General features: G+C 39.4%; 1 protein-coding gene across 1 annotated transcript; it reads left to right on the forward strand.

The window, feature by feature from the left end:
* Positions 1-257: 257 nt before the first annotated feature.
* Blmh (bleomycin hydrolase) lies at positions 258-40,353 on the forward strand. Its single transcript, XM_047547498.1, has 12 exons — positions 258-468; positions 779-976; positions 3,409-3,518; positions 4,527-4,668; positions 5,261-5,349; positions 7,804-7,896; positions 17,988-18,143; positions 18,978-19,136; positions 19,252-19,319; positions 21,067-21,184; positions 26,033-26,102; positions 39,304-40,353. Exons 1-12 carry the CDS (start codon positions 456-458, stop codon positions 39,453-39,455), a joined length of 1,368 nt encoding a protein of 455 aa, XP_047403454.1. The 5' UTR covers positions 258-455; the 3' UTR covers positions 39,456-40,353.
* The last annotated feature ends 11,043 nt before the right edge of the window (positions 40,354-51,396 follow it).

The raw sequence follows: 51,396 nt of genomic DNA on the forward strand, positions 1-51,396 counted from the left end.
CAGTCTCCCTCCTCCGACTGGGACTGATCCCGGGAGGGCGCCCCTGTGGCCCGAAAACGAGACCTCAGATGGCCCGAGGCGCTGGCGCCACCAAGCCCGAGGGTGGGCAGCGCCGGAGACTGCGCGGCTGCAAGCAGGGGCCTCAGTAGCCTCCGGACCCGCCCTGGCGGGGGCGCCAACCACACCGCCCGCGTCAGCTAGGCCGCCCCCGTCGGCCCTCCCCCGGGCGGGGCCAGCCCCGAAGGCGCTGACTCAGCAACGCGAGGGGGGAGTTTTGTCCCTCCGCGGACCCCGTTTCTCTGGGCCTCAGCCGCCACCGAGCGGGTTTCCTTTTTCCGGCGCTCCGGGTACTAGAGCCAGGTTGGGCCACCTAGGCAGCTGTCCACGGTGCAACCCCAGCGTTCACCTGAAGAACCCTGGAAACTAACATTACCCCACTGGGCAGCGTGGGCACTATGAACAACGCGGGTGAGGCGCTGCTCTTCTCCGCCGAGTGCCTAGTGGAGCCCTGTCTGGGGTTCAGCTGGACCCGTGAGGCCCGGCGGCGCGGAGGGCCCGGGGGCTGGGACCAGGGGCGATGCGGGGGATGGAGCGTCCCGGGCGGCCCAGAGCGGCCTGGAGAGAGACAGCATCTTGGAGGAGGGCGCCCGTAAAGGACTTGCAGGCTGCAATGGTCACCTCAGGATGCACTTACAAAGTTAGACCCAGGACGTAGTAGCCTGGGATCAGTCCACTTCAGCCTCTTTTTGTGCTAAAATTCCCTTTGGTCTCCCAACAGGTCTGAATTCGGAGAAGGTAGCTGCTCTGATTCAGAAACTGAATTCTGACCCTCAGTTCGTACTCGCCCAGAATGTCGGGACCACCCACGACCTGCTGGACATCTGTCTGAAGAGGGCCACCGTACAGGGTGCTCAGCATGTGTTCCAGCACGTTGTGCCTCAGGAAGGCAAGCCAGTCACCAACCAGAAGAGCTCAGGTAAGGCCTTAAACTTCTTGCATACTTTACTTGACTTTTTTGACAGCGTCCCAGTTTGGTGTCTTACTTAAGAATGGTTTTAGGAGAAGAGAGGTTTGCACTGAAAGAACATGTAAGTCCCTAAAGAATAGACACAGTTAAAGATAGGCCTAACAACATTACCTGTGAGATTTGTTTTGGTGATCTGTGACTTATTAGCATATTTAGTTTGAGCACTAAAGTGACAAGTCCGTGGTCATCTGAGTGCAGTTCACTCTATTTTGTGTTGTTACCTGATTGCAGCTCCATGTCCTGCAGATTCCTCTGTGCTCTTGGTCACAAAACAGATCATGCAAAATGTCCATGCCCACAATTGCCTTAAAAGTGTATATAAATATATAAAATAGAAAACATGTAGAAGTAGATTTTTAAATACGTTCCTCAGAGTTAATGTGCTAACAGGGTCTGTTCTCACTAATAGGTGAGTTTGTAATACAAAAAAAAATTTTTAGTTCTCTTCCTTGCTGGTTAAGAAATCTTTGTTCTACTATCTACTGCCCAGCACCACTTTCAGAAAAATAGCTCCAGTGAAATATTGGTTATCACGGGATCTAAGTAAGGAGAACATTCTCACAACAAATGGAGAAAATTCTCTATTCAGAAAGCACATTTGTCTATCTATATTGACAGCACGTTACTCCTTATCTAGAGCCAGTCAAAACTCATAAAATGCACATTTAACTAATAGGTATTTTTACTGTATGTAAATTATACCTCAGTAACATTGATTTTTTAATTTTAAGGAGAAAAGTCATGATTTTACAATAATTAATGTTTTCCTGTGGTAGAAATATATTGTAGGGATGTACATGGTCAGGCTACATATGATCCAGTTAGTAATGTCACAGTAGTCTCACATAGTTTAGGTTGCAGTGACCTCCTAGTGAAAAGCCTGGAAATATAATCTGGAACAAGTCAACAGGTCAGGTCTTATACATTGTGTCACTTTTATTTGCAAATAGCACATGAGCTATGTACTTTGTTTTCATGTAATTTTCCCATTTAATAGTTCATCCAGATTCTCCCTACTAGAAATATATATTGTATAGGCGAGAGTTATTACAGATAAACCTAAGGTAAAGATATACAAAGACATCCGTGACTTTTGTAAACAATTTAAATTTCTTATTACAAAATTATTCTTGTTCAATATGGAAAATTTGCAAAATACTAACAAAGAAATTTTTTTTTCTTGTTTTCTCTACACACACACACACATACACACTCCCCCATATCTGCCAGGTCTTTATCCTGTGTGCATTTTTAATATGAGTTGATATCGCACACATTTTTAGATAACCTACCTGCTTTTCTCACTCATCCATATATTGTGAATATGGTTTCATATCTGTAAAAAGGTTGTAACCAAATACAAGTCAAAATTTTTTTCCTCCAAATTTTCCTTTAGAAAACAGAGTATTAGTTGGGCTTGGTGGCACACAGCTGTAATCTAGAGATTTAGGAGACTAAGGCAAGAGAATTGCAAATTTTAAGCCAGTCCAGGCAATTTAGCAAGATCCTGTCCCAAAAAAGGGGCTGGGATTATAGCTTAGTGGCAGAGTGCCTCTGGATTCAATCCCCAGTACCACACACACAAAAAGAAAATTACCCTATATTCAAGGTATTCAAGGCCTTTCAGAATGGTTATACTATTATCTTGAAGTATAATACAGTCTGGTGAAGACATTACTCTCATTCCTTGCCAGTTCAGGATGCTTAAAGAGATCATTTGATTGAATCAAGTTTGGGGGGTTTGCATGTGTGTGTGTACTGGGAATTGAACCTAGGGGTGCTCTACCTCTGATTTACATCCTCATCCCTTTTTGTTTCTTATTTTGAGACCGGGTCTCACTAGGTTGCTTAAGGTTTTACTACATTGCTGAGGCTGACCTCAAACTTGCCATTCTCCTGCTTCAGCCTCCTATGTCACTGGGATTTTAGGCATGTGCCACTGTAACTGGCTCTAGTGGTGTTACTTTTATGTGATTTGTAATAGAGTCTTTATATATATATATATATATATTTTTTTTTTTTTATTAATTGTAGAACACAGTACCTTTATTTTATTTATTTTAATGTGGTGCTGAGAATTGAACCCAGTGCCTCACACATGCTAGGCAAGTGCTGTACCTCTGAGCCACAACCCCAGCCCTGTAATAGATTCTTTATCTGAAATATGAGATTTTTTTTTTTAAGCATTAAAGATATTAAACCTTTATACATATATTACTTATAATAATTGCTATCTGTCTTTTGTTTTTAATATTTCTGCTCTTTGTGATTTAGTCTTAATTGTCCAAATATTGTCTTGGGTGCAGTATTGGGAAATATAGTTGAAGCAATATTATCCATGAACACTCATCATAATTTCTAGTTTTGCTTTTTTGTTTCAGGGCGATGCTGGATCTTTTCTTGTCTGAATGTTATGAGACTTCCATTCATGAAAAAATTTAATATTGAAGAATTTGAGTTTAGTCAATCTTACCTATTTTTCTGGGACAAGGTATGGGACTGATCTTGGAAGATTCTTTTTGTTTTGTTATAAACCTAGGTAGGGACCGGCTCTTCATTTCTTCCTTTTCCAGTTATAGTCTACCCTTTTATTATAGGTTAAATACCAATTATTCTGATTTCCAAAGCAGGAGAAGTTGACTTTCATTGAAGGGAGAACTTTGTGTGTGTGTGTCTGTCTGTGTATGTGTGGTTGGTTGGTGCCATATATCAAATCCAGGACCTCATACCTACTAGGCAAGTGCCCCCAGCCCCCAGAACTGCTTTTGGTTGGTAGGTGGCTACTTATTGCAATGAAATGATAAGTCTACTGGCTCATCTTGCTACTTGCTGACATCTTTATTTAGGTTATTTGGTCTTTTTAGGACCTCATTCCCCTTCTTTGGAAAGTACTGAAAGACAGTAACATCATTCATTTTAAAGTCTTTCAATTGTGTATTATGTGTGTTCATCAGATGTTTTTTGATTGAAGACTCTAAATTTCAGTTTTTGTTTTAATGTGAGAATGTATGCACATACACATAATATGTTAGAATAATTACATAAGAAGAGACTTCATATATTCCTACGAAGCCAGATACTGATATTTAATTACCAAGTTTAGTTTTTTGATTTTTTTCCCCTTATTTTTCTGTTGGTACATTATAGTTTTACATAATGGGGAATTCGTTTTTACATGTTCATACATATGCAATATAGCAATAGATTTTGATGAATATCGTTCCCTAGTATTTCCCCTTTCCCTTCTGTTCCCTTCACCCTTCCTGGGTCCCTTTCCTCTACTTTACTAATCTCCCTTCAGTTTTCATTAGACACTGCTCCTATCCCCCAATCTTTCTCTTCCTTTTTCCTCTCTAACCCAACTTTAGTTTTAAATACCTGCTATGTTGGATCTGTGGTAGTTCCATAATTCCTGTTTTCCATAATTCCCTTATTGATAATGCCAATAAAGTTATTGCTTATCTTTTTAAAATATTTTATTTATCATCCCTTACTCTAGGTTGAACGCTGTTATTTCTTCTTGAATGCTTTTGTGGACACAGCCCAGAAAAAAGAGCCGGAGGATGGGAGGCTGGTGCAGTATTTACTTATGAATCCTACAAATGATGGTGGGCAATGGGATATGCTTGTCAATATTGTTGGTAAGAGCCTTTCTGTAATGAAATTAAACTAAAATTCAGCCTGATTGAGCAAGACTCTATAGTTAGGAGTAGACTATTTCTTTGGTGGTTTTGTACAAAAGAATTGGTCTCCAAGAAAAGTATGTAGTTATCTCTAAGAACCTTTATTTCACATTCTCATCTATAAAGTGCCTTTCTTAAATGAGTGATAAGAAGATGGGAATGGTGGATCAGGAAAAAAAAGGTAATATTAAATAGAACTAACTTTGCATTAAAAATCTTATCTTTTGTCCTTTGACATAATAAAAAAAAAAAAAAAAAAACACATTAGAACTGCAACTCTTTGAAAATGTCCTTATTTAAAACTTTACCTTTTGGAGAAGTCTCATTGAGCTAAGCACTTTGCAAAGTATGATAAGAAAAAAGAATTAATTCTAAGACAGATAGATGAAAATGCACATTGAAAATCTGCTTAATGATAGGAAGCATTAGATTTTTGGATTAGAACAGCAAAATACAGCCTTTTTTTAAAAGCAATAGATAGTTTTACCAGAATGTCTAACATTAGAGTATACTTTTACCTTATTGAACACTAAAATTTGTTTATTTTTAGAAAAATATGGTGTTGTCCCTAAGAAATGCTTCCCTGAATCTCATACAACAGAGGCAAGCAGACGGATGAATGATATTCTGAATCACAAGGTAGGATATCTGGAGCAGGGTAGGATTTAGTTCATTGTACTTACCTTAAAACTTCTACCTTACACACACCTATAGTCTGAGTTACTTGGGAGGCTAGGGGAGATCATGGCAAGTGGAGACCAGACCATGCAATTTAGCAAGACCCTACCTCAAAGTAAGAAATTTTAAAAAGCCTAGAAACGTAGTTCAGTGGTAGAGTACTTGTCTAGCCTGGGTTCAGTCACTGCTACCATCAAAAACAAAAACAAAAAAAATAGCTGGACATGATGGCACATACCTCTAATCCCACAACTTGGGAGGCTGAGACAGGAAGATGATAAGTTCAAGGCTAGCCTGGTCAACTAAATGAGAACCTGTCTCAAAATTTTTTTAATTACTTCCACCAACTTCACCCCCTTTCAGCAGGAAGCAGTTTGAAGATATCATTGCCCATTTTTCCATAGAAATGGAATGTAGAAATTGACAGTGGGGAAATTTAACAGAGGTCCACTTTATGCTTTGAATATAACCCTTGCTGCTCCGCCATTGCAACTTATTTTTTAAATGGACATGTTTCTTTCTCTTCCTTTCTCCCTGCTCCTCCTTAATCTCTCCCTCTCCCTAATCTCAGGGGAAACAGGATTACCTTCATTCCCTACCCTAGGCAGAGTTAAGTAATCCAGACTTGGGGAATGGTACCAGAAAATCTCAGAAATGACTGTCTCCCAAATTAACCAAGTGCATTACAACTCCAACAGAGAACGTGTGTAATGTAGCCTTCAAGTCACCTCTTTAAAAACCCCCAGTTCCTGCTGATGGGCAGAATCACAGCTTCTGGACAGGAGTCTCCTGTGTTTCTCCTTTGCTAGCAAAACAATAAAGCTTTTTCCTTTTCCTCAAAAAAAAAAAAAAAAAAAATAATAATAATAATAATAATTTTATTTTTTAAAGGGCTGTCAGTGTGGCTCCATGATTAAGCACTACCACTGGATTCAATCCCTTGTGCCAAAAGAAAAACCCTCTTTTTTTTAAATGGGTTCTGCTTATTTCAGTGTGCATAGTTTGTCAGGGTCTATCAAAAGCAATTTAGCTACATATTACCTTATAAAATAATTGAGTTTTTTTTTAAATCTTCCTTTTATTTCTGTTGATTTTAATATTTCCTTATGGATATTCAGGGGGAAAAGTCTCATGCTCAATATGTGCCATGAGCACACTGGGTGCTCTGCCTCTTGCTTGATTCTTATACAGATGGGCTGGGACAGCTTTATGTGCTAGTAAGACTAAAGAGAACTGTTTGCAAGACTTCCTTAAAGAATATGCTAAGTTCTTAGATTTCCCTAGACCATATCAATGTGATTTATCTGCCCACTGAAGATTTGATTTAGTCACAGAACTTTTTTTCTTTTAGTATGAGAATTAAACCCAGAGCCTTGCACATATTAGGCAGTGCTCCACTACTGAGCTACATTCTCAAAACTTTTATCATTTTATTTTGAGACGTGGTCTTGCCAAATTGCCCATGCTGGCCTCAAACTTATAATCCTTCTCCCTCAGTCTCCTACATAGCTGAGATTAAAGATACATGCCACCACGCCCAGCCTGAACTGTTTTTTGTTGCTTCAGTTATCTTTATGAATCATTTTTTCTTCACATGGTTATGTGAAGATTTTCCCAAGGAAGATTGTAAATCCTATATGAACGCTGCTTTGCTAACCAGACATCTTTTTTGAGAATTGGGAATTGAGATAATCTAATGTCTCTGATTCTAAAATTGGATCTGTCATCCCTGGGGAAAAAATTACATTTTTAAATAAATACAGATATGTTTCCCCGATATTAGAAGTAAGTTATTTTCTACCAAGAAAACTGAGGGTTCTTATCCAAAGGCTAAGTGATCATTAGAAGGATAACTTTGCATTTCATTTTGAGTGGGAGCAAGATCCTCCTTAGCATGCTGTTAAATTTCAGACTCCCCTTTATTTTGGGCATCTTTCAAAAATTTAAAGCAACAAAATTGAAAATTATATTGGAGATTGACATAGCCATGTCATAGTGATTTGACAGAGAAGGTGGTTTGAACAACTAATAAAATTCCAAATAAAAATATGTAAGAGTGACTTAGTGCCATAATCAGTTGTTTCCTGCTTTTGCTAAGGGTGAAAGGCATTATGGAATCATGTTTTTCCCAAGTCCACACAAAGGGTACTGTCAGTTATAGTGCAGAAACAGTTCTATCTACCAGTTTTGGGGAATAATCCATGTTTTATGCAAAGTATTTTTTGTTTGTGTTTTGTTTGTTTGTTTTTGTTGTGTGTTTAAAAGTGGACTCATTGGGGGAAAACATTTGCTTCTGTAACTTTTGCTTTGGGTCTTGACCAAGTTATACTTCAAAATAGAACTATCATTGGTCATACATTATACTCATTTACAGTTTGGGTAACTACCGGAGTGCTGAATAAGTTTCTTTCATAGATGAGAGAATTCTGTATTCGACTACGGAACCTGGTGCATAGTGGAGCAACTAAGGGAGAAATCTCAGCTACGCAGGACGTCATGATGGAGGAGGTAATAATATTTGGATTTTTGTGACCCTTAACTCAGAACATCTCTTAAATTGATTAGAAAGTGTAGTCATTACAGTGAGCATTTATTTGAATGGAAACTACTTATTTTACACTGAAAAAATCTAAGGTTTAAACTTGATTTCATTTTAGTACAGCTCTTCATTCTTCATTTTGTAAATATTGAATACCTTCTGTGAGTTTGGCACTGAGGAAACAAAGATGAGAAAGCTAGTTTCTGCTCTCAAAGAACTCAATCTTTTGGGGGAAAAAACCACATGAATAATTATAATAAATCCTGTGCTATAAATAAATCCAATGCTAGATATGTGAAAAAGGATTTGGTGGTCACAGAAGAGGAGTGAATAATTCAGTGAGCTCAAGGTACATAGGGAGATTTTGAAAGAGTGGTAAGAATTTACTAGGTGAATAATAGGGAAGACCTTTGGGAATTTGTGTATACAGTGGCATGAGATGTGGGGAATCTTGGATAGATACCAGAACTCTTGGTATTCTGTAGGAATAAAAATGAGGAACTCTTGATGGTTATATCAGTTAAAATAATGTATTTGAAAACATTTTGAAAAATTTAAAAAGCACTAAATATAATAAGGTGGACATCATTTATGGTCAAAGAAGTAAAGAAATTGTATTACTTAATACTATCCATATCCAGAATGAATATACACAAAACTGTGAAATTGCTTTGAGAAAAGAACCTTTTTCAGCCATTGGGCCCATTAGTAGACCTTCTTTTAAGACTGTGAAGTTAAAATGGATTAATATTTTTCACTTCAGTGGAAAATACTAATCCTCACTGATGTTTTCCTTTAAATTTTAGGCAGTATATAGAAGAGCAGTTGAAAGCGTAGTCTCTGGAGTCAGACTGTGTGAGTTCTAGTCTTCTCTTCACCTAAGAGCCATGTCTCCTGGGCCAAGTTCTTAAGCTCTCAGATCTCTCTTCATCTGTAACGTGTTTAGCCCAGTGCTTGACACAATAGCTCTTCTTACATGTCTGTCAAGTGGATGAATATGAGGTTTCATTTACCAGAAGAATTTAAATTATCTCATGTTTGCCTTTCTTCTTAAATGTTCCTATTGAAGAAAGCAGGAGTCTAGTAAATACTAGTTCTTTTCCTTTCACTGCTTGGAATGGTATCTCTTGCAAAGGGCATATCTCCTACATAATCTGCCCTCATTTGTGCTTTAAGGTGATGGGAGTATAGTAGGGATGAATGTTCTGCAAACAGGAAAAGGGTCCCAGATAATACTTCTTACAGAACATAAGCATATTTGCTTTAATGACCTTTGGACTAATAATGTGTTTAAGATACATGTCCTAACCATAGGGCCAGTAGAAGTCAAGTGACTGATAAGAATTAAGGCAAACATATTTTACATTTTTTTCTCTTACTACCAAGTCCTGAATATAGATGTTTTATAGGATTGTTTACTTAACGAGTCTCCCTAAACTGTTCATTACAGAATTCTGTGTGGTCGGTTTTTAAATTTTTACAATTCCCCAAATGACTCTTCTTTATTGAGCCTGACTCTCTGGTAATGAAGAGTCTAGCTTCATTTAAAGCCACAAATTAGTACCTATGATTTGCTTAGCCTCATGGGCACGTCAAAATGATGACTAAATGATCAACCATGAAGCTCAGATTGCTTTGAATGGAATGTTTATGCTAAAGGCATTCTTTCTGAGAGAAGGGCAGATTGTCTGTGGAGGTGATAGACAAAGCGGATCTGTTTTTAAAAAGTAGTCACCTCTATTTGCAGTGTTTTCTCAGTGTGTTCCTCTCCATCTCCAGATCCCTTTAGGATTATTAATGTATTCTCTGCCAAAACTCTGTCTGTTAAATCATAAAACAGAGATCAAAAATATTATTTGTCAGTGCCATCAAGGGCCACTTTGATTTGCTTAGGAAATTGTATAGCAGCAGCTCTTAGCTCTTAAAAACAATATTTAGGCCTGGCAGTAGTGCGCATCTGTAATCCCAGTGACTTGGGAGGTTGAGGCATGAGGAAGTTCAAGGCAAACCCTCAAAATTTAGCAAGATTATCTCAAAATAAAAAATTAGCTGTGTGTAATGGCACATGCCACAGACTCAGAAGGCTGAGGCAGGATTACAAGTTTGAACCCAACCTCAGCAATTTAGTGAGGCCCTTAGCAACTTAGCAAGACCATGTCTCAAAAATAAAAAGGGCTGGGGATGTGGCTCAGTGGTAAAGTGCCCCTGGTTTAAATCCCTAGTACCTAAAAAATAAAAGATAAAAATATAAAAAAATGAAAAGGGCTGGGAATATAGGTCAATGCTAAAGCAGCCCTGGGTTCAATTCCTAATATTGGGGGTGGGGGGGACATTTTTTAGGCCTGGACTGAACTTACCTTAGACCTACAAAATCAATTTCCCTAGAAAGGTTATAATTATCCGTGTTTTTATTTTTTACTTTAAAGACTTCTTTTATTTAAAAATGTATGTCATAAACACAAATACGGTGAAAAGTCATCTTTCCACCATGTTTTTCCTTCCAATTCCCACCCCAACCCAAAATTAGTTACATTAGCTTCTGTTACTAGTATTAGCTATTAGTTATCCTTCCAGAAATAATTTTTTTGCTAGATCAATACAAATATTATTTTTCTCCTTTTTTTTGCCCACGTGTTAGTGTATTTATATTGTTCTCAACCATGTTATTTTACTTAATATGTTTTGAAAATCTTTCCATATTGACATATAGAGAGTTTCCATATTTAAAAAAAAATTTCTATTTTATTATCTCAGTATACCATAATTTATTTAACTGGTCCCCTATTAGTGGACCCTGTATGTTTTTTAATTTTTTGTATTAAAAAATAATGTAATAAATAATCTTATACACGTATAATTTTACATATATGCAAATATATCTACAGGTTACATTTCTAGAGGCAGAATTTTTTAATCAGAAAGAATATGCATTTGTAATTTTGATAATTACAAATTATCAAATGCCAAATTATCCTGGAGATTATACCAGTTCACATTCTCATCATCAATGTCTTACACAACCTGTTTATCAAGGCATTGTGTATCAAGCAGGATTTTTGCCAATCTCATATGCAATGCTATCTCATTGTAGTTTCATTTTATATTTTTCTTATTTTGAGTGAGGCTAAGCATCATTTCTGTGAACTGTTTATGGAGCCTTTACTTGTTTTTCTTCTTCATTTTTACTAATTTCTTTTTTTGTTAGTGCTGGGATCAAGCTCAAGGCCTTGCAAATGGCAAGTGCTCACCGCTAAGCTACACCCCTAGCCCCCAAAAGTAAATTACTAGGAAATTATCTGATAGCAATATGTACTATAAAGAGCATAAAATAGCGTGATTGTTAGGGTCGTTGGGATAGGCCTTCTGAGGTCAAATCTGAACTGAAACATGAGTAAAAGGAGCATATCAGGCAGGGGACAGCAAGTGCAAATGCCCTAAGATAGGAGAAAACTGGTAATTTTGAGGAACAGAAAAAAGGCAGTGTGCCTTGAGCTTGGAAAGTGAGGTTGGAAGGGATTAGAACAGAACTTGTAGAGGAAATGGAAAGCAACTTATACTCTATAGGACCTATAGACCATGGTAAGGAGTCTGCATTTTATTCTAAATGAGGTAAACTTTGTGGGGTTTTTGTTTGTTTTGTTTTTTGCTTTTTTATTTATTTTATTTATTTTTTTGCTTTGTGGGTTTTTAAGCTAAGGAGTGACATGGTTTCATTTTTACTTCAAGAACATTCACTCTGGATGTTTTGAGAATAAATGGTGTAACAGCAGGATAGGAAGAGGGGACACCAGATAGGAAGTTAATTCTAGTCACTTAGATGAGAGGTTATAGTAGTTTGAACAGAGTTGGTGAGAATGAGGGTGGAGAGAAGTGAATACATTTTCAGTGTGTATTTTGGAAATGAAGCTGTCAAGACTTACTGATGAGTTGAATGTGGAAGACAAGGAAGGTGGAGTATCTGGGTGATGTGGTATAAGGGTGTCTTGAAGATGTAAAGGAATTCTGTTAGGCAGTTAGGGAAGTAGGCAACCAGTGTGTAGAAAGAATAACAAATGTCAAAGAAATAATATTGAGGAAGGAAGGTTTTGGAGGAGGTCAGGAACAGATAGGGTGTAAAGTAGTGCTTTCAGGTGCATGTGAATCACCTGGGGACCTTGTTAAAATGCAGATTGAGTAGATCTGGAGTGGGGACATAGTAGTGTGCATTTCTGGTTTTTTGATTCAAGTACCACTCTAGAAGCACTCTCCAGATCATGATTGAACTATTAATTTTCCACATGAGCTCATTGTCTTTACCATCACAAAAAGGTATATACCTTCTAGGTGTACCTTTACTTGTCATTCTCTGCCAAAAATATGTTTAAGCCCTCCAGAAAGAATCTACTATTCTGCCTATATGGGCTCAGGTGGTTTTTGTTTGATTTTGTTTTTAAACAGATCCTTGTCATTTTTTCATTCTCCACCAAGAAGCAGTAGAGAGCAGCCATTCCTTCTCCCCTCTTGGTTACATAGCAGTCATCAAGGTCCTCTCCTGTAGCTGGTTCATTACCATAGCATTGAATAGCCTTCAATATTTTGCTCTTTTCTGTGACCTCTGTAATGTCTTTGTGGGTACTCTGTGATCAATAGATCATTTTACCGTTGAGCCTAGTTCCTCCATCAGTTAAAAAATGTTGGAGTAAATGATTTAAGAGCTTTGTAGCTTTGCCTTTTATATTAGGAAAACCTAGTATTTTTATAGTGCATTAGACTTTTTTGCATACTCTCAATAACCCAATATTGCCAGTAAAAATGAAGATTCTAAGATTCTGCCACTTCTGTAGTGTTTCTAGCCATTGAAATCTTTTAGTCTTAACAGTTTTGCTCCCTTACAGGTAGTTTGGTTATTTTAGTAATAGTAATAGTAGTAGTAGTAGTAGTAGTAGTAGTAGTAGATGATGGACACAGCACATTCATTTCATTTATTTATTTTTATGTGGTGCTGAGGTTCAAACCCAATATCTCATATACGCTAGGCAAGCACTCTACCACTGAGCTACACCCTAAGCCCTTAGTTTGGTTATTTTTAAACTATCTTTTAACCTTTCCTCTTTTCTTTCTCTATAACTGGCTTAAAACAAAAACAAAAATCTCTTAAAGGATCTCACACTTCTAAGTAGTCATGACTGACTTTCACCTATTGCATCCTTTTTCTTCTCACTTGACTGTCTTGTTTGTCTCCCAGATTTAGCCATGAGTATGGGAATTGACTCAGTTCCATATTGCATATTTGTTTGTCTTTAAATTGGGATCTGTACATTTTCCCCCCATGTTCCATGTCTTGTGCTTTGTGTCCTTTTTTCCCTCTTTCCCTATCCTGATTTTATTATTTATCATCTTCTGAAAAATCATTTAAAATAAATATCTCTGCTAGGGGAAAATATTTTTATAGACCAATTTCAGTAGGACTCATTTATAAAATTAGACTTGACCCCATTTGTTAAGAAATAGTAAAAAATAAAGTAAAATAAAATTAGACTTGAGAGTTAAGACCTTTGTCTCTTATTTATACTCTGCCTTTTATAAGATGTATCTAAATAGAAACAGGAGTTGGACATTTCTGATACCAAGGGCAGCTTTTCTGATTAGTAGAAAGGGATTACATACACTTAGCCACATAGTAAGACTAGTTTAAATTTCCAATTAAATTAGCAGGAATATAAAATCTTAATAAGAAGCCCTATGACCCTAAGAGGCAGGTGTAGATGCAGCCTATCTCAGTGTGGCTTTCCTTCACCCCACAAGGGAGGGGTCTCAGTGAGTCAGAAAAATTAGAACTTTCTCCAGTAATCTGTATTTAAAGGAATAATTACAAACATTGACTCTTCAGTTTTCCTTTTTTTAAAAACCAAATTCCAAATCAGTAAGACCACATTTATAAATTATAGATTGGGGAGTTGGGGGAAAAACAAAATCAGTTCCCAGTTGTCACCATGCCATACATCTCTCTGCCTTCAGTGTTCCAGCATTTTGGAATGTCCACATTCCTTACTTTGTTTTAATGCCTTTACTCTGTTTTAATGCCTTTTTATCAGGTTGGGTCTGACACCTTTGGTCTGAAATCTTAATTATTTTAAGTCATGCATTCAGTAAATACTATTTACCACACGTATCTGACACTGTTCTAGGCATTGTAGATTCAATACTGAACAGAACATGAAAATCCCCACCTTTGTGTAATTTACTTTCTAGTAGAGGGAGACAAAATATATAAGAAGTATACTATGTCAGAAGGTAAGTGTTACAGAGAAAAATAAAGGAAAGAGCTGGATGCTGAGGTGCACACCTATAATCCCAGTACTCAGGAGGCTGTCAAGCGGATCACAAATTCATGGTCAGACTCAGTAACTTAGCAAGGCCCTGACTCAAAAAAAATTTTTTTAAAAAGGGAGTGACTGAGGATATAACTCGGGTAAAGCATCACTTCACCAAAAAATAAAGTTAAAAAAATAAAGGAGAGGGCTGGGGTTGTATCTCAGTGGTAGAACACTTGCCTAGCATGTGTAAGGCACTGGGTTCAATTCTCAGCACTGCATATAAATAAATAAAGGTCCATTGACAACTAAAAAAAATTAAAATAAAAAGAAATAAAAAATAAAGGAGAGAAAGATTAGAAGTACTAGCATGGAGAGTACATACTTTCAATTAAAGTCACAAATTGAAATACTTTCACTTCTTAGTCCCAAATGGGCTAATTGTGGATTTTAATATATAATTATATTATGAAAATATGGTTGTACTATTATTTTATTCAATTTTCTATAATGACTTGTGTTCAATAGCCAGTATCTTTTATTTTGTCCTGAATACCAAGTGCATTTTGTGAGAAGCAGGTGACATTCCTATGTTGCCCACTAGTGGGCAGACTTGGATATCTAAAGCTCATGGCCAGTTTTGTACCACTGAGAATAAGCAATTTTACTTCAGAACTGCAGTTTCTTTTCAAGAAAATTTAGTGCCAGGGACCTTGGAGATTTTTAATCAGATAGTTAATCAGTTAATTAACTGTATTTGAGGGCTGGGGATGTAGCTCAGAGGTGGAGTGCTTAGCTAGCATATGTGAGGCTCTGGGTTCAACCCCAGGAGAAAAAAGAGTATTGTTTTTTGATTCAGAGTCAGATATTTCTTATAAAGTGTTACAAACTGAGTTAAATATGAATGTTTGAATAATTTATAGTTGTGGTGAACAAATAATATAAAATAAAGCCACATGTTTCAAGTTACAAAGTTTTACCAGAATCTGAGAGGAAGATATGTCACTCTTATCCTCCCATATACCTTGAATATATATTTGATAAAATTCAGATTTATAAAGGGCTAATTTATAGTAGGGCTAAAGGTTGTCTTGCAAAAGGATTTATCATAGACTTCATTAGATAGCAGAAATGAAATGTGGATTTACTCTATTTTTTTTTTTTTAATAGTATTGGGGATTAAACTCAGGGACTTGTGCACACTAGGCAAGCACTGTACCTCTGAGCTGCTTCCCCAGCCCAACTGATGCATTTTTTTGAGAGAAGAAGGGGGTAACTTAATACTTTTTACCTCAAGTAGGAAGTCAAATGCACAATAAGATACTATATTATAGTAGAAAACATTCATATTTATTTTTTAAAGTATATGTAAAAGTAAATGTAAAAGTAAACAGATATTCACTTGTCTTAATCTTCATTGAACCTGGCCTTAGAGTCCCCCTTCTTTTGGTTAGGGCCTTGATTCACCATTGTTGGATAACTGAGAATTTATCAAAATGGTTTCATGAACATATATACATATATGTATGATAATAATTAATAGTTGAAAATATATTAGTATACTATTAGTAGTATGAAGTATTAATAGTCTATAAAACCTTCCTACTCTAAATATTTTCTAACTATATACCTTCATTGTCATTGACCATAGTTACCAGTGGCAATGTCCTTCTCATAATAACAGATTCCTGAAGTTCCTATTTGTAGCCTTGGTGCTGAGCAAATACAATATGACTCTCTGGTCCATGTGAATCCCAAGCAAAGCTCATTAATCCATGGTTAGAGTAACTCAGTCACAGTTGCTTTTGCGCTGCCTTGCCTCTTTTTTTCTACATTAGAAACCAGTCTGAGAGTACAACATTAAAAGAGAGGTGGTTTATGGACCATCTGTCCAGACTCATAAAGCACATAGTAAATCCTAATAAAGGTTCTGCTTAGAAAACAGAAAATGAAAGGCAAGCATAACCTCTTTTCTAAGTTAACCTACTACTATAAACATAGTAGAATTGCAACAATAAGGAACAAATTGCCAGCCAGGTGATGTAGTACATACCTGTAATCCCAGCAACACAGAAGGCAGGAAGACCTCCCAGTTTGAGGCTAGCCTCAGCAACTAAGCAAAACCCTGTCTCTAAATAAAAAATAAGGACTGAGAATGTAGCTTAGTGTTAAAGTGTCCCTGGGATTAATCCCCAATACCAAACAAAACAAATTGCTTAAACCCACAGCAACATGAGTGAATATCATAGATATGTCAGCCAGCCAATTTAAACCAGACACCAAAGAGACTCTGCTCTGTGATTCCATATGTACAAAGTTAAAGAATATGCAAAGTTAATTCGTAGTTAGTTGGGCATAGTGGTGCACGCTTGTAATCCCAGCTGTTACTTGGGAAGCTGAGGCAGTAGATTACAAGTCCAAGGCCATCCTGGGAAACTTAGTGAGACCCTGTTTAAAAAATAAATAAATAAAAGACTGGAGATGTAGAGTACCCTTAGGTTCAATTTCCAGCACTAGGAGAAAACCTGATCTATGGTTATAGAAATCAAAATGGTGGTTACCTTAGGGAAGTTGTGGATTATTTACTGCAAAGGAACCAGAGCACCCTTTCTTATCTCTTCCATATATTGATTTGAATGATGGTTGTAGGGTATATAAGTACATTTAAAAATTGTATTGAGCTGTATACTTAAGATTAGTGTACTTTACATAATTACTGAATATATGTTGAAATAAAAATGTAAGAAATTAGGTCATGGAGTTTGGATTTGTTGTGGGAAATAATGGAGAAGTATTATTGGATTTTCAATAGGGAAGTGTCTTGAATAAAGTGGTGCTTCTAAAATTATTTGTCATTTTATGTAGAGAATGAATCAGACCACTGATTTTATCTAGGTCAAATACATAGCACTGAGCTAGATGCTAAAGGGAACGCAAAATATCCATAATGCGTTCTTATTCTTAAGAAGTTTATATTCTTTTTTAGGAGATTAGTTGTATGAAACCCAGAAAGTTACAGTAAGTGGTAAATTCATAGTTTTTCAGAAACAGCATTGAAATCCAACCTGAAGTTCAAATCCTAATTCTGCCATTTATTAGCTTTGTGACTTCAGGCAAGTTATTTGTTTCCCTAAACCTCAGTTTTCTTATCTGTAAAACGGGGATAATATTTACTACCTTGGTTGAAGGATTAAATACATCATACTACTAGAAGTTATTTTTTTTTTTTTTTTTTTGATACTGGGCATTGAACCGAGGGACACTTAACCACAGAGCCACATCCCCAACCCTTTGTCTTTTGTTTGAGACAGGGTCTTGTTCAGTGCTTAGGGTAAAATAGTTACAATCAGAGGAAAGCCTCAATGCATAAAGGGAAGGAAATCTATTTATAAATTATGTCATTATTTGTCACTTGAAAATTAATCAGTAGAAGAGCTACTGAGATCTTGTTGGGTATCAATGGTGGGCAGTTTCTTAGCTAAGGAAGTTTAATTTGCAGAACAAGTACTAAGTTCTAAATATTAACATTTCAAAATTTCATTGTTCAGAATGTTTATTTGAGAACTCACAAGTTGGCTGATATCAAATCCTGAACATCAACAAATTTTGGAGCAGTATTAGATTTCTGGAAATTTCTGACTTGAATTTAACCATCTTCTCACGTTTTCCAGGCTTGAGACAAATGAAGAAGTTAAAAATTTCTTCCCCTTAAGTTTAAAAATACTTCCTCTTAACCATTGCTCATTCATTCTCCTTCTCTCTTCCAGATATTCCGTGTGGTGTGCATCTGTTTGGGTAATCCACCAGAGACATTCACCTGGGAGTATCGAGACAAAGATAAAAATTATCACAAGATTGGCCCCATAACACCCTTGGAGTTTTACAGAGAACATGTCAAGCCACTCTTCAATATGGAAGATAAGGTTGGAGGCTGGCACTGGCAGCCACTGGCTGTTTACTTTCAAATGTCTGTTAACTACAAAGACGGTTATAAGATTCTTGAGTGAATGCATCGAACTAGATATTAAACAAACTTTTATTTTTGAATTGTTATATGTGCTTAATAAAGTCAGTCATGCCACAGTCTCATCTTTCCCCAGTGTTCATCTTCAGAGACTTTTTTTGACTGTAGGCCAACAATTTAACTTTCACCTGCTCCCCTGATTTGGGCTGGGAGTCTTTCTCAGGTGCAAAGACAAAATGAAAGTGTACTTGATGTTTCTTATTATGGATTCAGAGCATCTCTATACTGTAGGCCCTGAAGGGAACTTTCTCGTAGAAGGGAGCAGTGTCCCATCCTAATTTTTCCTGTTCTCTTTGGGTCTTCTCCATCTACCTAGTAACATGAACAGAACTTCTTTCCTTTTTTGTCTTCTTGACCTTCTTCCAGGCAAATAGTTTGCTGGGTATTGAGCCTGCTTTATAACTGGAGAGCAGGAGCCTTATAGTGATGGACTTTCCATGTTGTCAACCAGTACATTCAATTTTTCAAAATTAGTTTGGGGGCAGTAGTTGCCAGTAGGAAAAACTAGGAGATGCAGCTCCCAAATGTGTCCCTCACACTATTTAGAATATGTAAGAACTTTTCTCACATGTATTTTGCCATTCTTTTGTTTTTATTTTACAGTGTGACTGTAGTGCTTATTCTTGTAAGTAGAGGTGATGAACTTGATGCACACATGAACCTAAAGGAGAGGTGTATCTTGCTTTACATTCCTGGTTTTGTGCTCTAATCGGCATGTTCTTGATCTCAAAAGATATGTTTCGTGAATGACCCACGGCCCCAGCACAAGTACAACAAACTCTACACAGTAGACTACTTAAGCAATATGGTTGGAGGGAGAAAAACTCTATATAACAACCAGCCTATTGACTTCTTGAAAAAGATGGTTGCTGCCTCCATCAAAGATGGAGAGGTTGGTATTATTTTTGTGTTTCCCACATTGGGGTTAAAATACCTTCTTTTACTACTTTGGTATAATAGAAAAATAGTGTTTATGTTGACTTACTTTCTACCTCTTTTATTTCTAGGCTGTGTGGTTTGGCTGTGATGTTGGAAAACACTTCAATGGCAAGCTGGGCCTCAGTGACATGAATGTGTGAGTGCAGGAAATTTAAAATAGAAAGTTATTTGTAGGTTGTTGCTGTTGGAGTGCACTCTTGGAACAAAATGACTGCTGAGGTTATCCAAAGATTAAGATTACTCTAAGGGCAGTTCTCTTTCTTTGCATCCTGTAGATTTGAGGTCTCATAGCAGAAACCTTACATATTTAACAGGTCTATCTCAGGAAATCAAGATCATATTTTAGCAGAAGCCACTGGTCTTTCTGAATAGCTATTCCATGTAAGAAAGACATCTGAAGCCGGGTGTGGTGGCGCACGCCTGCAATCTTAGCAACTCAGGAGGCTAAGGCAGGAGGATTGCAGGTTCAGAGCCAGCCTCAGCAAAAGTGAGGCACTAAGCAACACAGTGAGACCCTGTCTCTAAAATAAAATACTAAATAAGATTGGGGATGTGGCTCAGTGGTTGAGTGTCCCTAAGTTCAATCCCTGGTAACCCCCCCCCCAAAAAAAAGATATCTGAGAAAAACAAAACAATTGATTACTCTTTAAGTCAGCTCAGTGCACTTGGGAATATAATGAAAGGTTTTCCAGAGCTCTTGTGTGTTACTTGTTCCTTCTTAAACTGCTTTTCTTACTTTGATGCTTTATGTATTTTGTTTTTATGACAAGTAGGACTAATTCATGTACATACCTTAAAGCATTTCTTTATGACATTGAAGGCTCATTTGCAAACTAAATCATACAAGATTCCTTGACTATTAAAATATGCAATTTTAGAGTCGTTACTTACAAGTAATTGTTACTTGTAGGAAGTTGAGTAAATATCTTTTTCGTTGTTGTTTTTTATGGGTACTGGGGATTGAACTCAGGCATTTGACCACTGAGCAATACCCTCAGCCCTATTTTTTGTATTTTACTTAGAGACAGGGTCTCACTGTGTTGCTTAGCACCTTGCTTTTACTGAGGCTGAATTCAAACTCACAATCTTCCTGCATCAGCCTCTCAAGCCTCTGGGATTATAGGCTTGTGCCACCACTCCTGGCTTGAATAAATATCTTGATAGTTAATAAGAGAAAAGAAATTACTAAAAGAGAAAATTAGTGAGGGTTTTTTTCTTTTTCTTTTCTTTTTTTTTTTTTTTTGCTGTGCTGGGGATTGAACCCAGGGCCTTGTGTTTACGAGGCAAGCACTTTACTAACTGAGCTATCTCCCCAGCCCGGGGTTTTTTTTTTTTTTTTTAATTTTGAAAATGGTCTCCAATATTTTGGGCATTATTTATTTAAATTTCACAGTCAGTAGTGGATTAAATGAATTCGCAAACTGGGTGATTCTGTGAGCCCAAAAGAGACCACTTTTTTAATAAGTTACTTGAAAAGCTTTTTTCACTTTTTTAGGAAAGTTTTCTTGCCAAAATGATAATATAAACTGATCTTATTAACGTTTGATATGAGGAATTTATCTTTAATCATTTCATATTTTCCTGCATACTCTTTTGATACATAAAGAATAGAATCGGGCTGGGAGATAGCTCAGTTGGTAGAGTGCTTGCCTTGCAAGCACAAGGCCTTGAGTTCGATCCCCAGTACTGCCAAAAAAAAAAAAAAAAAAAAAAAGAACAGAATCCCTAAAGAGACTAAATTTGCATATGCCATGTTTTCTGTGAAAAGCTACAATGAGATGATCCTGTATTTATTTGGAGCTGTTGAACCTCTTTGGTTTCTATTATGTTCCTTTTATAGTTGGAAGCCATGATTGTACTACCTTTATTTTATCTTTTTACAGCTATGATCATGAGTTAGTGTTTGGCGTCTCCTTGAAGAACATGAATAAAGCCGAGAGGTTGGCTTTTGGTGAGTCACTTATGACCCATGCCATGACCTTCACTGCTGTCTCAGAGAAGGTAGGACCCTCGGCATGCCCATTAAAGTGTTTGCACAGATGGAGCCACATTCTTCTGCAGGCTGCTTATCCAGCAGAACTTCATGCATGGTGTATATGATTTCTGTTAAAAGTTAGATTCCAAGTAAGACATTGTCCCTGTGTCACTTGGGGTTTTGTAACAAAAATAGGAACTTTTCATGAGGAGCAGAATTTGGGTCAGTGGTGAGTAAGAAAGTAACTGCTTTTCTGTAACTGAAAGGTCTTGATGTGAAGAAAGGTCAGCTGAGGAACTTAGAAGATAACTAATATTTTTATAAGGAATTAAAATATCTCCTAAGCATGTATATATCTTTTTTTAAATATTTTTTTAGTTGTAGATGGACATAATACCTTTATTTTATTTATTTTTTTAAAGTAGTGCTGAGGATCAAACCTAGTGCTTTACTCGTGCCAGGCAAGCACTCTACCACTGGGCCACAACCCCAGCCCACGTGTTCATACCTTGATGGCCTGTGTTGAGACTTAACCTTCCTTGCATTTGTTAGTCAGTTTCTCCTATGGTAAGATGGCAATGACAGTAATTTGTGGACTCCATGCACATTACTGGATTTATGCAGATCTTGAGGAAATTGAATGTAAAGTAGTTCAAATTGTTATAAAATACTTTGAATAGTAATATCACTATTTCTAGGACACAGTTTTAGAAAAAAAAACCAAAATTTTATCTTTCACTAATAAGCTATACTTTCAGACTATAGAATCACTATTTTACTCCTATGCCCAGAAATCATTTAAAGAAAAAAAAAAAAAATCTTTGAATTACTTTAATTCTTTTAGCCTGCGTAGAGTCCTGATTTGTTTTGTATAATCTCTAGGCAAAAATTTTGAGTGGGATGGAGTTCTCCCATCTCTTCCAGCGACTTCACTTAAAGCCACCCTACTGACCCCACAGCATCTAGATCTGTGACTCTCTCCCATTTAAAACCTGATCTTAAGGAAATCTTAAATTTGTACAAATTATAGGGGTAGGGCTTTAAGTAATAGAATTCTGAGATATTCTCAGTTTTACATGAGATTACACATAGTATAGTATATAAAGTATCCTGAACTGATTAGGCAATCCTGTGCTGATATTTACTGATCCTCCTGTAGTTCTCCTGAATAAATGTGAAAGTTTAGATCTTAATAAACTAGGGAACTGTTTTCTTCATCATTATATTCTTCTCAGCTCTAGTTAGTGAGATTCTCTTTTTTTTTTTTTGGGGTACTGGGGATCAAACTCAGGGCTTTGTGCTTGCGCAGCAAGCACTCTACCAACTGAGCTATCTCCCCAGCCCGGTATTATCTTTGTAGATCAGGAAAAATCATTTCAGAAGAACAGAAGATTTAAGTTTTATTACCCCAATTCACAAAATTCTCACTTTTGAATTATTAACAAAATGCAAAATACAAGATATTGAACCCAGGGGTACTTTACCACTGAGCTACATCCCCATACCTTTTTATTTTATCTTATTCTGGGGGAGGGGGATAGTGGGCATTGAACCCAGGGTTACTTAACCACTAAGTCACATCCCCAGCCCTTTTTATTTTTTATTTTGAGACAGGGTCTCCCTAAATTGCTGAGGCTGGCTTTGAACTTGGGATCCTCCTGCCTCAGCCTCTGACAGTCACTGGGATTACAGGAATGCACCACGATGCAAGGCCTTTTTTAAAATTCATTCATTCATTCATTCTTTTTTTTGGTGGTGCTAGGGATTTGAACCCAGAGCCTTGTGCTTGCGAGGCAAGCACTCTACCTACTGAGCTATCTCCCCAGCCCTTCATTCTTTTTTTTTTGGCGGTACTAGGGATCGAACTCAGGGCTTTGTACTTGCAAGGCAAGCACTCTACCAGCTGAGCTATTTCCCCAGCCCTCTAGCCTTTTTAAAATACATATATATATATATATATATATATATATATATATATATTTATTTTTTTTTTTTTTTTTAATGTGTTTGGCGGTCACATTTTTAATTATTATTATTTTTAGTTGAAGTTGGACACAATACCTGTATTATATTTATTTATTTTTTGTGGAGCTGAGGATCAAACCCAATGCCTCACGCGTGCTAGGCAAGTACTCTACCACTGAGCTATAACCCCAGCTCCCTTTTTTTATATTCTTATTTAGAGACAGTCTCACTGAGTTGATAAGGGCTACCCTAAGCTGCTGAGGCTGGCTTTGAACTCATAATCCTCCTGCCTCAGCCTCCCAAGCCACTGGGATTATAGGCGTGTACTATTACGCCCATGCCTGACTTTGTTTTTTATTTGACACAAAATCTTGCTGAGTTTAGAGCCTCCCTAAGTTGTAGAGGCTGCCCTCACACTTCCAAGTTCTTTTGCCTCATCCTCCTGAGTCACTGGAATTACAGAGGTGCACCCCTGTGCCCAGCTAGAGGTTTTCTTATTAGCTTTTCTCCATTTTATTACAACTTTTTGGATTTTGTGTCTTATTTTTGTTTTTTGAGATGATGTCTCACTATGTTGCCCAGGCTGATCTCAAACCTGTGGATTCAACTCACGGGCTTAAGCAACCCTCCTGCTTCAGCCTCCCAGGTGCTTGAATTAACGGCATGTGTTACCATGCCAAGTCAAAAGGATTTTAAAGAAGGGTGCCTTTTGGCATTAGGAGCAAATAGTGGGAGGAATTTTTCATGAATAAATTATTGGATAATTTGTTCATATTTATATTCGGACCCACTGGATTATAAAATTCAATGGAGGGGCTGGGGAGATAGCTCAGTCGGTAGAGTGCTTGCTTTGTAAGCACAAGGCCCTGGGTTTGATCCCCAGCATCCAAAAAAAAAAAAAAAAAAAAAATTCAATGGACTTATAATTAAACTTTTAAGTCCCATAAGATAAAATTTTAAACTGTCAAGGGGGCTGTTTTTTAAGAAGGCAAAGAAACCTGTTGTAATTTCCAAGCTAAGTTCAGCTTTTTGTCCTTTCCTATCTCTGTTATTTATATTTTTCAGAAATAAAATTCAGGCTGGGTTGTAGCTCAGTGGTAGAGTGCTTGTGTGATTCTACATCATGTACAAACAGAAGAATGAGAAGTTATACTCCATTTATGTATGATGTGTCAAAATGGATTCCACTGTCATGTATAGCTAATTAGAACAAATTAAAAAATGAACTTGTAATTTCTCAATGTCAGCTTGCCTGAGGCACTGGGTTCAGTTCTCAGCACTGCATATAAATAAATAAAAATAAAGGTCCATTGACAAGTAAAAAATTATTTTAATAGTAGACATGGTGGCGCATGCCTATAATCCCAGCAACTTGGGAGTCTGAGGCTGGAGGACCATAAGTTCAAGGCCAACCTCAGCAATATGGGGGGCCTTAAGCAACTTAACTCAAAATAAAAAATAGAAAGGGCTATGTTTGTAACTCAGTAGTAAAGTGCACCTGGGTTCGATCCCTTGGTTCGAAAACAAAAGTAATACAGAGATAAGTGCACAATAATAGCTTTATTTCTGCAATGTTCTTTCTCATTTCTGATTTCATAGAATCCCTATACAGGAGGTGCAGGTATTATCATTCTTTATTTGCAGATGAATCAAAGAACAACTTAATCTAGGTCATGTAAGAATTCATTGACCAAATAAAGAATAGTAAAATTTTTCAGACTTATAAAACAAATAAATGACTTTAGGTGATATAAATTTTAATAGTGATATTTAAAAGAAAAGCAAAGATAGACTACAAGGGGTGGAATAGAAAACCAAAATGAACTTCTTATGCCGACCTCAGAATTTATAGTTTAATGCTGTTAGTGTACCAGTAAGGGTGTTTGAAACTTGGTTTCTTTGTTGGCTGAATCTGAGACTGAAAATTATTGAGATCTAAGAAAATTGCTAAGAGTAGAGTGTTCAGGTCAGCAAAGCCAAAGGGAACCAAATTCCAGTAGATAAGACTCATCATGCAGTGATACGCAAGTGGGAGTTGACAGATGAAATCATTAGGAGATAATACAAGGGTCAGCACTCTTCTCATGCTATGAAGAAGATTTAAGTTGTTTTGACATTAGCAAATGTCCTGGGTAAATATGACAGAGAAAAGTCTTTTCCCAAACGGAGCCTTCCTTTTGTCCTTTTCTGTGTCATTATAATAAAGGCCATAAATGTAAGTTATCATGATGAGTATCACTGTCCCTTTAAGAAGATGAAAATTGTGCTTATTTTATTAATAAAGATAGAAGAGTAGAACCACCTGGGTTTTGTTAATGATCTCTTTATTTTTGCCTTGCCGTTCAATCTCTGTTGTATTAAATTCAATATTTGTGTAACTGAATCAATGAAAGAACACACTTGGAGAGTATCATTACTTGGTTTCCCCAAATAGAAAATCGGGTATTAAGATGAGAATATGTTTATTTTGTTTTGTTTTTTTTAAAAACTCTTAACAGGTCTTAGAATTTTTCCTAAAATAAATGCAATGGGATGCCTTTTTAAGGAATTCTGATTGATTAGAAGCAAGAGTCCTTGGCTTCAAATGGTGTTCACTGCTTATAGTAATTAATAAAAGTATTTTTTAATTTTCTTAACCAAGTAGCATTTTTACATTTATTTTCTGTATAGAGTACAATGTAAAAGAAAAGATAGAATTTATTGCCTTATTAGTTTTATTGTATTTTTACTCCAAGAGATTATATCCCTTTAGCAATAGTAGAAAATATATGGCCTTGAGCATGTGTAGCTGTAGAGAGCAGGCTGTTTATTCTGAGTGATTTCAAAAGAGCTAAAATTGCATGACATTCCCCTTCCCCAGCAGGGAGAATCTAGGTTCAGATTTTATACTGTCATCCACTTTTTTACAGGATGATCAGGATGGTGTATTCGTGAAATGGAGAGTGGAAAATTCATGGGGTGAAGACCATGGCCACAAAGGTGAGCATAATGTTGAAATACTAACTTTCTATGATTGGGGTCTGTGCTACTCCACCTGTCTGGGTGGAATGCTACTGTGGTGTGAGGATTTTTTGGTAATTGGTCCCATTTGCTAAACTGTTCTACAGAAAAATAAGAGGATCTGGTTTACCTCAGGGTTCCTATGACCAAGATGGCATGCTGAACTCCAGGTTGACTCTGAGACCAGTCTGCAATGGCATTTGTACCAAACCATGCTGATTCTGCTAGACTGCTTTGTAACAGAACCCCTTGGTTGATGAGGAGTCTGAGTGCCCTTTCCCAGGATGCTGGCCATGTGGCATTTGGTGCATTTTCATCTACTGCACCAACTCTTCAGGAAGAAGTCCTGGTGGGAGAATGGGATTATCAGGAAACTTTCTTCAGGCATTTCTTAGGACTCCTTGAAAGTTGTAAAGCATAAAGAGGAGAAGAACACTTCAGCTACCATCTGTAACTTTTTTATATTGAGAAATCAAAACCCTGGCAGAAGTCACAAATACAGTAACTAAGCCAAACAAAATAAATGGAAACATGAGTTGTAGAAAATTTTAAAATATAAGTAATAAAAAGAAAAAAATCTTGCCAGTCATGGAAATGTGCATGCCTATAATCTCAGCTACTTGGGAAATCAAGGCACAAGGATCATAAATTTTGAGACCAGCTTCTGCAACTTAGTAATACCCTGTCTCAAAAAAATAGAACTGGAAATGTAGGTATATGGTAAAATGGCACTGGATTTAATTCCCAGTACCCAGGAAGGTTTTGGGAGTTTTACAGTGTGACCACACAGAGATCACCACTGATTAATAGTTCAGGGCATTTACTTTTAAAGATTGTTTTTAATAATAGATAAAAGCTTTTTAAAGGAAGTTTTATGCTTTAGTTTTTGGGGTTTCAAACCCAAAGCAGCAGCTACTATCGTGTATGCGTCATGCACTTCTGCTGTGTACTGGTAGTGTTTTATAGCCAGCTCATTCTCAGAGTCCATATTTCTTACTCTTAGGGGATTCTCTCTGGGAAAGCCACATTAACCACAGTTTACTAGACTAATTAGAAGATAGGAGGAAATGTGTAGGGAAACCAGAGAAGTGAGATCCACAGACACTTATAAACTCCAGTATGAATCTTACCCAATAGAAATCAGGCAGACATTTTCTTTAAAAGAGAAGGAATTTTTTAAAAAATTAGAGATCTTGGCTACTCTTTACTGTTTTCCCCTCTGTGTTTAGCATAGTGATTTTCCAACCATGTTTAGATTCCTGGGATTTCAAGGGCAAAAGGTGGAGGAGAGTGTGTGGAAGGTTTGGAAGTGCGCAGTTGCAGTTTCTGTTGCTCATGTTTGAACTGCTGTCTTAAAAGAGTCTGTTAGCCTGAGTTGTGAACTTGACAGGACTTTATGCTGATTGAGCAGCACAGCACTGATATAATGGCCAAAATCCAAAGGTCATTTAATCTGTCATTCCAAATCTTTTCATCTCCACATGAAAATGATCATTGGTAGATTTTGGCTAACTGTCCCTGGTAGCTGCTATGAAACTCAGCAACTCAGTGTTTATATAAACAAATATAAGTGCTGTTCATGCATTTCTCTTCAGCATCACCAAAGAGTTACATGTCTCCCTTCTGTGATTTCTGTAATTGTTCTGTTATTATAAGGGCACTTATTAAATCGACTATTATGAATTAGAATGCAGTGTTTAAAAAATTTTTTTAGTTGTAAGCGGACACAATATCTTTATTGTGTCTTTATTAATGTATTTGTTTTTATGTGGTCCTGAGGATCAAACCCAGTGCCTCACATGTGTGAGCCAAAGGCTGTGTCACTGAGCCACAACCCCAACCCAGTGTGCAGCATTTTAAAAAGTGTGATTTCTTATAAGGTGAATTTCATTTTAAGACAAGTACATATTGGTATATCAGGTAGAGAGGCATTTTAAACCTCAACAAAGGTAGCAAAAAAAAAAATTAAAAATAACTCATAATTTAGTGATATCTGTAAATTGGGGGTAATTAAGAAATGAAAAATGAATTCTTATCTTAAATTGGAAAGATTTGATTACTTGTAGTAAATGTAAGATACTAGGGAAAGTTATTTTTCTCTTGCTTCAGATGAACCTCTATAGCTCCTGTCCCATCTCTGGTCTCATTTGGTATCTACAGTTGGGGTTGTTATATAGGTGAGCATCTAGGAAAAGGACTGAAGTTTTGACTTGTTTAGAGGAGCCTGGATCTGTCTAGTTACTTTGTTGATATTTTCTATCTATAACAGTCATTGGATTATAGATAGTAGTGATACCCATTTAAGAAAAGATAAATACTTATAAAGTCAGGAAAGTGCTCTGTGTTTTTTGTAGTATGAGTTACTGTCAAGTTACTCTTATTCTGAATCTAAATACTTGTTCTTAGAATTCTGAGCTACTTTGTTGATTTTCTCTTTAACTACACTGTTTGTTTGTTTGTTTGTTTGTTTGTTTGTTACTGGGGAGTGAACCCAGGGGCACTTAACCACTGAGCTGAATCCCCAACCCTGTTTTGTATTTTCTTTAGAGACAGGATCTCTCCCTGAGTTGCTTAGCGCCTCTCTTTCGCTGAGGCTGGCTTTGAACTCAGGATCCTCTTGCCTCAGTCTCCTGAGCCATTGGAATTACAGGCCTGTACCACTCCACCCAGCCTTTTTATTTTTTATTTTGAGATGGAGTGTGGCTAAATGGTTTGGGTCTCACTAAATTACTGAGGCTGACCTTGAACTGGGCAATCTCCTGGCTTAGCTTCCCAAGTCACTGGGATTACAGACCTGCACCACCACGCCTAGCTTATCTATACTTCTCTACTCCTGCTCAGTGCAAGTTTTGCTTCTCCTGACTTAATTATTCCATTATTCTGTTTAGAGAACTGGGGTCTTGACACTATACTCTGTTTATAAGCCTTCCTAGTGAAATGTGCACTGATCTAGTAAAGATTAAATTAATTTTGTTGTTGTTGTTCTCAAATAACTGAAATACCTGAGATTATACAGAGCAAAGCATTTCAGTAGAGAGCCAAAAGATAAAAAGTTGAACTGAGGATGGGGGTAGAGATAGTCCTTTCAAAGCCAAAATAAATTTTTCTCATGTATTTCTTGGTAATGTTCTTTCTGACTTAACAGGAAGGAAGGAAAGAAAACATGATCTAAGTTAATTGGCACACTTAGCCTGACCTTCGGAGAGTGCCTAGTATGTTATTCTGTTGGTGATGTTTGTTTTCCCCAGTGGGGCCCTCCTGTCTGTCATCCTGGTGGGCATTGCCTGGCACAGCTGAGGCAGGACTCTGTTTGTCCTCTGTTAGGAGACAGGACAACCTTAAGCAGCATGCTGGGATTTTATTTCTGTAGATAACATTGTTAACAGTTCGTTACTGTGCTCTTTGGGGCTTCTGCCTGTTAAGATTGATATTTCTGGAAAAAAGCAATGTTGATAATACAAGCTAGAGATAAATGGAGCAGAGATACCTGGACAAGTTGTCCTTGCCCTCTACCCAGTCCTGACTTGGTCTTCCCATTGGTCATGTTTATGGCCTTTCCTTATGTAAGTTAAATAACCCGTTTCACAAAATGGACAGAGGTTCTTCTGAACAAGAAGGACATTAAAGGAGAAATTAGTTCTTGCCTTGCTGTACCATTTGGGTTAATTTATGTTGGTAAATTAGAATACTCATAGCCCTCTGTACTGACAATTGAATGCATATTGAGTAGGTTACATAGTAAGGATTTGTTTTCTCACCTACTTGATACTCAACTGTGCATTCTGCACCTTACTTATGGGTCTTATCAGAGATGGATTTCATAGTCAGTTGAGGGAACAGACCTTGGGATTTATTTTTTATTTGCATTATCTTTCATTTTAAAAAGTTGATGTAGGCCAGGCATGGTCATGCACACCTGTAATTCTAGCCACTTGGGAGGCTGAGGCAGGAAGATCAAAAGTTGGAAGCCAGCCCTGGCAACTTAGTAAGGCCCTGTCTCAGAATAAAAAATAAGACAGGTTAGGAATGTGACCTAGTGGTAAGCACCCCTGGGTTCAGTCCCTAATACCATAAAAAAAGAAAAAGTTGAATATTTGTAAAACATCTAAGAATTTAAATTAGAAGAAATAATCATTGATTTTTCTCATCCTTAGTCAGAAATTCATCTGAGAAGAATCTTTAGCCAAAATGATCTGCAGGTTCCCTAGCTAATCAGTGGTAGAGCCAGAATTATAAGTCAGATAATATGACACCAGAGCCAGTTTTTTTAATTACCAAACTGTGCTTTCTTTCACCTTATCTGTTCAGGTCACCTCTAGTTCACTCTTGATCATTGGGGATGAGAAATGCTAAGGGGACATAAAACTCTGTAAAGGGTCAGGGGATGATCATATGATGATCTGATGTTGGGAGAAAAGGCCCATAGTGCAGCATTCACGACTGAGAATCTAAATTAGGGGCAGAGCATCTTGTGAAGGTCTATGTCCAACATTATTTGCTCTTTATGAGTTGGGCAACTAAGAAACTGTATGGAGCCACCCAGGATCACCCCAGTTTTGTCCATGCTCCTTTTTAACAAAGTTTTTTGGTGTTTCTTAACTTTCTGTCATGGACAGTTTCAAACATATTTAAAGTAAACTGAAGAGTATTAAGGAACCCACCTCATTTCCCTGTCACCCAGCTTTGGTAGTTAACCAGCATTCTACCACAACATATGTCAAACTTTTGTTCATAGTTAATAAAATTAAATTTTTGGTGATCTCCCTAATGACCAGTTTTATTATGAAACTTTTTTCTTTGGGGATTGGTTTAGTAGTCCTGAGATTATATTCTGTTGTGATCCTTATACAGCAGAATCTGAGTGTGGAATTCTTAATTTTTATTCGGTCTAGTTTCTCAATATGGTGAGTAATAGAACTTTTAAGTGAGAGTAATGTGGTAGTATTTCTACCTCTGTAATGTTCATTAAAGGGAAATCTTTATCTTTTTAAAATTCTGTCTTAGTTTTCATTTGGAACCAAAATGAGTTTTCATTATCAAATTGTTTTTATGGACTAAGAATGTATTTCAGTGGTAGAACACTTCCGCAGCATGCTCAAGGACCTAGTTTCCATCCTCTACACTACAAAAACACATTACTTTTGTGTCTTTCAGATGCTCAGACATTTGAAATTATTTCTAATCCACATTTTTCATCTTTTCTCATAAATGTGTGTCTCTGTTCCTGATTTCATTTTAGCAAAATTTCTAGACTCCCTCCTAAAAAGGAATCCCTTGATGATTTCACTTAGAGACTTTGGCATGTTAGATATTATTCTAGAAAGAAACTTATGTAGCCAATTCAGATTATATCTGGAAAAACCAACATTATGACTTTTAATTGCCTCACCAAACTACTACTTGTGAGTTATGGAGACAGTTAATGTTTAATTTTTGATATAGATCCTGAATAGTAGTTTAACCTTACAGTTTCACATTTCTCTACTAGTAACATGGATAGTTGCTGTTTTATTATGAAGTCCTACATTTTATCTCTTTGTAACCATCAAACGTGTAAAAGCATTTTCAGACTGTAGGCTGTCACACAAATCTTCCCCCCCCCCTTTTTTCCATACTAGGGATTGAACCCAGGGGTACCTTACCAATGAGCTACAACCCTAGCCTTTTTTATTTTTTATTTAGAGACAGAATTTCACTAAGTTGCCCAGGCTGACCTCAAACTTGTGATTGTCCTGCCCCATCCTTCCTGAGTCACTGGGATTACAGTCATGCATCATCTTTTGTCACACAGATCCAAAAAGTTAAATGAATATTCTTTATTTCTGTTAGAGGTACTCAAGACATACATTATATGGCATCTTACTTTATAAGAAGATAAAGTTTGCTAATGTATTTGTATTTATTTCTCTGCATGGCATCAATGTAATCAAGATATGAATATAAGTGGTTATATCCGTGCTTTATGTGAGGAGACTGAAATATTGAGAAGTTTTGGCTTATTTAGGTTGTGGAGGGTCAGTCATCGAATTAGAATTCAGAACTTGCAGCACCCTTCAAAGTGTATATGACTTGCCAGGTGCAGTTTTGTAAGCCTATAATCCCAGTGATTCCAGAGGCTAAGGCAGGAGGTTCACGAATTTGAGATCAGTCTGGACAACTTAGCAAGACTCTGTTTCAAAATAAAATTTTTTAAAAGGACTGGGGATGTAGCTCAATGGTAGAGCACCCTTGGATTGAATCCTGAGTATCCCTGTCCTCAACACACACACACACGCGTGCACACGTGTGTGTGTATATATGACATATGAAAGACAATCATTTACCGATCTGCTTGAGGTTCACTTCTGGATTTCTAGGGCAAGTAATATAAATTATAGGCAATGTTGAGCTGAACTTGCTGAAATAAGAGTAATTGTATGAACTGAAAACAGATTTCTAATTTCCTGGAAATGAGCAGTATACAGATTTGTTACATTACCTTGGAGGGTTTTCATGTCTCTCCAGACTTGGGGAAAGTACTACTACCCTCAAACCTGGATAACTGAGTTCTTTGAGATGGACTTTTCATCATCCATCTTTATTAACCAAATAGCCTACATGCCTCAGGCTAAAAAAATAGTACCTGTGAGTGGGAATGCATCCCTGCTATCCCATATTGGCTATATAACTTTGGTCATGGTATTTAATCTATCTGAGCCTCCGCTTCCTCATCTATAAAACAGGGATGATGATTTTATCTACCTCAGAGAGTTGTGGTGAGAATCATGCCAGGCACACACAAGAACTCAAAAATATTAGCTATCACTGACTGCTTTTGTTGTTACTATTAGCCATAGGCTAATGAAAGCAAGAAAACAAGAACATCAGGCCCCCTCACCTTTCCTTTCTCGAGGAAGGCTTTCTAACTTGTCCCATGGTTCCAGCTTCAGATCTCTAGGAGTCAGACACCAGTGTGACTGTTGTGCTATATCACCAGTTACTGGATGCCTACCCTGTAGTGTGTTCTTAGTTTCGTGAGAGAAAGCGGTAGAGGTGAATAAACCTGGTGCTGAGGAAAAACCATTAGCAGTAGCATCAGCTCATTTTTATTGATGGGATGCAGGGAAGCGTGCACAGGCTATGGTGGAATGAATGTCTCTGACCATCAAAGGAGTTTATACTTAATCCCCTGGGACATGGGAGGGAAATTTGAAGAGGGCCGTGATGTGACAGAAGTAGCATTCATGGTGTGCTCCTCAGACTGTAAGATATAGGATAAATAGACCGAGAAAAGCAAAGAAGAGGATGATTTCTCCAAGAAGGCAGTTGAAAGAGAAAGAACCAGGGAGGGCCCTCAGTGGGGAGAAAAGTAGAAAGACATTGAAGCTAAGATTTTTGGAAAGGGTGAGGGAGAGAGCACCTCAGAAACCAGGGGACTTGGTGGTGTCAGTGAAAATGTGGTGAGTGGTGGGGCAGACAGAAAGTGAGTCGAGGGAAAAGGCTTTGGGATGGATTAGAAAGTGGTTTTGGAAGCTTTAGGAGGAATGGGGGTGCAAGCCCACATCCTGTGATGCCACATCAACAGCATTTTAGTACTAAATTCCTTCAAGTGTCAGGTAAAAGAGGAGCAGGGGAAGTTGAGAAGGGGACCATCGAAGCTGTAAATCTTGACATATATGTGAAACAAACAGCAGGCGTAGGTGTAGAGTGACAGGGGATGAACTGCAGGGAGAAGGTAAGTGACTGGAACCTATGGGTTCTTCAAGGCAAATCAACTTTAGGCTAGGGCTTCCTGGTAGGGCTGTGGCATTTTTGGAAAAGGGTGAGGGAAGGCCAGCCAGGAAGATGATAGCAGAGAAGGGCAGCCTTGGCATTTGGAGCATGCTTTGGATAGACCAGAGAAATGAGGCCAAGAAATGATGTGGCCTGCCATTATGGAGCTTTTGAGTAATGGCCAAAAAGCAGGCTTTGCCTGAGACAAATAGAAGTAATGATAGTGTGGGGGTCTGAGAGAATTAATTGAGTCTCTGTGGAAAAACAGACCCTTGAATGACATCTGAATTTGTGCTTTCCTCTCCCCATCCAATGTCAAGGAGCTTGGCTAAGTCGTGTGAATTCTCAGATTTGTCCAGCTCATGCTCACTGTCCAGAGAAAGAGGAAATCAGCCTGGGGGTGAATAGGCTTTTGCTGGGCCCCCTTAGTAGGGGGCACTTCTCAGGATGGGTATACTTCTGCTGATTGAACTTTGTTGTGGATGATTTTTAAAAATGCAAACTGCAGACCAAATAGCCCTTTTTCCCTACTGCATTTTCCACTCCGTGTTTTTCTTGATGTCTTTACCAGGCAGATAGTACCTTTTCTAGCCTTTGTTTCTGAGAGGGGCCACCAGTAATATCCGGCTCTATAGATATCTCTTCTTTTATCAGCAAAAGGTTCGTGAACATTAATGTGTCCTCACCCCAGAGCCAGACTTCTGTGTTTACTCTGGAGGAAGAAACCTCCTCCCAGATCGCTGTCCAAATGGCAGTCGTGATTGAAAGTGGTTGTTTTGGTTCCCTTCTTCTAGCCATCCTGTTATCCACCCTTCTGAATGCATGCACTTAAAACACATGGCATCTCTGATTTAAAGACCAGATACCTATAAACAGACTCTACAGAAGCTGGGTTCCTATTTTGTGATTTTTTTTGCAAATCAGGTTGGTTCCAAACAGGTGCCTAAGCTAGATTAAATTCTGTCACCACAGCCATAACTACCTGCAAGGTTGAGGGCTCTGTTGGAGGAAGCTGAGCCCTGTAGAAAAGACTCTAAATTGGAAATTATGACCTGGGTTGATGTGGACTTCGCTTACTGGCTGTGTGATTTTAGACAACTAAAACTCACTCTGCCTGCCTCAGAGTATTGTTGTGAGGATCAAATCAAAGCAAGAGTGGTGTATGTGACATTGCATCGTAAGGTGAAAGTGCCCCACAGGATTTTTTTTTTTTTCTTTTTTAATGTGTATGTTTTTTATTTTGTTTACAGAAGCATAATTATTTAATAGATAATACAATTACATTATTCTAAAATCAAAAAACATATAGAGGGGAGTCTTTTTTTTTTTTTTTTCATCTCTGTCACTCTCCATTTCATTCCCCCTCCTCTTCTTTAAGGTTACCATTTCTGATGTATCTTTCCTTTTTTTTTTTAAGTGTAAATATATTTTTAACTCTGTTATTGCTTTCTTTTCTTCCACGGTGGTAGCATACTTTGTACCCTGCTCTGCATTTTTTTCTCACTTCATTTAACAGTATGTCTTGGAGACATCTCCTTATCAGTCTATTTCCACATCGATATGTTTCACTTTCTTCCATTGTCTGGATATACCATTGTTTATTTAATCAGTTCCCTTAATATTGGAACATGGGTTGTTTCTGGTCTTGTATTATTACAAACAATGTTGCAGGGAGTTAAAATGTGTACAATGGTTAAACACTGTTTGGCCCATTTAAAGGCTGAGTAAATACAGCTGTTATTGCACATAGATACATATTGTGTGCATGCAAGAACTCTGTATCTATAGAATACTGTCCTAGAAACGGCATCGACTTATTGAAGAGGGCAAATACATTGTGATTTTTCTAGATAATGCCAAATTGCATTCCATGGGGGCTGTGTCATTTTGCACATTTGTAACATACTTTATACAAATTTAAGGTTTTAGGGCATGTTTCACACACTGAGTACCCAAGAGAAGTGATTAATAGATTTTTACTATTTAATTTACTATTGAAATTGAATATTTTATTTACTATTGAAATTGTCTGTGTTCATACTTGGGGACTGGACAATGCCAAGGCCTTAGTGAGCCTATGGGGTTTTTGAGACTATGTTTCACCAGTCATTGTGGCATATGCCTGTATTCTCAGTAACTTAGGAGGCTGAGACAAGAGGATCAGTTTGAAATCAGCTTTGGCAACTTAATGAGACCCTGTCTCAAAATAAAATAAAAAGGGCCGGGAGTGTGGCTCAGTGGTAGAGGGCTCTGGGTTTGGTCCCCAGGAACCCCCACCACCACTGCAAAAGAGAAAAAAAAAAAAAAAAAAAGACTTTCTCATGATTTTTTACCACTTTTTTTTCTTGTATTTATATTTTTATAATAATAGTAGAAAAAAGTTGTAAGCATAAAAATCAAAGTTATAAACCGAAAAGAAAGATTGATAAATATCACTTCATAAAAACAATAATCCTTAGTAGGCTAGAAAATGTAAACTAAATTAGAAGGCAGATTACATAGTAGGAAAAAGTGTTTAGCCAATATATATGTATAGTGTGCTGTTACTGATCACTATGAAAAAAGCAATCAGAATGACCACCAGCACCCTGCTGTTCTTCCACAGCATTCCTGGGTTTCAGACACACTGATCCTAATCTTCTCAGTCAAACTCGGAGACGCACAGTGTCAATAGTTATAGCAGCCACAGTCCATTATCTACTCAGGGTGCAATTACTTGGCAGCCACCTAGACTGTGAGGTTTTTGTGGACCCCCAAAGAACTCATATCCTGAAGAGAGACACTAATCAAGGCAGGTCCTCTTGGCAGGGACATTAAAAGGGTGGACTACAAATGATAGGAGTTTTAATTTGTGAGGACTTAATCTGATCTGCTTTGGAACAAGATAGTGTAGATGTACTTATTGTCCATTTTCTCTGGGCATTCTTGAAGATTCATTTGATTGTATGATGATAGTATTGTTCTAAAGACACAGAACTTTATTGCATGAATCTGCCTGTCTCTTACCTGCGTCACTACGCAGAGCTACTCTTAAGATGTGTTTAGCCTGCAGTGCAGTAAGGGGAGGGATGGCCAGTGTGTCAAATGGTGTAGTGTTGCACATCCTGGTCTCCTGCTCACTCACACAGCTCCTTTTAAAAAGGCAGATGCTGAGTTTCTGAGGAAGCCTGCACTTAGAATGCAGCAAAAAGTACAGATTGGCCCTTCATCTAACAAAGTGTTGGTTGCTGCAACTTCCTGGCACTGATAGAGGTGATGTTAAGATCCTGACTGACTGACCTAAGCAAAGCCAGGGATTTTGGGTGTATAATCAGGATAAGCCAGAAGCAGCACAGACTAGAGCATTGGTCTGTGCTCTATTTCCCATATCATCTGTTGAGGGAAAGAGCACTGGATAAGGAGGCTGCTCCACAGGGGCAAGGATGAGACTTAATGAGACTTAGAGCCTTGAGCAGTTTTTCTTTTTCTTTTCTCTGTTGAGGTACTTGGAATGGAAACCGGGGGCCTCACACTGGCTTGGCAAGCGCTTTGCCACTGAGCTGCATCCCAACCCCCAGGCCTCTTGAGCACTTCTTTAGGGCATTTTCTCTTAAGGGTAATACATTGTGCTACATCAGGATAAGCTGACTTTTACTTCTGTCAGAGGTTTTCTTTTAAAAAAAAAAGTGGGGACTGGGGTTGTGGCTCAGTGGCAGAGTGCTCAGTTAGCATGTGTAAGGCCCTGGGTTCAATCCTCAGAACCACATAAAAATAAATAAAATAAAGGTATTGTGTCCATCTACAACAACAACAACAACAACAACAAAAATTAAAAAAAAAAAAAAATGAATTAGGAATTGGGCATAGATGACCTTACCAAAAGCAGTCTTCTTCAGGTCAAATAGTGTCCTCTGTCACTCTTATTTATTTAGCTCACAAACTTAGACTTACCATCATGTTGCCTTTCAACTATTTAAATCAGTTTTATGCTTAAGAGCAACAGTTCTCAGAAGTATGTTTTTGTTTAGAGAATATGATTTTTTTCTAAAAATTATATATATATTAATATTTTAATTATTTTTAAAAATGAGTATTTTTTATTCTTCAAATTTTGGGTATGGTAGATATCAATAGATATAACCCACATAAGTAAATTTTGGGGGTCCTTAATTTTAAGAGTATAAAAGGGTCTTGAGCCAAGAAGTTTGAGAACTGCTACGCTTCTCTTGGAAGTACCTGTCTTCTTTTCTCTTGGTCCTATGTAGTAGGAAATGAATAGCACAGACCCAGGATTATACAAATACTTTTGGAGAAAAAATATATATATTCTAATGGTTCTAAAGTGTCTGTTATAGAAAGGTGACAGATATAGGATAATGGTGGTGGTGGTGGTGGTGGTGACAACAGCAATGATTGCCAGCTCCTGTGAGTCCTTTGATGTGTGTGTACATGCAGTGCTTCTGTTGAAGTATGTATTTTGGGGGCTCTGTAATTCCCTCCGTAGCCCAGTGGCCCTGTCTTGTTTTCGATATATACACTTTAGTCTCGCATTAATTTTGCTCTTCATATTAGCAATGGCTTAGGCAAAGCATTTTTCTGATGTAAGTTTGTGGGAAGTATGTTCCTGAAGGGGACTTTGTGTTGTCCTAGTGGAACCTGAGATACAGGTTAATCTTCTAATGGGAAGAGCAGGTTGCTAGGATAGGTGCCTGATGATGGCACACTTTCTCTCAGCTGAGTTCTCAACCTGGGGGCTTAGTGCAGGGGAACCTCTGCACTGTGCTTCCCACTGGAGAGAGCCATCAATCCTGGCCCCTACTCAGGAGGGCAGGATGAACAAGTGTCTTGAGTCTTTTGGTACTGCCTGGTTCTCATAGCAGATTTCTTCCCAGAAAAGCAAGGACTGGTGATCGCTTAACTCACACAAGATCATCTGCAAAAGAATGGCTGCCTGGGGGAATGTGGCCCATTAGGGTGCCAGTAGCAGCTTGGCTGGTTGCTGTAGGAGTGTGTGATAAGAGCACAACAGGGATGAGAGGGCAGGCAGAGTAAGAGTGGGACTGATGTGCTGCCTTTCCGCCCTGGAGAGCCTCCTGTGGGAACAAGATGCATTTCCACCTGCCTGCCAGCCCACAGAGCAGCACTCACCATCAGCAAGGCAGCTGAGCAGCAAGTGTCACAGCCGTAGGTCCGAGGCCCCTCTCTGAATCTCATCTGTGTGACCTGGGCACATGATTTAGTTATCCTGAGCCCCTGGTTCTAATTAGTTAACAGCCATGGCTATTACGTGCTTCACAGAATTGCTAATGAGATTTAGATTAAACGAGGCTACAAGTGGGAAAGCTGAAAAACATATACAATATTTTGTAAAAGGTATCTTTATAGTACCAGTAGTGTTTTGCTTTTTGTCCCACTCTCTGGACTCATGAGCTTCTGTTCTCTTCTCCAGGTTACCTGTGCATGACCGACGAGTGGTTCTCTGAATATGTCTATGAGGTGGTGGTGGACAGGAAGCATGTCCCTGAAGAGGTGCTGGCTGTGCTAGAGCAGGAGCCCATCATCCTGCCGGCGTGGGACCCCATGGGGGCTTTGGCTGAGTGATACTGCCTTGGTTCTTTCCTCCTCCCTTGGGACCTGATGTAGCTGCAAAGGACAGATCCAGGGACTGAAGCCAAAGTTACACAGGTGACTGTGTATTCCCCCAGGACACAGTCAGACTCTTGGATTTCTAGTCTCCTCCAGGAACCTCTTCGGGAAGTGTGCTTTATGCTGAAACAAAATATTCATAAAGAAAAAAAAAGGGAAAGATCAGGTCATATTATCTACTCCTCATCTCCAACAGCTCAGGATCTCTTAGCATTTTAATCAGATGTAATTGTCTTAACTCTGTCAAAAAGGTCTTCGGTGGGGCTGGGATGTATAGCGCAGTGGCAGAGCGCTTGCTTAGCATGAGCCAGGCCCTGGGTTCAATCTCCAGTGCCAGAAGAAAAAAAAGCCTTCAGTGTCTGTTGTGATAGACAGGAGATCACTGAGGTGTGTGGAAAGAAAATGGACCTAATGCTCCTTTCTAGTATAGAGTCGGGGAGGGTCACCTAAGATTTGAACTCTCTAAACTGCATGCTGCCTCACAGATCACCGTCCTTCCTAGATGGCAGTCACTGAATTCAGTTTTTTCAAGGTAATTTCATGTGCCTCTTGTAGCTCAAGAATGGGAGGTTGATCAGATCCGACATGATTCCTTCCTGTTGTTCTGAACTGTGGGGGTACAGCTCTGCTTGAGTTAGGTTAACCAGAGGCCTGGAGAAAGTGGGTGGGAGAACCACCAGTACCTGTCATGATCTCAGCTCTCATCATTAGGGGGAGCTCCAGCCAACTGGTTTAGCCTCTGCCTCTGAGTTGGGGATTGGGTGGCAGGAAAAGGTGATATTCATTCTCTCTGACAACTAGATGGTGCTGAGAAGCTTTTGAATAAAACTCTTTGCTAAATGAGAGTAAGTTGGCTTATTTGCTCTAAGAGTGTTTATTTAGGTGTTTATGTTCTTAAAGTGAAAAAACAGGAAGTGTTCCCTGTTTCAGTTCTTCTTCAGGATATTTGCTCCTTCAAGCCTATGCCCATGCCTGATCCTCACTGGCTTCTACAAAGGGCTTCCCCTTTGTCCAGATCTGGGGTCCCTACAGAGGGGTGAAGTGAGGCTCTCTTGGGCCCAGCCTTAGAGTGGACTAGAGGGCTATTGAGTCTAGCTTTCATTTCACTGAAACCAAATGAGCAGAACCCTCGGGTCAGGGTTTCCATCAGTACCTGAGCCTCCTACTATTCTGGTCCCCAGGAGTCTTCCCAGGTTTAACAAAGGATATTGTTTGGCATAGCGCTTTCTGAGATAAAATTAGATAGAAACTCAAGGACAGTTTCAGAAGAAGAAAAAAAAAAAAAAAACCTGAGTCCGCCCCATCAAAAGGACAAAAGGGAAATGATCCAATATGGAAGGTTGAAAATCCATCAAAAAGGGGATGTGGCTCAGTGGTAGAGCTCTTGTCTGGCATGCGCAAGGCCATGGGTTCAGTCCCTTGTACAGGAGTAGGAGGTGGGGGAAAGCCAAGTATGATGGCACACACCTGTAATCCAGTGGTTCAGGAGGCTGAAGCAGGAAGACCGCAAGTTTGACGCTAGCCTCAACAATTTAACAAGATCCTGTCTCGAAATATAAAGGGCTGGGGATGCAGCTCAGTGGTAGAGCACTCCCAAGTTCAGTCCTTAGTTAGTACCACAAAAAAATGCATCAAAGAACATAAAGCAAAGAAAGTGATAAATATGTGGATCATTAAAAGAAGTGACTGTAGATAAGTCTTATAGGATTCAATAAATGATAAAACTAAAATACATGAAAATAGCAGATAGGGAGTGATTAGACTTAATACTGTAAGACCCTTAAGTAATTCAGGAAAATAAATGTTGATTAACTTTAGACTTTGATATGTTAATGTATATGCTAAAAATGTCTAAATTACTTAGAGATATGCAGAGGATAATAGCTTCCAAGCAAGAATAGGCAGAATGAGAAAATACAATTCTTCTAAAAGACAAATAAATTGGATTTTTAAAGGAAATGTAGCCATATGCTGATTACAAGAGACAAAGGCAACCTATGATACAAAAAAAAAAGGATGGAAAATATCTATCAGGCAGGTACTAAAATAAATCTGGTGAAGCGATAATAATAAGCCACAAAATCAGTGCCACTCTGAATAACCAAACAGACTGTCTAACTCCAGGGTATGTCACTTACATGAACTGTAATGTGCATGGCCTCCCTGGAGTTGTACAACTCAGTGGCCCTGGAAAGGCTTTGAAACAAAGCATTACTAGAGAGAATCACTCCATAATGGTTAAGTTTACTTGACTTTCTAGGAAAATGTAAAGATTCTAAATCAGTATACTCCTAATAACATAGTCTCCTAATAACATAGAAAAATAAGTAATCTAAATCATAATGGGAGATTTCAGTGTACTTCACAATTATCAATAACTCAACCAACCAAAAAATCAGATGAGTGTATAAAAGATTTAAGCATTTAATAAGCTTGATATAATGGACATGTAGAATTGCATCTAACAATTGCATATTTTTCTTTTTTTTTAATTTATTTTTATTGTAAACAAATGGGATACATGTTGTTTCTGTTTGTACATGGAGTAACAGCATACCATTTGCGTAATCATACATTTACATAGGGTAATGATGTTTGAATCATTCTGTTATTTTTTCCTCCCCCCACCCCTCCCACCCCTCTTTTCCCACTATACAGTCCCTCCTTCCTCCATTCTTGCACCCCTCCCACCCCCATTATGTGTCATCATCCGCTTATCAGTGAGATCATTCGTTCTTTGGATTTTTGAGATTGGCTTATCTCACTTAGCATAACAATTGCATATTCTTTTTGAGCACATGGGGAACTTTTTGAAAAATTGACCACACAGTAGATAGTAGAATTAACCTCAACAAATGTCAAAGGGTTATCATGTGCATCACACTCCAACCACCGTGCCAGTCAGGGGAGAAACCAGCATTAAAAAGCAGAGTGACTTCTGGCTCCAGGACCTCTTCTCTTCAGAGATGTATGTTACAGTTACGTTTGCAGTGAACCTACTGCTTGCTTAAGAAACAACAACATAAAAAAAAAAAAACAGTTATCTAGAGCTGGGTGTGGCGACATACGCTTGTAATCCCAGCATTTGGGGAGGCTGAGGCAGGAGAATTGCAAGTTCGAGACCAGCCTCAGCAACTTAGCAAGGCACTAAGCAACTTAGTGAGACCCTGTCTCAAAATTAAAAAACAGGCTGGGGTTGTGGCTCAGTGGTAGGATACTTGCCTAGCATGTGTGAGGCACTAGATTTTATTCTCAGCACCACATATAAATAAATGAATAAAATAAAGGTCCATCGACATCTAAAAAATTATTTTTTAAAAAATTTTAAAGTTAAAAAAATAAAGGAATGTGGCTTAGTTATTAAGTGCCCTAGGGTTTGATCCCAGGTAACAAACAAAAAAAGTTTAAAAGTTAACCCCTTGTTATGGTTTGGATATGAGATGTTCCCCAAAGCTCCTATTAATACACGAATGTTCAGAGGTAAAATTGTTAGATTACAGGAGCTGGAACCTAATCAGTCCATCCTATTTTGAATGGACTGACTGGGAGGATGTAGGAAGTGGATCACTGGGCGTGTGCCCTGGTGCATCTGCCCTGTGGGTCTCTCTCTGGCTGTGCTTCCTGACCCACCATGAGCTGAGCAGCTTTCCTCTGCTGCTGCCTCACTTTGGCCCAGAGTAATGGAGTTGGTGTCTGTGAGCTGAGACCTCTGAAACTATGAACCCCAAATAAACTTTAACTCTTGTCAGTAAATGGGTTACAGCAACACTAAAGCTAAATAAAACACCTCTCTGTTTTTAGAAATTAACTCTTGGTGCTGGGCATGGTGGTGCCTGCCTTGTATTCCCAGCTACTCAGGAGGCTGAAGCAGGAGGATTGCAAGTTTGAAGCTAGCCTTGGCAATTTAGCAAGACCCCGTCTCAAAGTAAAAAATAAAGACTGGGAGTGTAGCTCAGTGGTAAAGCACCCCATGGGTTCAATTCTTAGTACAAAGAAAGAAATTAGAACAACAAAATAAACCTAGAGAAAGAAGGATGTGCAGAAATTAAACCCAGAATCATGAAAGCCAGAATTTGGTTCTTAAAAAAAAAAAGCTAATTAACAAAATTTGGCAAGACTGAGTGAGGAAAAAAATAAAAGGCAAACACAAGGATTGAAAAAGGCTGCTACCAAAGATGCTGCAGATATCAGAAAAATAGAAGACGTCGGGATGCGGCTCAGTGGTAGAGCACTTGCCTGGCATGCATGAGACTCTGGGTTTGCAGGAAAGAAAAGAAGATTCTTAAACTGTGTCAAAAGTGACAGCAAAGGGAATTTGTTTACAAGAGAAATCCACAATCTCATGAAAAACAGGAGAAGAGCCCACAATATTTGATTTACCAGAGCTGAGAAAGTTCCTGAGCCAGTGGTGAAGAAACCAGGGAAAAACAAGCTAATTTACATGGCGTAATCCACCAAAGCTAGGATGTGACAGCGCCAGATAGCATTACCTCTGGAATTGGGAGGAATAGGGTCACTTACAGGCTAAATGTCAGATTCCTCTGGGCTTCAGGCAGCTGGCTGACCACCCCTCCTCCACTCATCAGCCCATTAAAGACTTCTCTGGAGAGAGAGTTCATGATGTGGAGGTCAAGAGCAGAGGCAAGGGCGTAAGGACCACGACGGCAGTAAGTGAGCATTTACATCCTGAATGTCTGGCCATTTGGAGCTACTAGAACCATAACAGGCAAAAAATTAGAAGTCTCTGGGGAATCTTGAGGGGCCCAAGAGGAAAGAGGCTTAAAACAAAAACAAAAAACAACAACAAAAAAAGAATTTAATGGCCTAAAGAATTATTTTGTAAGTCTGATAAAACTCTAATAAGGATATGTTAAAAAAAAAAAAAAAAGATTGCATATAAATCTCACCCATAAACTTAGATGTAAAAGCCCTAAACTGAATCCAGCAACATATAAGAAGGTAATCTTTATAACCAAATACTTAATAGAAGTCATTTTGCAAAAAAAATTTGGGATCCAATAGGAACAAAGAAAGAATGGTGTGTGAAAGTATTCTCCCTTGAAGATAAAGGGCCAGGAGCTGAAGTTTTGCTGGAGAGCTGCATTGGAAGACCTTGCTGACGTGTGGGTGACAGGTGAGCTAGGAAATGGGAAAGCAGGGACTTGTCTCCCCTACAGCGTCACCAGTGGACAAAGTTGATGACTAACATTCAGAAGGTCTGGGTCAGCTCAGGCCTCCTCTTGAGATGTGTAGAGTCATGCTGAGCCTGTGTGTCCAGAAGCCAAGACCCGATAATGGGAGCCACCTTCAGGATGTGGTTATGGTCATCTGCTTCCAGTGGCCAGTCCTCAATGAGCTGCTTCATTCTAGCTTGTCGGCAGCACCCAGGGCCGTAGCTCTGGAGTCCCATTTCTCCTGCATGGTGCACCTGAGCGTCCATGCCAGCTATGACTGTGGTCAGGCATTGGTTAGGTTGCATTTTTTTTTTTTTTTCTTTAAGTAATTCCAGGTGAGGCCTCATATTTAGGACAACTTGTTCAGAACTTTTACAGCATCTCATAAAGAGGACTCTTCTTCCTGGTGGTCTAGGGTACAAATGGATTGAAACTGGTCAGGGATATTTTTGTTGTGTGTTGTTTCCCTCACCCGCACCCTGATTTCGAACTCCCAAGTCCTTTACACATTCCTGCAGAAGGAAAAGTGGAAAGCGGGTGAGGAGGAAATGCTTAATGCCTACCAGCTGCAGAACTTAGGACTAGGTTCATACGAAGGTGGGCAGCCCTCTGCACTCCTTTCTTGGTATCCACTAACGCTGCTTGCTCTTCCCCTTGTTCACTTCTCTAGGAAAACTGGTTCAGTAGCACAGCTTGATGTGGGTGGGGTGGACTCTGACAGTTGTTTTTTGGTTCGTTTTTGCAGTGCTGGGGATTGAACCCATGGCCTCACTCATGCTAGACAAGTGTTTTAGCACTGAGCTACATCCCCAGCCTGGTTTCTACCTTTTTAAAATCAGTGGGTGGGCTGGGGTAGTGGCTCAGTGGTGGAGCACTTGCCTAGCATGTGTGAGGCACTGGGTTCGATTCTCAGCACCACATATAAATAAATGAATAAAATAAAGATCCATCAACATCTAAAAAAAATTTTTTTTTAAATAAAATAAAATCAGCTGGCAAGCCAAGGTGCCATGGCATATCCCTCTAATCCCAGTGACTCAATTGGCTGAGGCAGAAGTATCACAAGTTCAAGTCTAGCCTCAGCAACTTAGTGAGACCCTAACTCAAAAAATAAAAAGATCTGGGGATGTGACTCAGGGCTTGAGCACCCCTAGGCTAAATCCTCAGTATCATAAATAAATAGATAAATAAATATGATTAATTCAGCTGGCATGTAGGAGGATAGGACCTCTGTAGCGGAGTGTAAGGACGGTGGGAAGTGACTTGGAATGGTAGCATCCTGGTTGTTTAGGGGTGTAACTTAGTGGCAGATCCCTTGCCTAGCATGTGCAAGGCCTTGAGTTTCATCCCCAGTGTGCACACACACACACATACACACAACTGTGGTATCCCTGTGCCTCACACGGCAGAGGCCTGAGGGGTCACCTGGCCCAAACTTCTCCAAACTTCTCCGAAACAGAAGTCCTGCAAGTTCTACTCCAACATATTCAATGAAGAGATGTCCACCTCCCCACCCTGCCCACCTCTCCAGACTCCACTTGCTTTCCTTGTCCTCCCTGCCCTGGCCAACCACTGTTCCCCCACTTGGTCCCTCAGACTCACCAGCCTCACTCTGCCTCCTTGCTGTTCCCTCTACCCAGAGCCCTTTCCTCAGGTCTTGGTATGGCTGGCTTTTTTTTCAGGTTGATCACCTTATCTAAGTATTCACCTTCCTCTGCTTCCTCCATACCTGTCATTCTCTTTTATTTTAAGGTGCAGGGAATTGAACCCAGGGACACTTTACCACTGAACTACATCTCTACCTCTTTTTTCTACTTCAGGTTTGAGACAGGTTCTCACTAAGTGCCTAGGCTGGTTTCAAACTTGCAGTCCTCCTGCCTCAGCCTAACAAGTAGCTGGGATTTCAGGCATAGAATTCATACAGTAGAGAAAGGACACCCAGTTTGTCTTTTATTCTCAGACAGGTCCTCACTAAGTTGCTGAGTGTCTCCACTAAATTGCTGAGGCTAGCCTCAAACTTGTGATCCTCCTGCCTCAGCCTCCCAACTAGCTGGGATTCTAGTCACACCTGTCATTCTCTATCCTCTTACTGGAGTCTGTTTTCTTCATAGCACTTACTGCTTTCTGAAGTTATTGTGTTATTTATATGCTTATTGTCTGTTTTCTTCAAAATCAATACCCCCTGTCAGCTTCCCTAGGGCAGGAACTTTGTCTTGCCCACCGGTGCACCCTCAGTGCCTGGCCTGTAGTAAACCCTGGAGGCTGACGGGTTGAATGTGCCCTACATTCTGACAGCTGTGCTCATTTAAAAGTTTATACATAGATCTGAAGTCTGCTTCCTTGTAACTGGCTCAGTGGGGACAAGTAGAAGGAGAACAAAGCCCCTGTGGATCTTCACATTTGAATGCTTAACATAAGGTCTAGATTCCTAGAAGGCGGCTTTGCTCAGGGGAGAGTAGGAGAGGTGGGGAGAAAACCACAAAGCCCACTTGACTTGCTCACTGCCTGAGCCCTTCTGGCTTCAAATTGGCCCAGCCTCTTAGGAAGAGCAGGGCCCCGAGACTCAGATGAACTGCCTTTGCCATTTAGAGGCTATTGTAAACTTGAAAAAGTCACTCCAGCTTTCTCGGTCTCAGTTTCCATTCTACCTGTATTGAAAACCTATTTTTACATTTATTGTAAGTGAAAACTCACAGCTTAAAAAGGAGGAAAACTAAATTATTTTTAGTAACATATATAATAAAATACAGCACATAATTCATATAGTAGAGAAAGAACATAAGATAATGCATATAGCTGGATGTGGTGGCGCAAGCCTATAATCTGTGTCTCAGGAGGCTGAGGTAGGAGGGTCACAGGTTTGAGGCCAGCCTCAGTAACTTTAGTGAGACCCTGGCTCAAAATAAAAAATAAAAGGACTGGGAATTCATTTGTCTGAATCATGCAGATATGTGTCAAATATAATGAAAAAATTTGAAAATATATAAAAATTCACTGTGTAATCATGTGAACAATAAAGCAAAATTGAATTAAAAAATAAATGCCACCCTGGGGATGTGGCTCAGTGGTAAAATGGTTGCCTAGCATGAATAAGGCCCTGGGTCCTAAGTTTGATCTTCAACACTGGAAAAAAAAAAAAAAAAAGAATGCGCATAATGTTCCTAGTAGATGTTTAATAAATGACAACTTTTATTTTATTAAAAACTATTCTGAAAAGCTTCTCCAACATGTCCAGTATTGTGCTAGGCCCTCTGGGAGTTGGAACAATTCCCTGCTCTACAGCTAAGTTTCTCATTTAGTTGGGAAAATAAGATGTTCAGCTGGGCATGCTGGTGCCCACCTGGGGTCCCAGCTACTTGGGCAGCTGAGGCAAGAGGAGCACAAGTTCAAGGCCAACCTTGATAACTTGGCGAGAATATCTTAAAAATAAAATTTAAAAGGGAGGGTGCAGAGCTGGGGAGCAGGTCAGTGATAGAGCACCCCTGGGTTCAACCCCTGGTACCACAAATAAATAAGATGTTGAGAAGGAAGGTGGTTTTAGGAGTGGCATCTTGAGTAAGTGCCTGAGGGCCGTATAAGGGCTTGAAACTGGAGAGGGAAGAGACAGGATGACTGGTCTTATAGTAACTTCTGACCATAGTGACTGCAGCCATCGAGGATGAGGGTGACCAGCTTACCGAGAAGGAACGGAGAGGAAACTCTCTAGACAGAGGTACACATTATCTTGAAGTCTGTGGAGGGGAAGAAGAGTCAAAGAGAGTGTTTTATAATCTTCAAGCTGGAGAAAGAAAAATGGAAATGGAGCCAGGTGTGGTGGTGCACACCTGGAATCTCAGTGGCTCTGGAGGCTGAGGCAGGAGGATCACAAGTTCAAAGCCAGTCTCAGCAACTTAGCAAGGCCCTGTGTCAAAAAATGGCTCAGTGGTTAAGCCCCTTGGGTTCAATGCCTGGTCCCAAAAAAAAAGTCATGGGAGAGAGGAATGGCTTCTAGAGCTGGGAGCAAAGACTTCTCCAAGTAATTCTGTCCCTCTAATCTCATTCTGAACAGAGCACTGGACTTCACCTCTTGGCTCACAGTATCCTCACTAGTAATGTAGAAAAAAAAAAAATGTTTTCCTCTTTAAGTGAACAAAACAAAACAAAGAAAGACAATGGTGATGAGTCATTTGGCCCCACTGGGGAAGGAAACGTGGCATGAAGTGGAGCTGCCTTCTGGAATCCTCGGGTCCTTCCCCTCTTTGTGAAATCATGGGTCCCCTTAGAATGGCAATGTCTTTCTTTATTTCCTTCCTTCCTTCCTCTCTCTCCCTCTCTCTTTTTTTTTTTTTTTTTTTACTTCCCCCCTACTTTTTCCTTTTTTAAAATTTTATAATTTTAAAGAATGCTTTTTGGGGGGTCTGGAAGAATAACTCTGTGGTAAGCACGAGTGTAGCATGCATGAGGCCCTAGCTCCCATCCCCAGCACCAAAAATAAATAAAAGTGACTTTTCTGAAAAAGTTTTATGGAAGTACCACCTACACATGGCAAAAATACTTTTAGTATAAAAGGAGTGCCAGACGGGCTCCCTTCCACCCCTGATGTCCTTTCCCACCAAGGTTATACAGAGAGCTCTCAGCACACCCAACAGCCCCTCCCCGCTTGCTGTCAACCAGTGGGAGTGACCCCTGTTCTGTGCTTTGATTTTACCCCTATTTATCAATAACTCTTGAGGAGCTCCCCAAGTCAGCCCGTATAAAACTGCCTGTGTAATGACTGTGCGGGGCTCCATTGCTGATAGGCACCATTTCCTTCCCAGCCCCTAGGAAAGGCAGCACGGAGTCTGAGAGCGAGAAGTACGCTCGAGGTCATTCATCACCAATCCACGTGGTTATGGTGGCTGCAGGAGGCTGACAGTCGAAGCTACTAAGACATGCTGAGAGGCAGAAGGGCTCGGAGCCTCGTGGGGGACAGGGCATCTAGGGAGACATCAAAGTGTACTAATGGATCTGCGTACCCAGGGCCGGGGCCCCTTCCCAGCACCTTGTGCTTCTGGCTTCACGTCTCCACCAAGGTAGAAGATGAGCCTTGTACGCGGGCCTAGCTAAGGGTGCTGACGATCAGGGGAAGGAATACTGTTCCAAGGAAGTAAAAAACAAAGATATTACAGACAGCATGCAGTCACCGCAATCCCTGTCGGTCTGGGAGGGTAGTGTCCCCCCCACCCCGACTTCTCCTTATGCATACCTCCTTCTCCACACCTGCCGCTTTCCCCACTTCCCCTTTTATAAACAATTATCCATGAAGTCTGAGCACGGGCAGCAACTGGCACATCGACACATTTGACACATATTTCATGATTTTAAAACATATTCTGTGCATCCAGATGGGGTAGTGGATGAAGCCAGGGCCGCGGTGAGGCCTGGCTGTTAGTTATGGGAGCACTTAGATAGAGAAGGTGCCTGGCATGGAGGGCACACTAGAGTCCAGCTCTTATTAAGAGATCTAGCGTTTGCTCAGCAGGTGCTCCTGGAGGGTTTGGGGCCCTTGCCATGTGTGCTGGGGTGATGGGACTGCTTCCATAAAGATGATTTTCAAGAGGAATTGAAAGTTCAGGTGAGAGACCTAAGGGGAGTAGATGGGAGACAGAGGGGTGCTGTGGGGTTGGGAGGCTGTGTTTATTAGCAAAGGCAGCAAGTATGTAAGGAATGGCAGGGAAGGAGCCAGGAAAAGTGACCAAAGACAAATCCACCTACTGCTACGTGTTTCCTGCCTTCCTCATGAAGTCTGACCGTCCCACTCCTCTCCCTTGAATTTCTTTACCATGCTTCATGGGTCAGATGGTCCTGACACAGGTGGAAAGGGCACAGTAGGAGAGGCCACTCATCTCCACAGCGGGAACAGTGGCAGGAGGGCCTGTGTAGCTGGGTAGGAAGTGATAAGCCTGGAAAGAAGGTCAGGAGTGGTGAGGTCAAGTTGTGTTGAGAATGTGGAACAGTGTTAAAAAGTCATGTTGAGACAATGTGAGGGACAGTTGGGGTGAAGTCAGGAGCCCTAGCCAGGGGCAAGGGCATCCCCAATGCCTCCTTCAGCTTTGGTCCACTTGCTCCCCTGTCTGCTTTGCCTCCTCCTTGAAAATGCATGTTACATCCGTGCAGCTCCTGATCTGCACAGCACTTACACATCCACTGAAGAAGCAGAATGCCCTGGGTCACTGTGCTCAAATGACAGGTGGAGACACCCAGCGTGGAGTCTGTCACCAGGGATTTGGTTAGGACATGAAATGCCCAAGCCTGCCCAGGATCCCCAGCCTCAGTTTTCTGCCTTGAGTGCCAGACATCTCCCAAGGCATCCTGGCACTCTGGGAACACTTTCAACTCTTTGCAGTCCCCACCCTGGTGTCTAGGTGGCACCAAAACCCTGTACTGATCCCTCTCCTGGAAGAGCTCCCCACACCTGGGGACAGTTGTCCTCAGTCCCTCCTGTGACTGTTCAGCTCAGCCGGGTGCTCTGGGCTTTCTGGGTTTAGTTCCGCCCATGTGCCAAGGGACTGCAGCTTTCCTGGAACTGCAAACTTGCTATGTTTTACTTCTTTTTTGTCTTCCATTTTGCTGCAGTCCCCCCTCCCTGGCCTCCTATAGGGAGAGGCAGGCTGGTTGGTTAGCCCCAGCCATGACATCTCTGACCAAATCAAGTACTTCATATGTACTTTAAAATCTTTACATAATTTTAGAAAAAAGAGAAC

Source organism: Sciurus carolinensis, chromosome 3 (assembly GCF_902686445.1).
Source record: "Sciurus carolinensis chromosome 3, mSciCar1.2, whole genome shotgun sequence".
Classification (NCBI taxonomy): domain Eukaryota; kingdom Metazoa; phylum Chordata; class Mammalia; order Rodentia; family Sciuridae; genus Sciurus; species Sciurus carolinensis.

Coding starts and splice junctions, on each gene's coding strand:
- Blmh (XM_047547498.1), top strand. Junction 3,519..4,526: donor ACCTATTTTTCTGGGACAAG/GTATGGGACTGA, acceptor CCCTTACTCTAG/GTTGAACGCTGTTATTTCTT. Junction 26,103..39,303: donor TGAAGACCATGGCCACAAAG/GTGAGCATAATG, acceptor TCTCTTCTCCAG/GTTACCTGTGCATGACCGAC.